At 39.1% G+C, this 72,089-nt stretch overlaps 1 long non-coding RNA gene across 1 annotated transcript; it reads right to left on the bottom strand.

Annotated features, from left to right (window-relative positions):
- Window positions 1–17,929: 17,929 nt before the first annotated feature.
- On the bottom strand, window positions 17,930–55,339 carry LOC142083012 (uncharacterized). Its single transcript, XR_012673930.1, has 3 exons — window positions 55,242–55,339; window positions 51,109–51,180; window positions 17,930–18,052 (listed from the first exon to the last, which is right to left on the bottom strand). It is a non-coding gene; the product is annotated as an uncharacterized LOC142083012 (long non-coding RNA).
- Window positions 55,340–72,089: the final 16,750 nt, after the last annotated feature.

The following is a 72,089-nucleotide window of genomic DNA, read 5'->3' as shown; positions in this document are numbered from 1 at the left end:
ATAAGTAAGCAGACAGTAGAGTACTACAGTATTCTGCAGTTAGGATCAGTTCACATACAGTGGAAACTCTTGAAAAGACTCCTCTGCACTCTTAGAAGCTCTGAGAAATTGTTTAAGTCTTTTTCAAACGCTCCCATGCTGTCAGGTAAAAGAATTATGACTGCAAAACTGAGGGACACTACAAAAATGCAGAGTTCCTACGAGTGGCTTTAAAAGCCTTGATTTGGGTAAAAACACAAAAAGATACAAAGATTCTTTTTTTTTCTTCTGGTTATACGCCTAATTGCATTATGACTTGGTGATCCTTTTAAGCAACCTCATTTATCACACACTGTCAACAAGTAGGAATGTCTTTTTTTGAGAGCAGATTGTCATGACAACCGTCTAGGAACTAACAGGTTAAGAAGCCTCAAACAAACTTCAGACTCATGAGCACTTGGCTTTAAAAAAGTGGATTAATTTGTTTTCAACCCATACTCACTCTACTCTTCTGCATAAAAAAGCCTTATTGGTAGAACTTAAATTAATGTAATTCATCCTCTAACTTGTTAAACCTTTAAGATATAAATGTGGAGATAGGATGAATATGACAGGTCTTCTACTGTTAAAAAAAAAATGTTTTAAAATTATTTTTTAGTATAACAAGGATGACTTTTAAGTCAAATAATTACTTGAAATAACCACTTTGGACACAACCAAACCAAGCAGTACAGCGGGCTGTGCCACAGAAGAAGTGCAATAGATAGGTATTAAATTCTTTAAGCAAATGGAAAAAAAATGCTCATCGCTAAGGAGCTCTCGTTATCAACAGGCTACGTTTTTGGCCAGAGAACACACTACTGTGGTATGCAGCATGCTATGCATTGCTTCTCTGATGAAGTCATTAGCCAAAATAAAAATAGACGACTTAGCAGTATGGATTTCTCTTCAAGGTAGGGGTCCCTTCTGCATCTTTTTACTTTATAAATAGGAAGAAAGTAAGGCACAGTCAACCATTAATGCAAAACTGAGAAAAATCTAGCATGAAATGATTCACAAGTTCATCTTCCATCTAAGAAACAAACATGCAGGTATATTCAATGTAATTACATACATTTATTTTCAGTAGTCTTCGCATTACCTCAAAGTCACAGTGCTATTTCCTTTTTCTCCAAAATCAAGGGCCAAAGTTGATTTCTATATCCATAAAATATTTTATAGATTTAGTTATAATCCTCAGTAGAAAAAGCAAAACAGTCAAGCCCTAGAAATGCAACTGGCATATACAAGTGTGCACGCAGCATTAATAAATCAAGAACGCTATGGGGTTTCTTGTGAAGTAGAGACAGAAACTTTAGTCAGTGGCTCTGACGACCCGCACAGCAACTGATTTTCTCTCCATGCTCCTTCCTAAGGATGCACCCTGGAATGTATCAAAGCTTTTCACAATAGACAAGAGAACGACTGATTCACTTGTCAAGTAAAAAAACAAAATAGAAACATGACAACCATGTATTTGAAAGATGGAGCAATGAGTTGCAAATGTAACCTCCTGTAATACTTCCAAATTACAAGATTAATTTTTTTATTCTACTAAATAAGACACTGGAATGCACTAGAAATGAAAACAGAAAAGGAAATCCTAGTTTGTCCAGTAACCTCTTACTAAGCCATCTAAAGAAACCTCAAGAATCAGTATGTCTTGCACTGTGAAATTGGGTATTTTGATACATTGCAATAGATAAACAAACACTGTCAATATTAATATCTCTGCCTGATTACTCACATTATTTGAGAAACCTGACATGGTCCAAAACCAACCTGTAACCTGTTTCAGAAAAAAAATCCCAATGAAATGTATATTTTCAACCTTAATGTGTCATTAGAACTAAATAAAAATGAACTAAAAATCCTATTACAGCAATAGGGGCATTAATACATATCATGCAACCTTCATTTTTAGGTTCAATTTTTTGTACTCCTGTACTATGTTTTCATCACCATGTATCCACTATTTCAGTGGCAGGAGACAAGAAAGTTCTTAAAAGGCAGTGGTATTTCAAATATCTATGGCTATGTGGATGAAGAACTTAAAGTAAGAGTGAAAAAACCCACTGAAACTGGAGAACAGCAGCATGAAACTAAAATATTTCTCTGCCTTTTGCAGAAGTATATTACTTGCCCCGGTTTAGTAATCGAGAGAGAATTTGCTACAGAGATTCAGGAGATTGAAGCACAAGTCCTGCGCACCATTAAAATCCTACTCAGAACATTCACGTGTGAAATCTCAGTAATGCGCAGAACTTGTGCTGGCCATCCAATTAATATCCAAGTTTACAACACAGTAACAGCTTTATCAACCACATTTTTATCTGATACCCATAGCTCTGACAACCAGACAGAAGAAGGAAAAAAAAAAGTATAACATTACCCACACTTCCAGATTTTTCCAAACTAAATTCTGTTTCTACGACTCCTTACAAACTAAAAACTTACAGAATTTCATAACTTGCAAGGTCCTGGAGCTGGGTCCGCAGGCCAATTATTTAACAAATGTTTATGGTGCTTTAACAGCTGCTTTGCATTTACAGAAGTTGAGGCAGTTATGATCTGGAGGAGAGCATTAATCCTAATTAGCTCTGATCCCATCACCAAAAAGAGCTGGATCATCACTCCGCAGAAGATTTCTAAACTTAGGGCTTGATTAAGAGTTCCCCTGCTGGGAACTGTGTTTATTTTGAGTTGTTGTCTTGTGCTGCCATAAGCTTCCTGAATATCCGCATGTGTGTAACAAGCTTCTCAGAGAGGTAGGAATAAAGGAATCAATAAAGTTACAGAAGTCTCCTGTCAAATATAATTGGTCATGATTGCTGTACTCACAAAAGGAGGAGTGGTTTGGGTCAACCGCAGGACTAGGAGTAGGTATACGCAAAGCAAGGAGCTTGCATTCTGCTTTGTACGATCTTTTCCTCTCCTATCTTGCCTTTCTTAAACTCAGTGCTTTTTATGCCTTTTTTTTTTTTTAATTGGACTCCAACAATGATAAATCAAAGATAACTGAGGAGTTTGCATGCAACCACAGCTTTGTTTTGTTTTAACAAAGCTTTAGGCTCCAACTTTCAAGGTAATTGAAGGAACAAACTCCTCAAACACCACTGGCTTCAGAAGAGCAAAGTGGACTGAAGAAGATGGACAAACCAAGCGTTGGTAAGAACAGAACGCGAAGGATGGAAAAAAACTTAACCCACCACCTCCCTCCCTGCAAACCCGACTCACGTTACCAATGGTCGCTGAGACCAAGAGGCCCCTTTTATTTGAACAGTCCTAGCGCCCTCCTCTCCCCACCAGTTCGTGCATCTGTATATCCTTTCCATACCATGAAACACTACAGCTATAACCAAGCCTGCAGATGCACGTTGCTTGGCAAAGCGAGGGGCAGCAGCATCTGTGGCCACCCAGGATAGCATGGTCTAGATTTTACCTCGCTGTTTCTCAGTGAACATTTAGACTTGCCTCCTCTACTTAACCACAGTCTTCACAACAATTTACTGTCACCTCTGTCACTGACAGAAGTCAGCAGCCAGTTAACACCCAAAATGTTGGTGGATTTTTTTTTTTTCCCTTTTGGAGTGAGGGAGGAGGGGTAAAAGAAAGGGATTGATGGATGGGCAAGGCTGGTCACAAAAGCCTCATTTCCTTAGCAAACCCAGGCTAAACGCAGTGCCTTACAAAAGACCCCCTCAAAAAAAGAACCGAAAGACTAGATAAAAGGATTTACATCGTACAAGTTCTTGTGCACTGACAAAGAACAGAAACTTTGAAAGGAATACTTGTCAAAAGACCGAATCTAACAATGCCGAAAGGAAGGCTAGGAAATCGTTGCATGACAGGGCTGCTTTTCACATGTCTTTAAAATGTGAAGCCACTAGTTGCTAATTGATAAGAGCAAAGGAAATCCCACCCAACACCTGCTACAGCAATTCGGCTTAATAGCAGTCCTTCACCAGCTTTGACAATTACTCCCACACTCCCCCGTGAGAGACTAATGGTTGGCTAAAAATAAAACAGAGATTAGCGTCTACAGCAAGGTGCCTCAGCAATACGCTCTTTGACAGAAGTTGGTATTAATCCACCTGATGTCCAGACTTCACTTCAAGGGATTTCATCTTATATCTAGAGAGATGGGTGTCTGGTTAAAATGGCAGGGTGCAATATCACTTTTCGTTCATTTTATTTTTTTCTACAGCCTGCATCTTAGCATGCAGTAATAATGTTCATACTTATATAGTGGGGAATAATTCATTACCAACATCAAGTCTTTGTGTACAGCAGCTGCTAAAAGCTGAAGTTGTCAAGAAACACGAGATGACAAAGAACACAAAACCCCCCAAATGTACCAACAATTCAAGACATTTTTCCTAGTATGTGAATCTTGCCTTTAGCAAGCAGACCAAGACTTAAAGTCAGGATGGGAGGGAAGGATGGGGAAAAGAGCAGAAAATACCTTTTTAAATTTTTCTGAATATGATATATAATATGGTTGTCAAAAACATCACTCAGTTGCTTGTATGTAGGATGCAAGTAACAAAGACAGTATCAGTCCTCCAAGAGAATTGTTCTTATCCATTTTAAATTAAAGCTGAATAGTCTTTAAGTAACTACCAGACCATAAAAGCAGCCAAATATAAGAGAAAGTATTTTAAAAACCAATGTACTTAATTAGTTCTGTAAGAAAAAGCCTAACTTTAAGATGAAAAAAATTACACAGATTTTAAGGTTTGCTTTATGTTAAATACTAAGAAAAGGATCTAAATCTACAGTGGGAAAACTCTCATCTTTTCTCAAATACAGGGGAAAAAAAGGCTCCATGTGATGAGTCAGATACAGTATACAAAAAACCAATCCACCCCAAACCCACAAACAACCTGGAGCTTGTTTTATGGAGGCAAGCCAAACGAACTCCATACTTCAAATCTACAAGATAGCTGACCTATGTCAGACAGAAGAAACACTCTACATTAATTACAGTTGCTCTTAAAAGAGAGTGGCCATCGTACAAAATGATTACTGCCCTACCTGGTCAAGCAGGTTAGGATTAAGAAAAGACAAGAACTACAGGTCTGGATTTCCCCCTCAAAGATGGTAACAAAGAAATTTCTGTCTGCCTAGGAATATAAAAACAGCCAAAACTCCATTTGTTCCTCAGCTGTATAAAAAACTTACATTTTAAAAAGAAAAGAGACACCACGGATGAGACCACTGGCAACAAATACATCTTTCTGTACAACTAGAATACCAGCAGGTCGTAGGTAGTGTTGTCAGAAGGTGAGATCAGACAGAAGACCTGAAGAAAATATGGGCGACTCCGTAAGAAGAGAAAGGAGGTTTGACGGTGGTTAAGAGGCAAGAGAACTGCAGCCCAAAAGCTGCCTCTTAACTCAGGCTGACTTCTGCCACACATTCACCTCCAACAGGTGATGTATAGGTTAAATGAGCGGTACTACAGCATTTCACAGTTCTTCCCCCACCAGCCTTGAGATGTGATGCCCAACATCTTGATTTAATAATGATGGCTTGCGAAAAATATCCATCACTTTCAAGTCACATTTTCTCTAGTGCCTTTTCTTTAGTCTAATAGCTAGCAAATATTTTTAACTGTATCTCTAATATAAATATTTATTAAATAGAAAACTGTTCAAAAATTATGAGAAAGATGATAATTAATATTTAACATTAATGCATCATGGAATCTTTCATTATGGGGAAGCTTCAATTGAAAGACGAAGGTATCGTGCGGTAAGGATATTTAACCTATGTAGGTTTCAATCCCACAGAAACTATTAGGTTATTTATTTATACCTCAGCATTTACACTTAGGCAAGAACCACCAAATAAACTGCATTAGTATGATGCTAACACCTGCTGGCAGTGAGCCATTTATTGATCTCTCCAGCCTCCATTAAAACATCATTGAGTTGAAAATGTGAACCACAGATTACACATGATTCCTGTGTAAACTCTGCGGTAAACTGAAGAGGTAAAATAATAAAGTTTTAAAGCTAAATTTTACGTTTCATGATTTTCCTCTCCAAATCCTTTCCATTAAAAGGACAAAGATAAAAAAATAAGGACCCCACCAGAACAAGAAAAAAACATGATTTAAATGGCCTGCAAGGCTAACATTCACCTCTCTATAAAAAGATTCTCTATAGAGTAACTGTGTAATCCCTACTGGGACAAACTACATTTTAGCAGAGTGGAGGAAGTAATTTAAGACCAAATTGGCAAATGTCACTGTTACTGCAGAAATTTCTTTTCAGAATTGTGTGGAGAAAAATATTACCAGCTTGTTCGCAATGAATGTCTCCCACATGATTATTTAGTACACATGATAAATAATTTGTTGATTCTAAAGCTTGTATTGATTCCAGATAATCTGCCTCTGCTTCTGCCTCATAAATTACTGATGATATGTGCAAAGAAATTCCCTTTATTGTATTTTACCGCCATCCAAGAAATGTGCCCAATTCCTATTTTACACAGAAAAGCAAATGGCTACAGAATATACCAATTTATATTCACTTTTGTATACAATATCACATTTTCTTTTAATCAACTGGGATTCATTTTAGTATCTAACACAGTGGAAGAATGTTATTTCAAACTTGATTGCAAAATTACAGAGCAACAGAGATAAGCTTTTGATGCAGGTACTGGATGGGCCAGCCAGGGTTGATGCACAGCTGGATCTGCTGTTCACAAACCAGAAAGACCTGGCTGGGGATGTGATGCTCATGGCAGCCTTGGCTGCAGTGACCACAAACAGAGGTGGTTAAGAGCCTGAGGGGAGTGAGGAAGAAGGGCAGCAGAGCACAGGATCCTGGACTTTGGAAGAGGTGACTTCAGCTCACTCAGGGAAGTAGTAGGTAGGACCACATAGGAAACGCAGAGACCGTCCCTGGAGATATTTAAAAGACGTGTAGATGTGGCACTGGGGCATTTAGGGACATGGTTTAGCGGCACTTGGCAGTGTTAGGTTTATGGTTGGACTCAGTGATCTTAAAGGTTTTCTCCAACCTAAATGATTCTATGATTCTAGACAGGAAAGCCCTGACTGAGCTCCATGGCAAAACAAAACAGTATACAGGAGATGAAAGCAGGCAGAGGCTAGCAAGCAAGAATTTGGGAACATTGCCCAGGCACATAGGCAGTGTCAGGAAAATCATACATGGTACCACCACCACATGGAACCATCAGTAATTTAAGACACCTAAATAACTTGAGATGAAAACAGAATCACTGTAGTCAGTGAAATAAGAAATAAACCAAAATGCCAACAGAGCTAAAAGAATTTAAAAGCAAACTTGCATCTCGATCCTTATTGCTAGCATTTCCTCCAGATTGGTTTTTTCCCGTATTTGTTTTGTAATTAAAAACCATGATGAAAACACAACAAGCAACTTCCTACACTGGAGATTCCAAATCTCGAACCACTGAATTATCTTCCCTCACTTCCCTCAGCCACCCAGATTTCAAGGGTATTCCATATATCCAACATCATGCCCTAACTGTTCCTCTAACAGGTCCTGATGTACAAAGATACTAAATAATCCACTTCAGAAACAGCTGACCAATAGTTATTGTATCTCAAAGAATAAGGCTCAGAGAAACAGGTTTTCCTCTTCCCAAATTGATTATCCAGTCATTTAAAGACATGGATGTACCTTATTTCAGACAAAAATCAAAAACTCTAAAACTTGACTCCACCTTATATTCCTGACCTGTAGCAAAATATGAATGTTGAATAAAATATATTTGCTTAAAATACTTAAAAAAAAAAATCCCAGAATGAAAAGAAAATAATCCACATTACTGCTTAACCTCAAAGTGACTGTAACTCACCCACAGAGAGAATTTCATTTGGACTTTGATGAGCTGGAATTAGCTATTAGTCAAGCTTGCTAAGAGGAAAAGCCCAAGGTTCATAAGGAACTGGTATAGTAACTAAGAGAAAGAGTGACCTTGTGGCTGTTTAGATGCAATTTGTTGGCAAGTTGGTAGAAAAACTATGTATACTTCTCTCTTTTGTAAAAAGAAAAACAAAACCCAAACAAAACCAGGAAAGCCAGCCAAAACTGTTGCAATCACACTGGCAAATATGGCATAACTAAGTTTTCAGAGTGGGCTGGCAGCAATGAAAAACTTTATGTACAGCAGATTAATTTTAATTTTTGAAGCTGAAGATTACATGACTCAGCCTGTACTCATCATCTCTGTGAAGACATCACTCTGCTGCTGAAATGTCAGCTCCTCAGCTTCAGCACCCAGCAGAAATGGAAACGCAACGTTTGCTTTCTTTCAAAACTTAGCATTTTGCCTTAAATTCTCAATAGCCATGTCCTTTCTGGAAGTTTGAAGTTAAGCCAATGCAGCACTCTACCCACTACCAAGTCACACAAAGAAGAAAGCTGTATTTCCTACCGTCACATTCTGCTCCATTCACCTACATGGTGGATTGCTCTAACTACTGTTCGTCTGGTGAAGGTGAGGGGAGCACAACTGGTTACAAGCCAGTGCCAAAGACAGAGTTCAGCATATAAATACAAGCGTTTCCTCATCAGCAACAATATGCTTATTGTTGTTAAAGACAATTATTTGCAGTTTCTACCCTAACACACTAACAGGCACAGACAGATGGCATGCATCGGAAACCAGAATAAATGCAGAAGTCTGCTTCATCACTTTTTCTTGAGTAGGTATTTCAGACCGGCAGTTTTCACTACCAGCTGAAAAGCAGTCGGGGAGGTAAGTATTCAAGTTGCAATATATCACAATGCAACGCTTGCGTAAGCCCTAGTAACATCTCAGACGGTTTAAGACTTTACTTTTTTGAAAGACTGACAACAGACATATTTTGTATGTCCTTTTTTAGCCTCAACCCAGATTTACACGTTAATAAGCACTACACCACAAGTTATCTTCAAAGTATAAAAACGAAGGTGCCATTCCTAAATAATTCACCATGTTTAGCAATTCAATATTTTAGTTTGAGAATAAAAGCCATTAACAGAATTATCATATTGCTCCTGAGTGACTAAGGAGGTTTTATTCTACATATAATACACTTTCAAACATAAGCAGCAAAAGAAACTAAAAAAAAAAAAGCCATCAGCATGCATTTAACAACTACCTTGTGTTGTTATGGTAACTAAGTATCTCTGAAGAAGCAAGAGCAAAAGGGGAAAAAATCCCACTGCAAATCCTCCTATAAGTTCCGTAGATATATATTTTTTCTCCTTTGTAGATTCAAACAAATGTGGTGCAGTACTGCTCTAAGCATCACATCCCCCCCGAGATGTAGGTAAACATCTGATGGAGATACTGAAGCATGAAACTGAAGCAAAATTTGACTCCTCTACAAGGAGGATGGCTGCTCAAATCAGCTGTTCCATGAGATCATTAAATTCCCAAATCCAGGTGTCCTCTAAGAGGCTCCCAAGGAATCTCTTTGTACAATTTCTCCGGAGTCCACAGCTGGAAAATGCCAGAAAACCTTAGCACAGCTAAAGGACAAAACTATTCTCTTACAGGATACTACACAGAAGAAAGAGGGACAAGCCAAGACCTCTCTTCCCACCCTCTGCGTCTCCGCTTCCAAAAGTTTTGGTGAAGTTATCTTGGTAACTGATTTCCATGAAAACAGAAAACCTAATGAACAAAATACAAAGCAAAGCAAGAGTCTGTTTTGCAAGAACTGAGATGAAGTGTCAAGGAGATTTATTTGAATATATCTATTTACCAACAGTTTATGGATGGGGACAGGAATTTATGGTTTTAAGCAATAACCATAGAGTCAAATATTCGCTTTAGCCAACCCAGAATAATTTTGAGAGTTTAAGAGGGTTGAGGGGGATGTCCTTTTTCGGAATTAGAAGTCTTCCGTTTTAAGTTTAGTGTCTCTAAAGGAAGCTTCAAAAAGTTTTTCATTACAGAATTATTAACATATTCGAGTGTCTACACATGAGGAAAGTTGCTCAATTTTCCTGCAGAGAGGAAATCAGGTTAATAGTACAGTCAATAGTAGGAATCAAAGAGAAAATCTGTGGAGACTGTATCTGTGGATATACTGTTTCAACTCTCAAGAGCCCCTCTGGGTAAATACAAACAATTTTAAGTTCCTACTTCCAATTATGAACTACTGTAGTCTAGGTTCAAAGAACAGCACATACATTTTTTTAAACTTACACAAAAAAACCCCAACCCCCCTGAGGTTCATTCTTGGAACTTGCTGGATCGTATCCGAAGTCAGTCGAAACACTTAAGGGACTTCAATCAAGCACTCACAGTGGGGACTCTCAAATAAACTTCATTGTAAAAAGCAATGATACTAACCTTGTCAAAAATGCAATGGTAAATCATTTGTACTGTCTACCAAGTGCTGTTTTAACTACTTAACCTAGTACCTAGCATGTGCTTTGCAAACCAGCAATATAATTCATCAATGAGGTGGGGGGAAGCTATTGTCTGTAACATTCACAGCATGTACCGTCATCCAACCCACCCAGGATTTTAGTAAGGTTACAAGATATTTGCAATTTATGCATTTCATGCTGTCGCTCAATGACTTGACTATAGAGTGATCACTTTAGGTACTGCTTCAGTCAACTTTTTCCAAAACACTTGGTATAATGTCGTGCACTGTAGATAAAGTATGCCATAGAAAGCGTATTTAAACAATGAAAAAGGTAAGACAGCATCCCTAATCGTGACCCTTAAGATACTTTAGCAACTAGAGCTCAGACAGAAAAATGCTAATGACAAATATAACCTTGAAACATGAGGATAAGAGACAACTATTAATAGAAGGCTAATCTAAAGTCTCACTTTACATAATACAGAAAATTGCAGTAAAGTCAAAGTTCATTAACATCAACAATGTACTTCAGAGCTCCATCTAGGCTGATGATGACAAGCATGAAAAATTCTCAGAATTTCTAAAGCATTTTGCTTCTAGAAGAGTTTATTCTTCAGGCCCTTGAAAGCAGCATTTAATGACAATTTGACATTATCAAAGGGAAGCTTCTCCTGACCATTCATGAAACTACTATAGTTTGCCTTTTTCCTCCTCTCTTCCTGGAGACCACAGTGAAAACAAACCTTGTGTCTTTGACCTGAATCCCAGTCAAAACATACAAATTCTGGGATACAGCCATTTTGCTAAACTCAATGAAATTACAAATACATTCACACTTCACATTCACCATGACGCAAATTATTTTTCAAGGGGATGCTTGAGGAAAAGGATAGTGACTCAGGTGTGAGTAATAGCAGAGGTACCAAGAGCAAGGTTTATGAATAAGTTTATAAACATTTTTCAACTGTGAGGTCAATCTTTTGGCCAAGATGTTGTGTTACTGGACCCAGAACTGAAGGACAGAAAGCATCAGACATTCTCCATCTCTGGGGCTCACAAGATTACAAACACTGCCTCAACTGTAAAGCCAAACATATTCTTTGACCACTGACATATATATACCTATTTATTTTCAGCACTTCTCTCAAATTTTGTTAAAAATTACAAATTAGGCAAAGTTCTGGAAACCCTTTTAGATCTGCTAGATAGGGCCTTTTATACCTTTTAAGAGCTACCTTTGGGTTTTTTTTTGGTAGCACAGCCAACTTTCAAAAGGCATATTAAGTGAAGGATGGAAGGAAGCTAGTGTTTAACTTGACACTGGTTTGGTGGTCCAGGCAATTAGACGCATATGAAATCAAACAGGGTAAATTAAGCAAAGTTCACCAACTATTAAAGATTTAACTCAATCTATTAAACTGTTACTTGGTAACCTTAACATTCTTTCAAATTACTACTACTGACCCAAGCTCCCCAAAGGCACAATCTTACAAAGCAATTATTTTCAAAGAACTAAGGTGGTTCTCAAAGCTCTGAGAAATCCCTATACTGAAAAAATGACACCAAGCAATGAAATGGTTTCTGCCCATCCCTGAATCATGGAAGAGACCATCCTGCCTGTCTGCTTACAGTCAGTGCAGCTCCACGTTACACAAGTATTTGACTACCTCCCCTATCACTTGGAAAGGTGTAGGGAGTTTTCATTTAATCACATTTCAAACGTGAGCTCTTTGATCATTTACGTTTTTTTTTTTTTCAGCAAAACATTTATGATAAAGACCGTTTTCAAAAAGAAAAGTGATATAATAGGTTTCATCAGTATTACCTACTTCTCAATACAACCACCATTGGCAAAAAAGGGTTAAGCCATTTAAACTCTGAACCGCACCATATAGCTCTTCCCAAACCACTGGAGTTGGATTGAAAGTTGAAACAGTCTAACCTCAGTGAATCTTACTTTATTCCATTAAATGATCAAGAAACCAAGACAACTCTAAAGAGATCATTAAATGAATAAAAGAGCATACAACTCAAGGGTATAAACAGATTTTTGTCCAGGAAAGAAGTATTTAGTAAAACCCCAAAGGATTCCTGTATCAGATTAGGAGAGTCACTTCAGCCACAACTCCCAGGTGACTCCTGAATTTTCTTAATTTGCTGGAATACTTTCATACAAATTTGAAGAGTGCTGTCCATTGCCTAATGCAACAAAAGCTGGAAAGGCATGAAGTTCAGCCACGCTTGTTAGTCAAATATTAGCATTGAATTTGCTATAAAAAAATCAGCAACAATTTTTGCTCTTCTGTCAAACAAAGTAAAAGCTGGAACAACTCATCAATTTTTATTGACTCTAGTAATTTCCCCAGTGATTAGAAAAAAAAGTATTTTATTTTAATTCACACATATTAAACAGCCTGGCTGATATACTTTGCTAGCAGAATAGATAAAGAGGGTCTTCTCCAAGAAAAGTCAAACCTTAGAAATGGAGACTGAAGTCACTGCTGAATGACAAAACAAACTGATTTCCTGTGGCAGACAAATCTCATCTAGGCATGTCATTTAACTTCTCTTCATGAGATATTGGAAGGGTTATTACCTATGATGATCAAATAAAGATATGTTTCCAAGAACATTAATGTCTCACATGCCTTAGGGAGATCAAACAACAGATTTTCTAGTGCTGTATTAATAAAGCAATAGTTGCATAACTGACTTGGCTATACCAGGGCAGAAATGTAGGATTCAAGTAGGCCTAGAGCATATCAAAAAGATGAGAGAGAAATTCTTGGGAGATAGAAAGAAGGTGAAATTTCCTCTGATTCACTTGAGGGAAAGGAAATTTCTTCAAACTACAAAAGAAGAGTCAATGAACCTCTGTAAACTCAAAGTCATCCTTCTGAATTAAAACCAAACTCATTAATCCAGAAGTCCTGAAGCAAAAATTTCAGACCAGCTAGAAAGGAAAGATGTTAGATGGATGTTTCAGCCAGCGTTGTGCAAATACACTTCATGCTGTGAGGTATCAGAGAAGTTATGACAGCTCCTACCCTGCAAAAATAAAGTCCTGAGGAGAGGAGGAGATGAGGCAAACGCCTCCCATCAGCCCGGAGGGAATGTGGAGCAGAGACTGATGGCTCCACAGGGTTGCCAGGAAATTTCTGAGACATTCATCTACTGGAATACCAGTTCAAAACCAGAAACTTCAACAAACCACCAACTCTGAGGACCCTGAAACTTGAGAGACACAAAAATGGGCTGATTTGAGGCACGTAAAAATATTCATAATAGGTCTCTTCCCAAGACATTAAGAGCAGTAACAGCCTTGTTTAGAAAACTCAGTCCTGACTCTGCTCTACACCCTCCCTTTTGGACATCTCAAAGACTCGACAACCCAAATCACACAGAATTCTTGCATCAAATTGGTAGATCGTACCACTGTAGACTGAATACGTACAGGTGTATGTTTGTGCAGGCCATAGTTCTGTTAATCACAGCAGCAGCGTGCAGTGATGATGCTGATGGTAACTGCGTACTCTAGCTGAGGAAGAGCCGCAGGTGGCTCCTTCCCCTTCTCTTTCCTGACAGTACATGCTTGAGTGCCTTAGGTAGCTAAGCGCCAAGTGCAGGTCCATTTACCCATGTTAGGCCACTGCTTTCTAAAAGGATGCAGAACTCCAGGTTCCAGATGGGACCCCAAAAGGTCATTTTCAGACACCAAGTACATATCACAGTTTGAAGATCAAATTACTGCACTGAGCAAGGATTCCAAAATCAATGGCATCCTCTTTTTCAACAAGCAATTATATACAGACAACTACAGGATTTTTAATGTTCAAAAAAGACAATCCATATTTTTAGAACAATGCTCAAGTTTAGCACAGCAAGGCAGAAATAGAAATTGCTTTTAATTCCAGCAGCACAAATGCTTGTTTTAACTGATGCCAAAATTACCAACAGTTTACATCAACAGAAGAATTAACTTCACTTAAAAAAAAAAGAGCACAAAACAAAAACTATACAACCTACACTTGAAATATAACAAAACATACCATTCACTAGTTTACTGATTTTCAAAATGTGCACAGACACAAGCATCGCACAGAACAATCCCTTTCAGAAAAGTCATTACAGATCCGCTCAGACAGCTGATGTTCCAAGTGGGCAGCTGAATCCATTCAAACAGTGAGTACATATCGCGTGAGTAACTCTACACCCTGCAGAAGTACTGAGCAGCACCAAGAGATGAAGCACAAAAAGCAGAGAAAAAAGCAGAGTGTTTCAAAGAGAAATGCAGAAAGCCATGGTAAAGGAAAGACGAGATTGACACGATAACACAAAGAACAGGGCAGAACTGCATCCAACGCAGCAAACTTAACCGGGGATACTCACTCTGTTCTAGCCGGCATAACAATCACACAGCAGAAAATGATAAATGAGCTGGGTGGGTATTTATTTAGCAGATATGGCACTGCTTTCACACCAACATAAAATACTTCACCCTGTCTATAGTTGCCTTCCAAGGCTTTTCCATGCAATATGAGCTACTCTGAAAAAATCCATATGCATCAGAACAAGAGTGGCAATAGGCAAGTGAGACACGTTCAGTTTCATTGTGAAGCTCCACAAGTGATTAGTACATCCGAAGAGAAAATTAGGTGGATGTGTTAAAGTATAGTTATTTTCAGCCTCTGAATCTCAAAACCATAAAATCCATTTAATCAAGAAAGTTAACTCTCTGAAGTAACCAAAACTTCTAATATGTTCTACTTTTAGAACTGGAAGGATCTTAGTTTTAAACTCCAAGAGTGTGAAACGTTGGCATGCCCATCCAGCATTGTGAACTGCCAAACATATCAATATTTTAAACAAGGATAAATCATTTTAAGGATAACTCATCATGAAAGGTATTCTGAAAAATACATCTGCAGCATTAAAAGCTGAGATATCAACACCATCTATCATGAAGACTGTCAAAACCTTCTATTAGAGAACCTCATTTTCGTTGACTACAACTTCCAATCTGAACAGATGTACTTGTAAATTCTGGTTCGTTAAAGGAACGTGGCACAATAATAGCAGTTAAAAAAAATTCTTCTCTATACATTATTCTTGCCATTTCCCATATTCCTGCACACCAAACACTGACATTTATTGCAACTCCTGGGAAAAGATTGGGCAGGTGAGAAACAAACCTAATAACTGAAGATGTCAATTGGAGAAGCTTCAGAAAAATTTTTAAGATATTTATAGTGTACCTATGAAATATATAAAATGTACAAGTGTATTTCCACACAGATATATCAATGTAGATAGATCCATGTGCATATATATATTTAAGATGGATCAACTATCTACATGCAGGTAGAAATCCTACACAGCTCACTGGACATCTAAAAGAATATTTTGGCCAGGAAGGAGGACTTAGACAAACATCACTGTGCAGCAACAGTTCTACAACAATTTCAGTACAGTATAGTATTGGCAAAAACGCCATGAAAAGTAATGAATAATATATTACCAAAGGGGAAAAAGGTGGCAGATTTTACCAAATATAGAATCATATGCACAAAGCCAATTTAAGAACGTAATAAATAAATATACATAAACAACCATAGCTTTGTAAATATATTAAATATATATTTATTTAGATATTTAAATAAAAGGAGAATCCCAAAAATCTGGTAAGCATCTTTAAATTCAGCCTTCTACGAAGTGTTGTTTCAGGGAGAAGGGTATGAGAAATAAATCCATGCATTTAACCAAAAATCTTAGTAATTTCATTCATATTCACCTTCATTTTGGTAGTATTTCAGGATAATTATTAACACTTATGTATAAAAAGATCAATTAAAAGTTCTGGCACAGATCAGAATTTTTTTATTATGCCATTTACACTGGAACAAGCAACTGTCACTTTTCGTTTTTCCACTGTGCTGTGAATTTTACTGTGCATAATGACTGCTGGAAAAGGTCAAGTTATAACACTGGTACTACTGAACTGAATTTCCTTGCAAAAAGACTGCCTATGCAGTATTATCATTAAAGCCATCACTGAATTTATTACTAAACCACTTATCGTCAGGGATTCAAATCCTCACGACCGTCAGTGAGAATGATAGTAACAGAGAATCAGGACACTGATTTTTTTTTTAAAGACACCTTTGTATTAAACTCATTGGATATTAAAAAAACTGGAGTCAAACACATCACTTCACAAGAGAACTTCAATGTCAGTAAGAGGCTTTAGTACAGAACAGTGTTTAAGATAAACGCAAAAAAAAAAAAGGAGGTATTTTATTTTGCAGAAAACTTTTTTGAACACTCTAAACTCCACAAGGAAACTGCACATACGCAACCCTGAAGGCGGCAACCGTTTTTGTGGTTTGTTTTTAGGATACAGAGGAACCATGTTAGAAAAAGGATTATCCCATAGGAAGATGTGTCAGAAGAAATTCTGTAGTAGATCAAAAAGAAATGGATGGACTTTTTGATTGTTACTATTGTTTTTCTTTTAATGTTACCATCTAATTTAAAAATGGACTCAGACCAAACAATTCTAAAGCAATACAGCCCAGCAACAAATATCAAATTCTTTTTTTAGCCCAAGATGCCTAAAATACACTAAAGTCCACCTTCCCTATTACCACAAATACTTTCCAAGCAATTTGGGTGTGAAGCATAAGGGAAGCAGCAGCTGGAGGCTAGGAGACAGCTGAGCATCTGGTGGAATCGATTTCCTTAACACCGTGACATAACACGTGCCATCCATTATAGAGATTATTCACTTCACAGAAGTAGTGCGTTTTGTTTGCTAGAATCTACAGTTTCAAACACCGAAAACTCTCGTGGATGAAGCATATGGTGTCTTTGGAAAAAAAAACAAAAACAAAAAACCAAACCTGAAACATGCTCTCAAGCAGCTTCTTTAAGATGCACTAAAAGCAGAAAACGAAAATGCCATTTCTGTATGGAGAGACAACAGTCTCATTCATTTTTTTAAAACTTCACTAAATACAGAGACAGATCTTAACACTTCTCTACAGGTAAAGAAAGGAATAGATGTAGAACAAGGGAGATGTTTTCTCCATTGTCTATTCATACTAGCAGCTGAAAGTCACCATACCGAATGGAGGACTGATGACAAACAAGACAAGGGTGAATCCTAAATAGTCAAGGGAAAAGTTTTAGGGGGAAAAAAAAAAACTTGCTTTTTGTTCAGTTAACATTTTGTTAAAAGATTTGTTTTGAGGAATTAGGTAAGACTCAGTCAAATACTTCCCTAATTTTGTTGTAAAGATGAGAAAAAAGAACGAGAGTAATATGTGGTATGCCTCCTGTACATCATAAAAGCAGCTAAAATTAGCCCTTTGCAGGTTAAACAACCGTAAAAAGTTGTAAGCATCTGATAAACTAAACAGGAAATGGACTGCTGGAACCGGTGCAGAAATACTACAAGGCTCTCAGAGCCCCATCAATACACCTCAGTCCTGATCTGCATATAGTCACCTTCTGGATTTGGCATCACTGATTAACTTACTTTCGCCTCCCCAAACTGCCAAAGGTCTGTACTGCTGGAATACTCTTGTTTTCTTCTTAACATCACTCCATTAGAAGGTTGTTAAACAGCTTTCAGCTGCAGCAATTTTTTTTTCTTTAAATCTGTGGGTGACAGCATTAGTAAGAAAATACGTTCTATTAATGAGACCTCTTAGAAAAACACATTAAAGATTAGTTTTAAAGCTGTATAAAACGTTTACAAAGATTCTTGTTAAAAGTTTAAAAAGCACATTTCATTTAGCCATTAAAAAAAGCAAATAGTATTTATTATACATTAAGCACTACTATGCCCTGAGGTTTCTGCTTAGAGCTCTCACATGTAAATGCGACTGATAAAATGGATATGACTTGTTAGCCAAAGCAGAAGCAGCAGTTAGGGAAATGTTTCATCCTCTCTGGGATGCAGCACAGTATCGTGCTTCTGCTGTCTCTGCGTACGGAGAACTGGTTCCTGGGAGGATGACGTTTAATTAGCTCTGACAACATCCACGAGGTACTCGTTTTATAAACTGAATAACAATGCAAACAGCACAGGTAACACTATACATAGAGCACCATAAAGGTGACTTCTTCACTGCACGGTAATGGAAAGTCTCAAGGAGAACGGCAAGGAAAAAAGGCAGATGTAGATGCTGTGCCACCACAGGTAGGTCCAAATTCAAGATCTCAAGGGCACAATGCCCTTTTACTTAAAGCAGCGTTGCTTTACCAGTATTTTTTACATGCATTAATTCACACCACTGCATTTTCCATCCATTCTTGTATCATACTACTTCACATGACATGTTTTTGTCATGGCAGGTATGTTTCCTTCCTCCTTCCTCATAATCCATTGGCCTTTTCTTTTTAAGCCAGTAGCTAGTAAAGTCCAGCCTTAAAGATCTTACTGGAAATGGGAAAGTTTATGAGGTGCCCCACCTAAATATTTCTCTTCCCCAGTGACAAGCTCATGCACAATAACACGTATCAAACAGCCAAATTCACAGTCCTTTCAAAATGGAGTTCTCCAAGAGGGAAAACAACTTCCTGAGTGCCACGTCTATCAGGGCCAGAGATGCACCCGACTCAGAGCCATCAGACAGACTGGGGTTACATCTTTGCTTGTAAACACACAAAAAATCACATCAGGCATCAGGAAAGCAAAAAAGGATTGATATTTTGTTCATAGCCTGCCTTTGGCCCTTTCTCATAGTTTTTGCTCCTTCAAATAAAGAAAGTAGATATAAATAAGTTACAAGTAATTTTTGTAAACAATTACATTTTTGTCTGGGCTAAGCACACTACATCAAGATTCACACAGAAAGGACAGCAGCAAAGGAAAAGAAGTGGGAGAAAGGAGAAGGAAACTAACTATGCATCACTCTATATAGCATTTTTCATAAAAAGAACATTATTCTATCACGTTTCTACAGCTGATGGGAGTTTAGAGCAAAACACCAGTCCCAAGTAAAGAGCAGGACATTGCTGCAGTAAGTTTACAACAGCTAGAAAGGAAAAAGGAGGGTTTCACTGACAGAAAGAATAAGAGAATGATCACCACTTGCACAACCATAATCCCCAAATTCCAGTAAATGGAGGTGAAGCAAAAAGTATGTTTTTTCTTCAAATCCTCCATTTATTTTTTTTTTAAGTTATATCTATAAAGGCTCTTAAAGTTGACCAAACATTGACAAACTCAGAGCTGCTTTAAGTTTTCCAGTCTCTTGGCTGGACTTCAGTGCTGGCGATCCTGCTTGGCCCAGCAAAACTCCTTTCGCCAGTACCAAAGTACCAAGGAGTAATGCTACACCTGCGTAACAGCTGCCACTTAGCAGCTCCACAGGACACGGCGATCTGCGGACACCCCTCTTCTACCTTCCTGGGATACGACAGCACTGCATTTCACCAGTCACTACCAGGGAGGCAACAGGGCACCTGGGCACTGCCGTCCCACGAGCCCTTCAAACCAGCACAGGCCAGCGTTACCACCAAAACCAGCAGCCAAATAATACGCTCCCTCTCCCCTACTGTCAGCCACACAGGCAGCCGGATTGAAGAACTGATCCAGATTTAAAGCATGCCCCTAACTAATGGCTTTATGAAGACAAATTTGAGCTCGTTTCTTATCCAACTCAACTAACCACTGGCAGCATTTTAGGGGAGAAGACAGAGCCGGAGGTGAGAAGTGACCGTACAGGAGCGACAGCCGCAGCGCGGCTCTGAAATGCTCCTGGAAGTACGATGTGAAACAAAAGTCCCTGTGTAAAGTATAAAATGTAATTAGCTGGAAAGCATGCTGCCTTCCCTCTTTTCTCAACTGAAAACAAAGATGAAAGCTTGCAAAGGTACGCAGTACCTTCTGCAAAAGACAGATGGGAAAAGCATTAAGCTGTTACAGCTACTGTACATGTTAAAAATACCACTTACAGACCGCCCGCCCTTCTGCTCTGTTTTATAGGGGGAGTGCATAACCACCTTCCTAAGTTCAGGGGTTAAACATTTACTTGGGAATTCTGCTGCGCTCCCTGAACTGCCTGGGCCGCGGCTCTGTCCCCAGAGGGCAGGTGAGCGTGCCTGCGTCCCTGCAGGCGCGAGACCGCACCTAATACGGGAACCGGCAGATCGGGGGGCAGCCGATATATTGCTACACAAGTAGCATTCATTATTCAGAGCACCAATTTTCATTCACCTATTGCATGTTGGCATGAGCAGAGATTTCTCTGCCATCGGAGGAAAAGCACGTCAGATTTGCTTGACATACGCCCTTTGTGAGGAACACTGGAATTTGCTGTAGCCTAGCAATTAGTACTGCAATCCACCTTCATTTTTCTCTAAAACAATCAAGTAAAAACTTCTAAAACATCACAAAAGACTAACCCGGAAAAAGCTGTTGCATTGTTAGACAACTTTTTTGTTCATATATATAGATAGTTACTATACAAGTGCTCAATTAATTCTTCAGATAGCCACTTTTTGCTGCAAAATCTGTGCTTTGTTCACCACATCGACTTCGATAGCAAATAAAAGCATTTGGGAGAATTATATTTACTATTCTAATTACTAAATCTAACGTAGACAATAGTTCTTCTGACTTTATATCAAGACCTTTCCTTGGACAAGATGTGTGCAATTTGAGATACACCCTGCACTGGTCCTCAAGGATAAAATTATTAAAGAACTACATTTAGGAAGGGCTATCCTCATGTACTTTAACAAGCTAAACGGTCACAGCAGCAAACCATACTTTTAATGAAACTTGATGTCAGTTTATATGGGAGATAACTAAAGAGACAAGATCTACCCAAAATAACTGTGTTTATAACTTCTTTAGCATAAAACTGATTTTCAGAAAAAGCATATGTTTTATTTCAGAAAAGTTTTACATACAAAGGGGCATTAACCAACTACAATCATACCTAAATCATTTTGATTTAGGCATGTTCCGTTATGCATGCAAGGAAAAAAAAAAAATAACACACTCTCATTCATTTAGCTGGCCACAAGCATTTTGCACAGTTTTTTGTTCTGAACAGCAGCCAGTGAATCTCTCCTGACAGATGATCATTTTATTTTCATTTTGAAATTCCTCTCAGCTTTGAGGTTTCACTGGAACCTCATTCACTTAAAAAAATCTTCACTTTGCTGTCTACAGTGAAGTTGGGAAAGCGTGTCTGCACCACCTGACGTGCTGACTGAAGCTCGCTCTGCACTAGGTAAAACTCAGGACCCAAAAGCAATAGAATAAAAGACACTCTTCTCACCAGTTGGTCCCTATATAATTCCCCCCCCCTCCACCCCAACTTTCACTATTTCTACACCTATAAAGCCAAACTCATGAGAAACAACTGAGTAATTGCCCCTGTACACTAGATAATGTAACCTTCAGTAATATTTGTTAGTATTTCCAAAACCTTTTGCATTTTCACTTCTTTTTTGAAGTTATTCAAGCTTTTTTCCTATAATCTCACAAAACTCATATCACCATTTTTGTAGTTCAGGGGCCTGTTACTTTAAAAAAAATCAGTATGTGTAAATGAAAACTGCTATCCTAGAAAGCTGGTAAAGATGTCTTTTCTGCATCAATAAAATATCCTTTAACGTTTTCATAATCTTCAAAACTTATTACAAAGTAAATGTAGGTGAATTTTTCTTCCTAGAATATTTAAACAAAACTTAAATAAAAGAAAAATCAGGATGAAACCACCATAAAGAGATATGCCAACTAAAGGCATTTCACAGAACAGAGATTTTAAACATACAAAAATGTAGAACAGGACTCTCTCCTTCTAGCAAAAACTTTAAGACAGTGGTTTGCATTTTGGTTTTTCTTACATAGTCATGTTCTAAAAATACTTTTTTTTTTTAAAAAAAAAATCAGTTATCCCATATATCTTTAAAAGTCACATTAATGCCTGCTTGAAAAGAAAACCTTCATTAACCTATGGAATAAACAAGAAGCAGAACTATGACAGCTGAGGATCCAACAATGCCATGGTTGCTGGCTCCTCTAAACAAGTAGTACTGAGGAAGACTAATTTTCAATAGACATATAGTTTGTTGTTGATTGATTTACTATGTTAATTATATTTAAATTGGAGCCAAAGTTTTTCCCATGTACACTAACACTCCTCTTTTTTTCCCCACCAATACTACCTAGAGTCCTTACTGCAGTCCCCCCAGGCTTCCAGCTCAAATTCTAATCCACATGGCAGTATTTTTAGTTTCTACTTACCCTTCTCCTACTGAATTTTCACAGAGATTCATAGTGAATCTCCTGATGACTTGCTACATGCCCTACCTGTCTGCTCAACCTGCCAGGCATACAAGAGGTGCATGAACAGTATTGTAACCGGAGTGATAAAGACGCTGATCAGCCCATTTAATGACAGTGCTTAGGTGCAGAAGTGAAACCACAAGGGAATTAAAATAAAAAGATGAAACAGAAATAAAGCCAGGAGAACCACAACAAATCTACAGCAATGTACGACTAGGGGGGAAAAAAAAAAATCTTAAGACCAAACAGGCCATACAGCAGCAAATATGTGATTTGCACTATGTAAGCACAGATGCTACTTGGTCTCTCCTTTTGTTGATAAGACTGCTGTAGACTCATTTATCTAATCTTAACGGCGCTGCACTAAAATATTCTGTAACAGAAGAACTGTCATGCCACCACCAATACAGAAGTCCATCTCTTGATTATTAATTCATGAGGTCTTTCACAAAACATGGCATGTGTTCACAATTAGCAAAATTGGCCCACTCTTCTGGCACCTTCACAGGACTCGCTGAAATTACCCAAACTCCTAAGCATAAGCCTGCATCTGAGTACTTTTTGCATGCAAAATACAATAGCATGCAACACGCATGCTGTTGTCAACTGAAAATTTCCACTTTCCTCAAGAAGTTGACTTAAGCACTTCATATAGTCTTATGTAGCTCTTAACGTCCTAGACACAGAACATTCCTGGGTTGCTCAATCTGTAAGATCTATTCATTAAACACTCTCAACCCAAACAGCTAGCTCAAGAATTAGATCTCCAGCATTTAACAAACATTAAACAAACTTAATTTCTTAGATTTTGATCCCGAGTAAAGAATTCTTGCAGACTTTGGAATAAACAGCATCTATTACTGGGCACTTAGTCTCCCATCCAAGCAGTTAAAAATGAAAGGAATGTTGTTTATCATCCTAAAATAGCTCTCAGTTAAACACTAATCATTACCATTTGTGAAAAAGACAATTTCAGTCGTATGGCATTTAAGCTCTACCCATAAAATACTGCGTATTACAGGTCCTCCCTGCCACTTGATTTTGTGGTTTGACATGCATTTTAAAATTCCTCTTCCCATGGTTTCTCAATTTCTCAGTTTCACAAAAATATCTCACATCTCCTTGGAAACCTGAACACAACACAACACAGACTGCTGGCTCTAATGCTTAGAAGCAGGTTAGAAAAAGAACTGCATTCCCTTGCTAGTTAGAATAGGGTTCAACACTTCATTTCTCTTTACTAATGCATCTAGCAAGAATCTGTTTCTTTCCCCCATTAATTTTCTTACTTGCCTTCACAGCCGTTCACTCAAACGCTATCGACTCCTTCACTACTAACTTGCACTCACCTTGAGATTTAATGAGTTTTCTAGGCATCTATGTAGAAAAATGTAAGCAATTTAAGGAGGCTGGCAATACCCAAACAATAATCCACTAAGAAGTAAGCTTCCCCCTGCAAAACTGGCAAGAACGAAGACAATTAAGACCCCTTTTGCAGAGATATTTAAAACTATAATCTTAATCTGCATCAATTGGTTTCTATACCAATTGCTCTTGATCAGCATAGGATACCAAAAAACAGCAAACTAATTTCTTTCGGGTTCTGTGCCCATCTGTAGCTGCCATAACCCCTAGTTTGGGAATTGCTGTTTAGATATTAACATTGCTGCTACTACCAGCGAACGTTTGACCCCCAGTTCATCAACCCTTTAAATACCACTCTAGTCGCTGTTAGAAAAGAAAGTGCTGCTTCTCATTTGGATGTAGGACTGCCAAGGGAAGCACAGGCACCCCCCTATCCCCAGAAAGGGGTTCTCCCCCAGCCGTGTAGTCCTGTCTCACGTTCTGCTCAGAGCAGCACTTTGCTGCAGCACTGGGGCAGGTTTAGCCTATGTTCTCCTTGCAAAGCCACCTTCACTACTACAACAAAGCATATATTACTCAATTAAAAGCTAAAATTCTGAAGGTATTTCCTATGAATTATACATCTTCAATGGCATAAGATGAGAAAAAATGTCTCTCTCAGGAATCAACGGTGTTTTCTCAACTGAAGCATGGTGGGAAATTTGAATCATCCAGTTAATGCAGTTTAGTTGAAAGCCTTGCAGAGACAGGAACCAAGAATAACAAGCAGCATGGAAATATCAATATGAAGGGGAAAATCAGAAAGCATAAAATATCCCCCCACCCCGCAAAAAGGATAAAAAATGGCACACGAAAGGCAGAGCAAGAACTTCTTTCCCAGAATACTCCAAGAGCAAGAGACGGCGTTCAACTAAATTGAAAGCTGACAAGTTCACCATCAGAAAGGGATGATACTTCTTCACACCTCTACCTACGGAACGCACTGCTGAGGGATACAGGATTGCAAACCAAAAACTTAGCAGCATTAGAGGGGAGAACAAAAGAAAAAAATTACATTGTAATAGAAAATATGTAAAAACAAAGAGCTGGAAAAGATACAAAGTTTTATGACACAAGTCGAACTAACAGGATCCCAGAGAGATATACCCTGGAGTACATTATCGTCATAACTGCCTATTGTAGATTTTTTTTGCATCATCATCCCAAGCATCTGTTACTATTCCTAATTAAAGAACAGATGGTCTGACCCAATACGGCAATTCCTGTGACCCTGTATTTATCAGCAGGTGGGGAAATTAAGTTTCGATGTCTCAAGCAAGCAACGCAAGATTAACAAAAACTGATAGCTAAAGCCATCTGGTATATGACACTTACTGAAAATAATGTTCTTGAAGATTACGTACGATGTATTTTCCACTGTCTCTGTACCAAGAAAACAGCCTTCCACAAACTCCACCAGATGCAAATATGACTTAACTCCAGAAACAGAGATTATCAAGCTAATAAATGAATCCTTTTTCATGTTAAACCAGTGAAGCACAGCTATTCCAGCTGTACAGTGAAATTTGTGTAAGTGGAAGAAGTCAGCATGTTCAGATACAAGCTAGAGGCCATTTTCAGTACAAACTTCTGACAAGGTCACCACACACCAGTAAAAGAAACAAAGAAAACAACACAGGCAAAGGAAATAAAAAGCATAATAAGGTATACTTTTGTCTATGTGTTTTAACTGCAGGTTGAAAACGTGCAGGTGCATTGTGGAAAGCTGCATTCCCAAATCTGATAATATATGGAGATGACAGCGTGAAATAATTAATCTGCACAAGAAGAGAATCTCAGTGAGACTGGTATTAACCAATAAGGCAGTAGTAGCATATGAAAGAAAGTACACTTCTTTTCTTTAAGTAAGTAACGTCCCTCCTTCTTCAAGAAATCTTTCAAGCTTTACTGGTAAAAAGGGCACTTCTGGTAGTATGTACCTGTATGGATATTTTTTAAATACTCTGTTGGGAAAAAAAAAATAAAAATTAAAATGGATGAAAAATTGCATGTTCATGAGTCACAGGAGCTTCTGATGAGTGTATGTTCTAAAAACGTGCAGACCAACCTCATGAAGTTGCCAGGAAATATTACTATTGTAACAAAATAAATAAAAAATGCCGTTTCCACTTAGAAACAGTCACAGGGAATGAGTTCATACACGTTCTTAAATTAAGAATCGGTTGAAGGAGACCGAAGCAACAAGGAGGCTGGTTACTAGGGCATTCTGTGCGAAGACACCAGAAAGATGCTCTTCAGCCTAACTCGGAAGCAGCATTCATCTGGTACCAGCAACAGCAGACAACTAGTCAAAACGAGAGCCTCCTTGCAGTCCATGCCAGCAAAGCACCTCTTCTATGCCTAACATAATTTTATGATGCCATTACCAAGGAGAGTAAAGTACTTCGAGCATTCTATATGAATCTTATTAATTTTCTCTAAATAAACCCGACAGATAAGCTGATTTCTTGCACATGAAGAATTTAATGAAAAATCTCCAGATAATTCCTCAAAGGGAAAGCTTAAGTCTCCAAGACATTCCTATGTTGCAGATCTCCAAGACACAGAGAGGAAGGCTATTCTCATGCCCATCACCCCTTCCCCTACTAGAAACATGGACATCATTAACCTGCACCACAGAAAAACTGCTCACAACTTTCTGCAATTGTTAGTTCATAAAAATTTCAGCACTTGGGAGGGGAAGGTGGGGTCAAGCCATTCATAGTGTTTAATTAAATTTATCTGCCTTTTTTTTTTTTTTAAAGTAATTTTCACCACAATCTTGGAACTGATTTATAAATATATAGTTTTAAGGCTATATATTAATAAAGCCTTAAAATACACTACTGAAAGGTTTTTTCACTGCCATTTTTCTTTTCAGACTATCATACCAGTCATTTACTTCGTGAAGACTTATTCTCCTAATATTTAAAACCTACTTCTAACATAACTGTTAGTTAGTATGCTGTGAAGTGCTCAACTTTTGTATGGCTGTCACTTATTTGGTTACCTGACATACTTACTAGAGCTACGAATTCTGTGTCAGGGATGGTAACTCACCAGAGTGCCAGTTAAAAAGCACATTTCACACAATCATTTACCACTGAAGAATAACTTTTCTACTGTATATAAATGTTAAAAACCCCCAAACCTATCAAAAATTTACTCCACTGTACGAAGCTAAGCATCCCCTTTGTGCGTGTGTGTGATGGGGGCCACACTCAGGGGGAGGAACAGAACAGAAATAATTATGTTTGGCTTGAATCCATTATTTAATTTCATTAACTGAAAAATATTCAAAGATATTCTTAAACATGGAAAAACTGACATAGAAAAAACAGATCAAATGGTTGTCTGACAGTACCTTGGGGGAAGTGAGTTCAATACGTACAAATGACAGCAATTGAATATATGAAGTCATGCTGTACAGACTTAGTTAAACCAGTGTCATCCCTGTGCATGAATGCTCTTATATAAGGTTAAGCCCATTTTTCACCAATTTACCTTGTTATTTACCAGGAATATTTCTACTCCAGGACTGATCTCACCCTTTTTAGACTGTAGGAAAAAAGACATTAGACATTCCTATGTATTTTCTTCAGTGGATTTATGATTTGACTTTCCACAGAACGGACACCAAATTAAATGCCCCTATACAAGCTGAAGAAAATACTATGCAGAAATCAACCAGTTGCCTACAAATTTCTGTATCAATCTAAATATACCTGCATTAAGTATTGAATTACTGGATTATATTAGAAAAACAAGTCTGATCTAATAATGCCACTTTTTTGAATTTTTCCCCTTGTTTCCAGTGAGTTTAAAAATAGAAAGTAAGCAAGCTTAATGCATCGATAACAGAAAACGTTACTGAAACTGCTAAAAAGGGTATTACTGTGAAAAAACAAACGCTGTGATTGCATGTGTCACGCAGTCTGGTGCAGAGAGTTGTAAGAAAAGAAAGAGACCTGCAATCATCACAGACTCCCCTTGAACCCAAGCACCTTTCGGAGCGCAGACTACACTCTCACCCGGTAACAAGGGTTTTCAAACTGACAGCGTGTACACCGGTAACGCAGTACTCTACCGTGGTTAAGTTCTGAGGACATTACGTCACCCGCAACATCTTCACCCCCTGCTCTCTCCTTTGAGGGTGTCGATAAAAAGAGAAACGGGGCAATAGACAACTCATCAAAAGAGCTAGAAAACACAGTTAGGAAAAGATGAGGTTTAACAGTTCTTAAGTTATTTAGGACACAAGCAAGCCCTTTAGAATCAAGGAAAATAAACATCTGCAGAAGAGAGAAAAGCAAAAAGTCTGCAGCGCGCTCTAAGGCAATGCTTGAGTGTTTAACAATAAAATTAAATGTGAATTCATACTGCAATAACAAACTAATGATAAAATGCAACACCAGCCTCATTTATAAATCTTCCATTTAATAGTCACTGGGGCCTGTCTCTTCTGTTCTCTTTTAAAGCTTTCTGCGGTCCTCCTCTTGCATCCACCGAATACATACGATGTCATTTAAAATGCACTGTTATGCTGATGCAGAAATTGTGCTATAAAACTTGCATTTGAAAGTTCGTATCGTTTCTCAGATTTGTGTTTGCCACAGAAGGCAAATTCTATACACATTTTATAGCACAATAAAATATATATATTGTGACTGGATGCCCAGGTGAATTAAGTCCACACTTCTGTTTTAGCCTACATCTTATTGCATTTGCTTTTTTTAGGGTGGGAGCAATTTATGGGTACATTTTTACCCATAAAAATTTAAAAGGAAGTTCTCCTATTAAAATATTTTCCCTACGGATACAGTAACTTTTAATGTGCACACATGAAAAGAGCTATGGTGATACCTCAACAGGCATCTGAAAGACACCAACAGCCAGCAGACCTTTATAAAGAAAAAAATATTTTACAATGATAAAAAAATAAAAATATCCATACGAGTATTTGGTTACACCCAGTTACACTTGGAATCATAAACTTGAGTGTCATAATACAATGCTGAAGCTGTTTTCATTTTCCATAACAATTTAAAATGCTGCTGCTAAGCTTGAAAGAGGCACTTGTGGTGCAAATGTTCTTATTGAACAATGCTTTGAAAGTCTGATATAAAGCTATCATACCCAGCTTCTGTAAGTATTAAGGCTGTAGGCACTGAAACTTTACTGACAGGTAAAGCAGATACACTCCATAGTTTTTGAAAAGTTTCAAAACTTAATAGGAGGCTGATTGGAAAAAAAAAATCTTATCAAACTAAACTTTACAGTAGTGATTTTCACTGATTTTTGACTGTTGTTTCAGATGGATGTTTGTGTATTATTTGTTACAGAAAAACCTTCAAATTCCTAAACCTATGAAAACATCCCTATTGGAATACGTTTGTTTCTATATTCTTAAACACACTACAATTTTAAGTACCCTCAACATATATTTGATGCCTCAGCTAACACTAGCTGGAAAGCAGAATTACCAAAAACCCACAATTCATACTAATATTTAAAAAGCCTCTCCTGTATCTTCATACACAAGGCAGTTTCCATTAGCGTGTACATGAGCTTAGCAAAAGGAAAAGTCTTCTCAGGACTCTTAAGAGCTCCTGAAGTGCTCTTCACTCAGCCACTCAATTTCTGAAAAACTATTTTACTGTCAGAATCTTCAGAAGGTGAGGTCTCTTTTCCCTGGGAAAATTCTGGGAGGATACAGGTAGTTAGCACCAGCTCATGAAAAACTACCTTCTTTCAACACAATTTTTCCATGAAGCCCCGATGCAAAACCCTTGGCCTCATTAACCACACACGTCTAAGGGCAGAGCTCCGAAAAGCATCACGGAGACACATGCGGTTGAGGTGGGAGGGGAACATTCACAACCCTCCGCACCTTCTGCAACCAGAGCACCATAGGCACACACAACACGAGCTCTACACAATATGATGCAGAAATATAAACAAGGAAGGAGGTTGATGACTAAAGTTAAATGGGGGCAGCCCTGCTGATGAGAAGTCAGAGAGATCAACTATCATCCTGCCTAGTCTGGGGACCACCAAGAAGACTATCAGATGCTTCCAAGTTGACCATCAAGTTTTCTATTTTCTTTCCTTCCAATTATTTTGTTCAGCATTTTGTAAGACATATTGAATTATTCCTATCCTATTGCTCAATTGCATGGTTATCAAAAATACTTTGGTCTACAGATGATGGACAGGCTCTAAATTCCGCTGCTGGTTCACACACCACAACCTGAGAACAAACACTGGTAAACCATATGAAAGCAATAGATTTTCTTTAATGATTTCTTTTTAAGTAAACTTTGGGGTGTAATCCATCAAACTGAAGCTGTTGGCTGCCCTTGCTTCTCTTCAAGTAGCTCCAGCTAAGCTCATTGCTAACCCATCAAATAATTTGCTTATTTCCTTATGTCTCCAGTTATTTTAAACTGAAATGCAGCGGCACAGGCTCTTAGCCATTCTCCTGTTATTCCATGCTTTGCACTGTTTGTGGCCGTTTCCCCAATCACTGGTGTACTCCTTTGATGTCTTCAAGTTCATAAGTCTGAATTTTTAAAAATAAATTTAGTGCATTTTTTAAAAACTAAAAGTAACACTGGATGATTAGATGAAATTGCAGGTAAGACAATTATACTCATGAAACCAAAATAGTTTTGGTACAAGTACAGAGCGTTTACATAAAGCAGATGGAAGAAAAAGGAAGCTCTGCAGTTTTTGTTGGATACACTGAAATCAAACCTTTTATCAAATCCTCTCCCAGTTCAAGTTCCTTCACATAAATTATTCCCTATACTTTTACATCTGAAAACCAGAGCACTTGAAATGCTATGAAATCCTTTTATACAAAATATAAGCAATTAAGTCAATAACTAAGGGTTCAACTTTTTTTGTCACTAATGGCATAGGGTGGGGTTTTTTTAGATGGGACAAAAGGTCAAATATTTCTGTGTTGGAGGCTTCAATAATCTTGCTATTACTTGCTGGTTTTACCATTGAGAGGTTTATGCAGTAAGCCATCTATATTTGTCATTCATTCCATATACCAAAAAGCCTGATGGGAATTTTAAAATTTGAATTCTGTAGAAAGCAATAGACGTCACCACTGGATTTTTATAGTACCACTACTATGACTACTAAATTCATACACCTGCTTTCATAACCACGGGCCAGCTCTCTCTAAGGACAGCTAATACAGATAGTCCATTTTTTTTCTCCTGTTTTGAGTAGTCTGCAAACTGATTCTGATTTTGAGAGAGGCGAGTCCTATTCCTTAACTATTCTCCAAGTCCACTTGGATGAAGTTTTCAGCTATGGGTGCTGCACAAACTGTTCACTGTTCAGTTTAATTATCTTTGTAATTTACATTATAGAAGATTAAAATCCTTCCTATTAACAGATGAATACAAGGGCCTATTTTTAGTACAAGACAAACAAACATTCTTCCGTTCTTTTTCTACATGAAACTTAGTATAAAGAACAGCCACTATTCATTCAGTTAAAGAAAAACTCATTCACACAACTGTTTCCAAACATTAGCACATGTAGAAGAACACAATTGGGTAGAAGTTGTTAGTGAAAGGTAGGAACAAAAACAGAATGCACAACCACAGATGTGTCAATCCAAGAAAGAAGCAGCACAACATCAATCCATTACCACCGCAGTTCCCAAGACCTTCACGTTCAGACCTATCTTCCCTCTCACACCATAGTGGATGGAGAAGCTGGGCTGTTTCTGGCTTGCCCCAAACCTTTGCAATCCCCAGCCACGCAATCCTCCCCAATTTAACAAGCCAAATAGCCTTCTGCGCCCCTTTTCTCTCTCCCACCCCAATCCCTGTAACTCCAGCTGAAGCAGTTCTGGTTCTGTCTAACCCAACTCGCCCCTTACAAACTTTGGCCCTACTTGTCTCCTGCTCCCCTCGGCTCAGCATCGTTTTTCTAGCTTCCAGAAAAGAGAAAACTAAGGGCTGAAGAGAAGGCAAAACCCTTCTCCAGTGCATGTTACATGTCCTCAGTAGGCCCATCCTATCATAAACGAATTGCTGCTTTATCAGATAAACACTGTATTATTTTCAAGAGACCACGATGGGGTCCTAACAGGAAGACTCTTCCATGAGCATACAGCAGCTGGGGAAACATGAGATACCTACATCACAACACACGCACAAGGAAATAATTATGGTACTACAGGCAGTCTTAACCTCTAATAGCCACAATTCCAGAGAACTCAACGTTTCATCTGAGGAGTCTCCTAAAATGTGCTACAGCACAGGATTTCTGAGAATTATTTTACAGTGGGAAAATACGCAGCTGCATTCTCCTAGACTTCCGTATTTTTCTGTACTGCAAAACAATGTCGATTGTATGTGCCTATAGCCTTGAGCTGTCTAAATGCCACCCCACTGATCTATCCAACCTGTGTTAGGGACAAACCAGATACTGACACCGACGAGGCCCGCAGGGGTGAGCTGGGGGCTCCAGTTTAACATTACGGCTACAGCCCAGTTGACGGCCTGCCGCTGCCAGGAGCGGGAAGACTGAATCCTCCTGTCTCCTCCATTCCTCCCTTCTCTATTTCTGGCCTACAGTCATCTCCTCGCATTACAGACACAATCAGCTTCCAAACCAGTAGAAAACTAACCCAGTAACAAAAACTAAATCAGTCTCTTTTTGCTGAGATGATGCAGAAGATCAACTTACGGTAAGTGTGAGAACTAGGGAGAGGAACGGAAGAGAGAGGAGGAGCAGAAACAAGACTTCAATCTTTCAGGGTACTGCTTACCTCTAATGCAAAACCACCAGCCATAATTTAAGTCTACAGACATTTTCAATAAACTTTACTATGTCCTAAAGATTTTAAGAACTTGTGTATGCCTTCCAAGTTAGAGGAGAAAAAGCAAAATACAGCACATGTATATAGAAAACTCATGGCTCAACTAAATTGCAATTAGCCTGCATTACAACACTCAACGGAATGTCTCCCTGTGAGGGCAAGATACATCTAAGGGTCAACTTACCCCACAAATTCCTACTGCATAGCTGCTTGGAAGCTGTTTATTTCCCTGAAAATATATGTTTCTAAATTGGGGAGAAGAGAAAACTCTCACAATTCCTCTTACACAAACTGAACCAAGCTTTGTTTAGTCCTTTATCCATACTGTACCACGTACTGCAAACACCATCTCAGTAGCCGCTGACTACTGCCGACCTTACACTATGAGTTTCAGAACTGTTTAAGGAACTGATTAACATATACAATGCATGCAGAGTGTAAAAATCAGTATTTCTGGAAGAGAGAAGCTTTGAAGATTGGCCTTTACAGTATTCATATCTAAAGAAGCAAATACACAGTTCTTCAGCAATCCCAGTAAACCCCTACTTCCACAATTCAATGTTAATAATGGATTGAAGTGCAAATGAAGATCTCACTGGGTGCCTATCTTCATCTTCATACACCTAGATATTTGCACAGGTCTGGTTAACTGTACTCCTGTGATGATCTAACTTGTTCTGAGACTGCTGGCAAACCAAGTTAAGTAGGCACCGTAAGTCCCTCCCTTTTCCTCTGGCTCAAAATTTCTAAACCAGAAAAATAAATCAATCCCTTAACTCTTCTCCAATATGGTTCTTACAATCCAGAGTGCAGCTTTTGGCTTTCATTCCAGTACTTATTCCCAAAACACAGCTGTAAAGTATAAAAATCAATTAATAATGTTTTGATATAAGACAGCTCATCCAGACACTACACAGGACAGATTTACTATTCTCATCATTAAGTAAAACATTCAGAAATCTCCAGAGACTTATTTTTCACAAATGTTGACAGAGACGAGTACTGCTTTTACTATCACTAAGCTTATAATAGAAGTATACTATTCAGTTCAGATGACCAAAGCCAAAAAAAAAAGGAGCTTCCCCTGAGCATCGATCATTATTCTCAATTGTGAATCATGAAAACCATATTATGTACTAAAACCATCCAGTTTTTAAACTGTTCTGTCTTCTCTGCACACCCACATTCCTATTAATGCATTCAACTAATTCATATTATGAATTTTATGCTCATAGAAAAGACCTCCACTTACAGAAAAACGGTTCCTCTTGGAAATATCACAGGCATTTGAAGAAGGGCACAGGAAATCTCTCTTCAAAGATGCAGCAGCTGGTAAAATAGAGACAAAACTAAACAAAATATACAGAGAAAATATTCTTGTTCAGAGTTAACTAATTCAAGATCTAGACAGCTAATGAGTTGGAGAACGATATTCCTGAAAAAAAGAACCTTCCACTGAGAGCATATGCCCTAAAATCTCAGCAGTATCAAACAGCAGTATTTCATAGAAGAATGGTCCAAGCCACCAGGACTTTTTAAAACCAAACAAGTAATCTGCATTTTCCCTATCCTCAGAACCTCCTTTCGTTACTGAATTCCTGCTCGCTGCTTATAAATCAACTCCTCCCACCTTTCCTTGTCCTGTTCCCTCTCTCTTCTTCTTTCCCCTTTTTATCTTTTAAACAGTCTCCTGCTCTTACAGTCTTTCCTTCCTTCCTTCCCTCTGAGTGCCCGGCCCTGTCTCCCAGCCTAGCATCTTCTCCTTTCTTTCTGTTCTTCAGCCCTCTGGTATTTGAATCACAATCGTTTCCTCCCTCTGCGCTGCACTGGATGCCAGCACAGACAGCACTGCCGGTACTGAACAGATTGTCCCTGCACTCTCATTTCGGTGACCCACAGCTCATGGAGGCTGGTATTTCAGAGGAAAGCGATGCGAGGAGAAGACATGCTCAAGCACTGCAGCCTTTCTCCAGGTAAGCTCAGGTGCCCCGCCAGACCCTGCAAAGTCCTTATAAAGGCCAGCGTTACAAACCGTGAGTGCAGCTAAATGAGGGTCCTTCAGCAAACTTAGCTGCCAGAACAGTAAACGTAAACTGAAGCGTGTGAAATCTGTCCAAGCTAAAAGTCTTTGACAAAAAGGGCTTAAATTGGGACAGCTTTGTTTACCGTACCACCACTTCCCTCTAAGTTCCAAATGATGGGACTGCTAGAGCTACTCATCTAAATAACTGCCGATTAAGCTAAACAAAATAATGGGTTTTTCCTGCACTACAAGTCCCAGAGCTCTGACCAATGAGCCAAGATAGCACTAACATATCCAGAATGGCATTTAAGGCAAATGATCACCAATGCAGACTTGCCCTGCAACACCAGGCTGTGAAACTCAGCAGATTAAGGACTGACTGATGAGCAATTCTGCCTTCTGTTCAGCAGGGCAGGAGAGGGCACACAGCTGTAGGCAGCCAATTCAAGATATGCTACCCTCATTCATCAGGCAGAGTCACTCAGAAAAGGATCATTAAGTAGTAAAAAATCTTGAACAAACCCTGACATAACAGTTTAAAGAACTAAACTCGTACTGTGCAGGACAGTTTTATCCAAATACATCAGAATCTGTACTGCAACACAACCCACCATGAAATATTTGATTAGCTGAACTAAGCAAGACATTCAAGAGATGCCCCCCGTGCTTAACAAGGCAATACAGGCACTGTGCACTGGAGTTCAGACTTCACACACCCATCCTCTCTCACTATTCCTGGGTGAAGGACCCTCAAACAACCATCACGTCAGAAGATGGGGAAGCCAGGACCACCTCTTCCAAAGGGGGCACCAGCTTAAAAGCATTCAGTGAATTAAAGTGTAGGTCAAACTCAAGAATGTTCTATTTAACTTAGTAATTTTTCCCATTTGCAACTTCTATTGTGTAAGCTGCCTACTTTATCCTCTGATGGCTTTACCAGCTGAGATTTTTGGTTTTGCTTTTGAAATCTGCTTGGGACTTTCAAGAAAACAGAAAAACTACAACTACAATTTGAGTAGCAGGACTTATTATTTCAACAGCTGTTCACAAGTGAGATTAATTCCACTAACGATGTAAAAAAAACCCTTAAACAGAAAAGAAAATAAAAATCAACCTTCACTCAAAAGTAACATTTTCCTAAGGTCAGTAATGTAATTCTGTTAGTTTAGGTCTTGCAATTTTTATTTTTAGCAAATATCCTTAAATTTTCTTTCCGGATAAAAAAGGCAAACTAATGTAAACTCTGCTGCGCAACTACATTTTCAGTCCTCCAGCCATTTAGAATTTTTTCTACTTGTTTTGCACTTAAAATGCCTTCCCAGACTTGACAGATTAAACAGAAGCCCATGAGTCAAGTAGAAGTTATCAGAAAACCTACATGGAAAAAAATATTAAACCAGATTGAATTTGCATCTGTTTGTCTTCTGTTGCACTTTAATGTCTTGATTTTTACCAGTATAGTCTATTTCACAGAATTAAATAAAAGAAGAGATACAGTATCTTCTTGGAGTAGGGGTTTTATTGTGCTTTTTGAGCAGTGTAATTGGCAGGACCAGCAAAGGATGTTCAATACTGGTTCAGTAATTCACAGAAGTAATTTGTCAAACAGCAACCATTTAGGAAAAAAGCCATTACAGATTTCTGGATAGTCTCCATGGCTTCACCTTTCAGCACATGTAGCTGTGCTAGAGCTATTTGAACAGACTTTTTGAACTGTGGTCCTTTACTAAATGTTTCCAGTCATCACAGGGGGAGACCTATCAGCCAGGCAGTCCCAAGATCTATAAGATACATTTATAAGATACCTAGCAATACTGTATGTTGCTGAAGTTACAGCAAGTCTGCTCAAATGACAGATATAGTACAACAAAAATAGTGACACAGGCCACTCACTTGTCTGGCTTTTTATATCTCTGCAAGCCAAGAACCTCCTTGTCTGCACTCTTTTATTTTGTTCTGACTCAGGCAAGAAGACCTTTAAGTCCATCCTAGTCTTGCCCAAATAGGAACTGCAGAAAAACATCATACATGCAAGTAGGTGATTAGCAATACCAACACAGAATTAGTTATTCCCTCCAAGTCTTCCTGAGTGAAATACTAGTCCAGAAAGACTCTTTAAGATAGTTTTGGGGTGGTGGGCTACAAATCACACTCACATACAACAAAAAAAAACGAGGAGCGTTATCTTTTTAATTCTGAAAAATACCAACACAGCTCTCAAATTCCTTAAGGTGAGTTAATGATGGCTTTTCAATAGCATGCTGGCTTGGACAGCCCACATTGATTCTGGGTCTCACCCAGGCATCAAAGCCTACAGAGAAGGCTAAACCTCTGGTGCAACATAGCATCGGCAGCCAATTTTAGAAGCTGATCTAGATAATGAGGGACCCCGATACTCTAAGGCTCCACAAGGAAGCAGCCAAGAACGCTAGCAAAAGTAATACTCAAAATACATTCTCCTTTAAAAAAAAAAAAAAAAAAAAAAACCAAAAACAAACACACACAAAAACCACCCCAACTAATCTTTGAATTAGAAAAATTAACACATAGTTTAATCCACCTACTTACAATAATGTGTACTAGAGTATATAAATAACTCAATCTAAATAGTCTCAGTAATTCCTAAACTATTACTGATTTGCTTTGAGAACTAGTAAAGCACAGGAGAGATCCCAGAGCAATATGAAACAGGGTACATGTCCTTTAATAATAGTGAAGAAATAGGAAAAGACTTAAAAAGTGGTAACAGAAGTAACATAATTTTGATGCTTAGAAAGATTTGGATATATTGCTGGGGAAAAAGAAGAGGGGTAAAAATCAATTTAAGTTAGAGGAGAAAGCTAATTTAGAGTCAGGAAGCCACATGAAACCAATATAATATTCTCCCTTGGTTAAATGTCTTAGTGAAGCAGTAGGTGTAGTTTATGTAAATTAAACTTCTGACACTGTTCAACATGACCTGGAGACATAGATCCAAAATAATCAGTGTAGATAAGCGTGGGATCGCACGCCAATGTCGGGGGAGAAATCGGCAGCCCAGCTCAAGTGCATCTATACCAATGCACGCAGCATGGGCGGCAAACAGGAGGAGCTGGAAGCCATTGTGCAGCGGGGTAGCTGTGACTTAGTCGCCATCACGGAAACATGGTGGGATGAGTCTCACGACTGGAGTGCTGCAAGGGATGGCTATAAGCTCTTCAGAAGGGACAGGCGAGGAAGGAGAGGCGGTGGGGTAGCCCTGTATGTTAGGGAATGCTTCGACTATCTAGAGCTCGAAGGTAGTGATGACGAGGTCGAGTGCTTGTGGGTAAGGATGAGGGGAAGGCCAACAAGGCAGATATCCTGCTGGGAGTCTGTTATAGACCACCTAGCCAGGACGAGGAGGCAGACGAAATATTCTACAAGAGGCTGGCAGAAGTCTCACAGTCGCTAGCCCTTGTTCTCGTGGGGGACTTCAACTTTCCGGACGTCTGCTGGAAATACCACACGGCAGAGAGAAAGAGTCGAGGAGGTTCCTGGAGTGTGTGGAGGATAACTTCCTGACACAGCTGGTAAGCGAGCCCACCAGGGGAGGTGCCTCGCTTGACCTGCTGTTCACGAACAGAGAAGGGCTGGTGGGAGATGTGGTGGTCGGAGGCCGGCTTGGGCTTAGCGACCATGAAATGGTAGAATTCTCGATATTTGGTGAAGTAAAGAGGGGGGCCAGCAAAACCGCTACCATGGACTTCCGGAGGGCGGACTTTGGCCTGCTCAGGACACTGGTCGAGAGGGTCCCTTGGGAGACAGTCCTGAAGGGCAAAGGGGTCCAGGAAGGCTGGACGTTCTTCAAGAAGGAAGTCTTAAAGGCGCAGGAGCGGGCTGTCCCCATGTGCCGCAAGAAGAACGGGCGGGGAAGACGACCGGCCTGGCTGAACGGGGAGCTCTGGCTGGGACCCAGGAAAAAAAGGAGAGTTTATCACCTTTGGAAGAAGGGGCAGGCAACTCAGGAAGAGTACAGGGATCTCGTTAGGTCGTGCAGAGAGGAAATTAGAACGGCAAAAGCCCGGCTAGAACTCAACCTGGCCACTGTCGTGAGAGACAACAAAAAATGTTTTTACAAGTGTATTAATGACAAAAGGAGAGCCAAGGAGAATCTCCATCCTCTATTGGATGCATGGGGGAACGTTGCCACCAAGGATGAGGATAAGGCTGAGGTACTCAACACCTTCTTTGCCTCAGTCTTTAGTAGTCAGAGCGGTTATCCTCAGGGTACTCAGCCCCCTGAGCTGGAAGACAAGGACGACGAGCAGGATAAACCCCCCATAATTCAAGAGGAAGAAGTTAACGACCTGCTACGCCACCTGGATGCTCACAAGTCTATGGGGCCGGATGGGATCCACCCGAGGGTACTGAGGGAGCTGGCAGAGGAGCTTGCCGAGCCGCTCTCCATCATTTACCAGCAGTCCTGGTTAACTGGGGAAGTCCCGGACGACTGGAGGCTTGCCAATGTGACGCCCATCTACAAGAAGGGCCGGAAGGAGGATCCGAGGAATTACAGGCCGGTCAGCCTGACCTCGGTGCCGGGGAAGATCATGGAGCGGTTCGTTTTGAGGGCGCTCACGAGCCATGTCCGGGACAACCAGGGGATCAGGCCCAGCCAGCACGGGTTCATGGAAGGCAGGTCCTCCTTGACCAACCTGATCTCCTTCTATGACCAGGTGACCCGCCTAGTGGATGAGGGAAAGGCTGTGGATGTGGTCTACCTGGACTTCAGTAAAGCCTTTGACACTGTCTCCCACAGCATTCTCCTAGAGAGGCTGGCGGCTCACGGCTTAGACAGGTCCACTCTTCGCTGGGTAAAAAACTGGCTGGACGGTCGAGCCCAGAGAGTTGTGGTCAACGGAGTTAAATCCCGTTGGCGGCCGGTCACGAGCGGTGTTCCCCAGGGCTCAGTACTGGGGCCGGTCCTGTTCAATATCTTCATCAACGATCTGGATGAGGGGATCGAGTGCTCCCTCAGTAAGTTTGCAGACGACACCAAGTTGGGCGGGAGTGTTGATCTGCTCGAGGGTAGGAAGGCTCTGCAGAGGGACCTGGACAGGCTGGATCCATGGGCTGAGGCCAATGTATGAGGTTCAACAAGGCCAAGTGCCGGGTCCTGCACTTCGGCCACAACAACCCCAGGCAACGCTACAGGCTTGGGGAAGAGTGGCTGGAAAGCTGCCCAGAGGAAAAGGACCTGGGGGTGCTGATTGACAGCCGGCTGAACATGAGCCGGCAGTGTGCTCAGGTGGCCAAGAAGGCCAACGGCATCCTGGCCTGTATCAAAAATAGTGTGGCCAGCAGGAGCAGGGAGGTGATTGTGCCCCTGTACTCGGCACTGGTGAGGCCGCACCTCGAATCCTGTGTTCAGTTTTGGGCCCCGCACTACAAGAAGGACATGGAGGTGCTGGAGCGTGTCCAGAGGAGGGCAACGAAGCTGGTGAAGGGCCTGGAGCACAAGTCTTGTGAGGAGCGGCTGAGGGAACTGGGGTTGTTTAGCCTGGAGAAGAGGAGGCTGAGGGGAGACCTCATCGCGCTCTACAACTACCTGAAAGGAGGTTGTAGCGAGGTGGTGTTGGTCTCTTCTCCCAAGAAACAAGCGATAGGACGAGAGGAAATGGCCTCAAGTTGCGCCAAGGGGAGTTTAGATTGGACATTAGGAGAAATTTCTTTACTGAAAGAGTGGTCAGGCCTTGGAACAGGCTGCCCAGGGAAGTGGTGGAGTCACCAACCCTGGAAGTATTTAAAAGGTGTGTAGATGAGGCCCTTAGGGACGTGGTGTAGTGGGCATGGTGGTGTTGGGTTGACGGTTGGACACGATGATCTTAGAGGTCTTTTCCAACCTTAATGGTTCTATGATTCTATAACTACTGGAAAATTTGCTTTTAGAGAACTAAAGCAGTGGCTCAGTATAAAAAATGGCAAGCATTTCAGGTCAGTCCTGCTAGAACTTGACCTGCAGCAAGTTTTGCTTAGTATTTTCATTATTAATTTGGGTGACCAAACAGAAGCGCCCTTGAAGAATCCGCAAATGCCACCAAACTGGGGGGTGGGAGTTCCAAGGAGTAAGGAGGAGATGATCCCGATTCCAAGTGAGCTCGGGAAATCAGGGATTCTAAAGCCAACCAGATAAAAGTACATGCAGGTGAAAGCAAAACAAATGTTGTAAGTCTGAAAGAGAGAATTAAAGTAATAATAAAAACAAAAACACAGAATTAGCCATCTAAAAAGTAATAAAGCAGAAAAGAACTTGGGGAGCTGTATTGGATCACAGACTAAATAAGGGTCATAAACCTGATGTTGTTCCAGAAAGGCAAATATCATTCTGGAAGGTGTTAAAACTACTTGAGCACAAGAAGTTAAAGTATTTCAAGTATACTCCACACCATTGTCCTAGCTTTGAAATACCACATACATCATTATTCTGTATTCTAAAGAACAGATCCTAAAATCTCATTCTAAGGTTACTAAAAACAGATGGACAGCAACTGAAAACAAAACCTCATCTTCTTACTACAATTACATATATTTGGTCTTCCAAGAGGTGTTTACAGTAAATGAAAAAATATAAACAGTGGTCTTCATGTATAAATTCATTTTTGTGACTTAAGTGACAATGCACATGAGCAGATTTTTCTTCCCCTTCACCTCCCCTCCTCAAATAGAAAAATTCCTTCCAACTTCAGTCTCCTCTTTTCTTGGTCTTCTTGTAAAACTAACATGAAATACTTTAAATAGAATTAATCAGTGCAGTTACCGAAACAGTTACACAACTCTCCACTACTGCTGATATCCATACTAATTCTACTCCTTTTTCACATTTGGCAATTCATCTCTAAGCAGTCACGATTTTAAACCAAGTTTCAACGTGAGGGTTTTTCCTCTTAGAAAGTAGTTACATTCTGAGTCTAGCTGATGTCATACGCTGTGTTTACACCTTTAATATAAAACAATTTATACTTTACTTATAGTTGTGTATGCACACATTTATTTTAGCTCTGATTACACATGTATTTTAGCTCTGATTTTAGTTTTTAGCTTTGCTGTGAAACAGCAACAATATTCTAACTCATACTTCACCAAAACCCGACATGTATTTACATCGGTACAGACAGACTCAGAGCATCTATCAGAGCTGAAGTGTCAACAGCACATACCAAAGTATGACTCCACCTTCCAGCCTTTTAAAGAATTCAGACTTTCAACAACTCTTGTTTAGATTTTACACCACCCCCACCCCAATTCCTTCATCAACATTCCTTTCTGCCAGAAATTTAATAATAGTAAGATATTCACATACACAAATTAGTTTCTATGAACTGGTAGATCAAAACAAAGTGGCAAACACACACTTATAATGGCCATAAAACTAGAAACGGACAGCATTCCCCTTCTCCTTTAAAAATATGTATGCATATTTACTAGTTCAGAGATCTAAAAGCCACAATAACATAAAACAGCAGTTTGAAAACCCAAGACTTCTTATATATCATGTGAAAATATTTGCTGAAGGACAGAACAAGACTTTGATTACCTCTCCAGGACTATTCTAAATCATCTGTGAAACTAAACCATGAAGTCCGGGTCCAACAGACGTGCACGAGAAAGAATGCAAAACTCCTCCACTTGCAGGAAGAGTACCTGCAGTACTGCAAGAGGAAAGAAGGTAACCGCTGGCATATGTACAAAAAAGTGCTATTCCTCTGATACTATGGAGAGAATGCAGTGTTTTCAGATACACTAACACCCATTTTCAGAAACAGAACTCAAAACACCCCCATTATGTATTTGGTATGTACAACAGATTTTTGTAAACTTTTAAAAACAAACCTTCGTAACATCCCTCTTTTGCCTTACACCTGCATTGACAGAGAAAACATCAGGAATCTGGCAAACAAGTTGGAGAAAAACGTAAAACAATATGGTAAAAGAAAACAAGTTACCGCCACAAGTTACCACATCCACCTGAATAGGGCGGCACCATTACACCTGAAGGGAGATAAATGCTATGGAAAACAGGGAATAGTGATGATGTTATCATTGCCCTACAGAAGGCCGATCTCTCTCCTAACATAACATTTTCCATCAGAAAAAAATTCTCAAACTATGTGTCTCCTGCACTTTGTTATTGTTTGGGAACTTGTGAGTCTGAACAAACCGTGGTGAGCTCTTAAATATCGCAACACCAATCTTATTCACCAACAAGTCTTCACAGCCACCAACTCCCAAGTATGAGAAAGAAATTCGTGAAGTCTCAATGCCTCTAAAAGGTAAAAAAACCACTTTATATGGAGAGACAGATGATTAAAAGAGACAGTAGTATTATTAATCTGTGGCAAATCAGCAGTATAATTCAAAGCTCCTGGTCCAACATTTCCATTTTTAGACAACAGTTTTTCCACATATCAGGTAAATCTTTGAGAATCCACCCTCTTAACCACAAAACAGAAAGGAAAAGAAGAAAAAGAAAAAAATCACATTAGAGAATAAACAGCTGTCTAAATATCTACTGAAGTCCAGAAAAGAAATCCTACATCGCTGTGAGGGATTTCAGTCTTTAAAAGTTTAGCCAGAGGCCTCATAGTATCATCAATAAAACTCCCAAGGATTGTGGTTTGCTTTTTGTTTTGGGGATGGGAGTAAGGATGGTTAAGTTTCTTTTTCAAAGTATTTTGTCAGAATAAAGATGACTTTACATTAGACCCCATTCTGACAAATAAAAGTTAGTTTATTACTGGATTTAGAAGTCTGTACCTGTCCAAATACAAGAAAGCACCATCTGGTTTATATAAAAGTCACAAAATATTGGCCTGTGTTACATTTTATATTGATCGTACTGTTACGATAAAGGTAAACGATGCTGAGGTTTCTCCTGTTCTTGCCTCCGACAGATCTATCATTACCCTGTATACTCATCAGTATAATTAATGCACTAAAACACACACTGCAAAAACTCTCAGACTAGTAAAAGGGACTTAATACTTACTAAATCTAGTTGATAATACAAAATACTTTGCCTGACTAACAAAGGAATTTACAGCGCTATCTTACATTCAGGGTCATCTTTGATTCATGTAAACTCACAACATAGAGTGTTACTGTTAAAGATGAAAAGAAAAACTGTTGCTTTTGTTTAAAAAGCACCAGATCTGCCTAACGTGGAGAAGGCATATAAATATCTTTCTAAAAATTCTCTAAATTTCTCTGCTACCTGACAAATCTCTAGCCTCTGCATCTTCCACACGATTTGCAATTTCTTTGTATGTATTTTTCCTCAAATGGACATCCAATCTGACTCGTCCCCAAAATTTGAGGGAACTTTATTCATCTGTGGTAAAGAGTATCCTATATAACCAAAGCATCTCCAAGATCATCCAGATGCACATTTGCCACTAATGAAAATACCAATTACACAGCTATCCTACAGCAATGCTAGATTACAAGCAGAGCCAAATTATTTGGTGAACATGGGTAAAAGTAAAAACAAGGCAATAAAAATGAGTCTATCATGACTAACAAAGACTAGCAAAACTCAGTTTCTTATCGATATTTGTGCCCTATGCTACAAAGCATCTTCCATCTCCACAACTTAATACTTCTAGCCCCACTCCCTGAGAACTGCCCACACGGCACACCCCATCAGGGCAATACATTGGATTTCTCCCCTATCAAGCTACCACTCTGCACAAACCATTTGGAACTTAATATCATTGAGACTTGTATCTATCCATCAAACTGACAGAAATCAGCAGGTTCAAAAGCTGTTAGGAAAGCCTAGTCAACATTAAAGCAGGTTTAAAAAACAGCACATACATACAAAGTAAGAGTATTTCTGTCCAGCACAGAAATTAGGAGGTTTTTTTGTTTCTTTTAAAAGTTCCCCATCAAAAATACCTCAACCAAATAAAAGAACAAATCAAAGCATGTTTTATTTGTTCACCTTTGTGACAATGTACTCCCGAACCCTGAAGCTACAAAAGGAAGCATCTTCCAATTATTTTTTCTTCTGATTTGAATTGTCTATATTTACAAAGTCAAATAACACATACTGGACATTCACCGTGGATATACACTAGAACGCAGACACATTTTTATGTGTACAATCAACTGCTTTGCAGGAAAAAATATTTTACAGAATTACTTTCTCATAAATTCTTAAGTGGCTGTAAGAGTTGAATTAGAGATGCACAGAAGTCAGCAGCATGGCAAGTGGGATGCTTTCATGATAAAGAGCCACATGGAAAAATGCAGGAATGCGAGGTTATTGTTTGCCTGACCATACAAATGAAGAGCTACTGTAAAACTATGAGACAGTGTGCAACATTTATCGTTCTGCAAAGCAAAGGCTGAAACGGCAAGCAGTGCCTGGCAGTAACCAAACTGCATCAGCAAAGAAGTACTAACAGCAGTACAGATTTTCATGAACACCGGCACCTCTGCACTATGGCACTGCAACCAACGCTGAAAAGACACCACCACAAAACATGACACCTGCCACGTTGCTTTCTAAGCAGCACCTTGTAAAACAAATCTCTGTAATGGTTTTTTCCCAGTTAAAATAGATGCCCTTTTTTCCCCGCCCCGCCTTTCAGAAACACTGCCTTGTCAAAAGGAATTCTTTGTTATTTTAAATAAAAAATAAAAGAGTTAATTCAGGAAAAAAAAAAGAAAAAGAACCGCAGGAATAAAAGCTCCAGGCTCAAAATCTACAATAAGTACTTTAAATAAACAAGCATAAACTTACATAACAGTACATTACCTCCAGTGTTTTCATCATTATTTTAGAACGCTAGGAGATTCCCCTACTTCTGAGCAGCAAAGTAAAACAGAAGGGAAAAAAAGGGGGCGGGGGGGGAGGATTAGAGATATAAATGAGCTGATCAGCTGCTCAAACCAGGAGCAAGGCTTCTCCAAACACCACCTTCTTGTGTAATACAAAGTATAATATTTTAGGAACACAAGATACAAGGTAACATCTCTGTGTCCTCTATGCTTTAATATACTTTCCACTTTGGTACTATAAAACTGAAAAGAAATCAAATGTACTCATGCATGCTCCTCTACCACAAAGCGCAAAAACATTTTGACATAGTGTTTCTGATTTTTGATAATACTTACTACTAAAAACATTTCAATATTCAAGTTCTGCAATTCCTTGTCAGGAGTACTTACTGTACAAACACTGTTTTTCAAACGCGAAATCTGAAATTGCAGGTCTGGTGTACTTGTGCTAAAAATAAACTAATACTGAAAGCCACAAAGCTAAACTGTAAAAAAGCAAGCAAATACAGATTAAATAAGAAAAAGATGAAAACTATGTTTTATGCCTAGACAGATCAGCCAAAATAAAAAGCATGAAAGAAAGATATTTTTAAATTCATATTGGCCATGATTAGGATGATCCTGAGCTGCACTGACAATCCAAAGGCCAAGCAAGAGGTACTATTTCAACGCCTCACTGATCAATTTAGAACTGGAGCATAATCACCGCATAGGTATTAACACAGAATAAAATTATCTTCTAGGTAAATTGTATGTGCAGTTGAGATGACAGAACAGGCAGCAGTCTCTATAAGGCTTATAGCTGGAGCACCAAACCCAAACCCCAGCCTCAAGGGTTGGTTCTATTTAAAAAGGGAAAAGTGTCAGTTCTTCATGGCTTACCAAAGGACAAGGAAGAAAATTTCTCATATTTTTGCCATAATGCAATTATGGCAAAAAACGTGTCTGACAGGAAACAGCAAAACCAGTAACTGTACTTCTTTGGCTATAAAAGACTAAGCAGCTTTTGTAGGACCTTGAAATTTTGTCTAATGGTGATGTTTGTTGACACCTTCTGTACCAGAATTTCCAAGTATGTATTAATACACTCTTGCAATTTCCCACACACACGGTAAAGCTCTGAGGGTCTGAAAAGGCTTCTTACATTGATTTGCTTCAGAATTCACTCATCTAAGGGAAAGGATAAATCTCCATTTTAATTTAATAGGCAAAATTAGAAAACGGCTTAAATCCTGATTAAACGTAATGTTAGAAGGTCAGCTACAATCCTCTTTGCTCTGCAAATGAACAGTTCCAGAAGTGACCTCAGAGCACAGAAACCATTTTGTTCATTGTCTGAGGGCTCCTATGGACTGAAGGTATGTAACCACACAGCTATCCTAGAAAAATGCCAAGCCATATTATTTGCTGAACATGGAGTAACAGTAAAAATAGGTAATAAAAATGCAGTAGGCATGCCTTTGGGCATATCAGTAGAGGTATTATTCATCTGTGGTAAGCATAGGAAAGTTTAAGCCCTAACCATGAATACAGAGGCCCAAACTCTGGAAAACTGTACATGCTGCAATGATTCACAGATCTGAAGCAACCACTGTTAGGTGACTTCACCAAGAAGATAATAAAATATGATAAGCAGACCCATTACCAAGATTACCAGCATTTCTCAATTCCTGGCAGAATTCATTGCACTGAAGACTATGAAGCTATCTATATCCATTAATTGATACTCCAACAATCACCACGGGACAAAAAAACCCCAATAACCACTCCACAGACAGCATTAGGAATTTTTCTGAAAAGAACACTGGTCCTTTATCATACCAATGTAAAAAATTTCTACATTCAGTATGAAATGCAATTCTGCTCTTCCCAAGTGAAAAAAAAGCTATAGCAGAATTAGAAAGGGCAAGAGGAAGGCAACAGAGAGCAAAAGGTACTGGACTTCCTGATTCAGAAAGTCCGGAGCCAGAAGTCACCAGACATTAAGCCTAAAGCTACAAACTTGTCTTATATTCCTCCATTTGCATCTGTTGCTATGCTCTGTCAGAGGCAGCACCACTAAGGCTAGAGGGAACTTTGATTTGACCAAATGCTGTAAGCTAACTGTAACACTGGATTTCTGGATGAAAGACAACAGTTAGTATTTTAATGCATGAGAAAATGCATCCAACTTGTCCAAGTATTTAAAGTGCTCTTTTGAATATCTTTTAAGTATCTATAAAGATGGTTGTAAGCCTCAACATGCCTTTCTACATCCAAGCCATTTTAATAAAAGCAAAGCTAAAAAACCCAGATTAGCCTTAACTTAATGAAGAAATGACAACTGCTTTGCAGAATAATCCAAGAGGGAGCGCTTGGCCCGCATCTTAATTCCACAGCAAAAATACTAAATAGCCACTGCCTTTACCTGCTCTTTTCTCTCAAATTTCCAGTCTTACGAAATTGACCCCTGCTTCCCTTTTATAGTCAAGGACAGATGCAAGGAGCAAAGATTTGCAAGGAACACACGTCTGTCCCCCTCTCCCTCCCTCACAGCCGAGCATGTAAATGTTTAAAGAATGCTATAAACTTCTGATTCTAAATTAATCCCAGCTGGGAAGGTGCTCAGGCCCCAGTCTCATTTTTCAGCTCATCCTCTTTCCAAACCATCTCCTCCCAACAGCCACTTGTTTTCAGAGAGGCTAAAGCAGCAATTACCCCTTCTCAAGGAAGGAAGGTGCACTGGTTCTCAACTTCAACCTTTCTGCTCAGCCAGCCACTGCAAAGAGCTCTAGCATGGATGCTAGAAGGGAAGAAAAGGGGAATAAAAAGGGGAAGCTATGCTGACAAAAATAAATGCCTAAAAGCAGTAGAGAAAATAAAGGAAAAAGAACAGAGTAAGAAAATAAAAGAAGAAAGGGCACAAAGAAAAAATAATATTAAACTTAACTTGGAGTTTAAACAATGATTATTCAGTGCTTCCTCATATCCTGAAAGATCGTACCTATACTGCTACACATACATACACACACTTACTGTACCTCTGGGCTATGGGCTTTACAAACACATTACCAAGAGCACAGCAGCATGAGGAAGCGAGAACAGCAGTGGCTGTTCCCCTAAGGTATCACTGTCACACAAAGAGATCAAGGTCTTTAGGAGCCACGCTACACCAATACTGTCAAGGCTGGCTAAAAAAACAAACAAAAAAAAAAAAGCAAAGAAGAAAAAAAGAAGAAGCTTATGTCTTCTCCAGCATTTCTTGTGTCACAGCTACACAACTAGAAGCTTCCAAACAATTCCAAGTGCAAGGGATCAAGTAAACAGGTTGACCCAACTAACAGATGAGGAAGCAGCTTTCCTGCCTTTATTTTGTGCGCAAACAGAGCAGAGGAACTAAAGGCACTAAAGGCTGGCCCGGCCAGCACCGCGCTAGGTGCAGCCTGGAGAAGGTGACACGTCCAGACACTCAGCCTCACAAATGACAGGACACTGATGTGGATGACGGAGAGGACCATCCTCAGGCAGCCTGGGAGGGCCTGCACACAGACAAAACACTCAACAGCAACAAAACCAAAAAAATCCACCATAGCACATCCCAATTTAATTCTATCCAACCAATTTCTCAACTTTAAAAGACTTTGCCACCCTGGGTTTCACAGTTTGAAGAAAATTCTCCTCTTGTATATTTTCTAATATACATAGGTGCAAAAATGTAATGAGATTTAATGAGAACTCTTGCTCCTCCCCCTTTCTATTCCTAACAGAGATGTACAGGCATGGGAGAGGTTGCAGCTCAAGCACATGTTACGACATTCAGCTTACTCCTGTAAAAACACCACATATAAAGCCAAAGCTGAGCTTTCAGCTACCCTGATGAGTTAGAAAATTGTTTGCAACTTCTGCAAATTATAAGCTTCCTTTGTTTAAAAAAATATGGTTATTTATATATGTTGAAAAAGACTCAGTAAAATGAAATATTAATGGTATTAAAAGTCAATGTAATCAACAGCACAGCTTCGAGGCACTTAAGAACCATACCAAGCCTTCAAATATGGAAATGATAGGATGAACTAGTGACCGATCACATAAATTCATCTAGCAACATATACAAGGCATAAAACTAAAAAGATCAACATGCTAAAAAACCTATACAAATTAAGACTAACAGGAAGTACTATTTATTAATTGCATTACTACTAATGCAAAAGCTATACAGCATCATTCACATTACGATGTGTATATACATGTATGCTATGTTATATACATAAAAAGACATGACTAATGCCTCATGCTGATGGGATCTGTAAAGCTAGCATCACACTGTCTAGTAGACACTGATCTTTATCTTTCATCAAATGGAGCACAGTTAAGTTCTGGTCTTGCATTATGCATAAGCAGTGAATACAATTAGACTGAAAAGCAAGCTGATCTCTGATCTCAAGTGGAAAGTGTGAACTCTGATCTTCACAGGTGACAACTTTGTGCATTACTCCAATTTACTAGTTAGCTTCCTTGAATCTGTGTACGCAATAAAAAACTCAGTAAAAAACACACAGTTGTGGCTAATCTTATGCAATCCACTAACATTTAAACACGCAAGAATAACAAATAAGAGAGCAAAGCAGTTACATTACTTTGGCACAGAGAAACTGCAATTAGTTCTTGATTTTGCAGTTCAAGAAGGATGCTGAAAAACTGGAGGAAAGAAATTAAAATGCTTATAGGAAGAACACAGAGAACAAGAGAAGGAAGAGAGCAAGAGAAGGAAGGAATTTGATCTCTCATCAAGGAGAAATATAAAAGAAGCACCAGTGACTGGAAACTACACCTAAACAAATTCAGGCTAGAAATGAGGGTTTTTTTTGTTTTCAGATAGGTGGAATCATTTAAGAATTGCTCATTTCCAAATTCTGAGAAAAGTTTTCATTGGAACTGTATGCTTTCCAAATAAATGCTGTATTTCACCTTGGTATTCTGAAGCATGAATTTAGGAAATGTAATAGTCAATGCAGCTGTAGCAGTTGCATACGTTCTTAAAATGCTTTACAAAAGAACCAAGCGTTTTCCTTCTACAGGAAAAAAACCGAAGCAGAGAAATAACACTACTAATTAGGAGCAGCACAGGAATGAAGTTCACAGTTCCTGATTCTAATTACACTACTCTATGATCCCTTCTGTTGGGTTTTTGGGTTGGTTTTTGTTTTGGGGGGTTGTATTGTTGTTACTTGGTTTTGTCTGAGGGGGTGGGGAGAGGGTCATGTTTTTGTTGTTTGGTGTGTTGGGGTTTTTTTTTGTTGGCTTTTTTTTGTTGTTGTTTTTTTAAATTCAGTCCATGAACTTACTTTTTTTCCTTGCTTCACAGATTCCACTTCTATTCAGTGTCTCAGATTTAATTGCCAATTCTTATTACTAACCTGCAAAAATAAAAAATATTTTAACTGTGGAAATCTGTTGCTATGAAGTTTAAGCAGCACAGCACATTGTACTTTAGTAATATGCAACCGAGCCATGCAGAAACTCAAAATACCAGGATTGCTTATGCTTCATCAGCCAGTCCCACAAAATGTTAATATAGCAGGACCAACTACAGAAAACATCTTGTTTGTTCATCAGTGTACATTTGTAACCATACATGGTACCAAGTACATAGTTACAAGTTATATTACATTCCACATTTTAAAGGTAAAACTAGGAAAAATTCATACACAGAAGAATATATGTATTTAATCCACCAACAGCTCTCCACATTTATGCAAGCTATAGAACTCAATAACATGAGTTTTACAAAACCCACTCAATTTCCAGGGCATAGGATTGCAGTGATTAAGCACCCAGACTCCTTGACAGCCCCAAACAGGCTATGCTAAAATCCATGCTGTTAAATCCTTGCAATCTTTTTTAATCCAGGCCAGCTAGATTAAAGCTAACTTGGGTGTGCCTAACCATTTTGAAATCGGGAAGTTTGCAGACATAGCATATGCACCCTCATTCTTGGCATGCCTAGTCAACAGGTGCCCATAACAGAAAAGTGCGTGGATCATTACAATCCATACCACTAAATCTTCAGTCATTCCGGACTAAGAAAACAGCGATCAAAGCATAAAACTCTCGCCAGCTTACGGGTAGCCAAAAATTAATGGGATCCAGGCTTTTCTCTTTTCATCCACTCATACACACTTAGTTTCTGAATATGCAATTCTTTCAGTCTCACACAATGAAATGAAGGTGAAACTTCTCATGAACTCCTATTTCCTATTATAATGGACATACTTAGCTATTAAGAACGTTCTCCAGTTCTAGACTACGTTAAATAATCTCCCAACTATCACATGCCAACCTCTGGTAATTCACCGCACTGTTTTTAAATATAGAAGAAGGTAAAAATATACTAAGCACTTTATTTCTTTTCCATTCAGAGATAGTAACTGTAGTTAGCATTGCAATACCACAGTACAAAAACATTACAGAAGGCAATCCCTAACTTGGGAACATATATACATCAGTGAGAGCATCTAATACCCCTGTTCCCTTTCTCTCTCAGGTGCATGCGTGCACTGGTACATGCATATATACAAAATACATACATGCACTCCCTTCCTTTCCTTATAAGGAGGCCAAGACTGTAAGCACTAATTGCAGGGGTTTTTCCTAACTTTCTTCAGACTCCTTATGGAAACAGCTTGAAGTACAGACCTACACAATCCTAAAGACAGAAACCCTTTGCACAATCACCAACTAAACCTTGGGGAAGTTTCTGAAAAAAATCCTACTGGGAAACCTGCAAAATGTAAGAATGGAACACAACTCTGTACATCTCCTCCCGGCTATTCAGAGAAATGGCACCCGTACAGCTGCCGTCTCCCATTACAGGTAAGACAGCACTATGTACTCTTAAAAACGGCCCTGTGAAAGAGCAAGGATCATTGAGGCAAAACTTTTCCCAGCCCAGCCCCAACCCCACCCCACACAACCAGGCCTTATTACCAGTGATAAATGAAGCCACAGGGCTTCAACCTGTCAACATGAAAAGAATAGTACAGGTAAAACCAGCAGCTTTAAACGCTATCCTACAAAATATAACTTAAGGTCAACATCAGCCACTTAGGCACAGTGACCATCCCTTCCTCTTCCCCCCCTCTTTATTTTAAGTGCAGGTCAAGACGAAATAAGCAGTCTCAGGATAAGTTATATGCAGAATTTTACAAGTTTTATTCTGTCAACATTAACAGAAGAATGCGGGGAATCTAACAAAACTAAGTTTATGCTACTGAATGTCTTGCACCTAAATATCTTTACAAATCCAATCAGAGTCCGTATTTGAAATACAAGCAAAAATCAGCTTTATTGGAGCATGTTACTATTTCTAAAAAGGCTACCTGTTAACAGGGATATGCTTTACTAAAACGTTTAACTCCCAACTGTAAAACTTGTTCATGAATTTCAGTGAACAAGACTGGGTCTATAGGACCATGAGCTTATGAGCTCATAAACAACCAGAAAAAATTAAGTTTTAAATGCAACTTTGTATAAATAGATTTATTACGAGCTAGAATTTAACGATTTGAAGAATCCTACTGGGAAACAATTTCCATTAGTGAACAAAAATTGCATGTGTATAATAAAAAGGAACTTACCACCTTCAGTAACTACTTCAGTGGTATAACATGGTGATACCATCACTGGCAAAATTAGTTTAATCACTTGGGCATTCTTTATGGAAAGTATATGATAAAAAACCAACCTGTGGAATCCAAACATAGCGGGGGGAAAAACTTTTCACTTACTTTCCACTAGTAAGTTAAATTAATAGCTAAGAGACAGCTTTTACTTCATCACTCAAGACAGCCCTTTTTCACTGTCCATGCCCCACTACACAGTATTTAGGATCAAAATGTGTCCCTTGGGACCACAAACTTCAAAAACAAAACAAAACAAACTTTTGTATGGTGTGGTGGGAAAGAGATGGACACAACATTTTCTCTGCTGTCTGTAACTTTGAGAGCTACGTATCAAAGAAAACCACAATAATGATTGCATGTAAAAATCAACGCTAAAGATGGTGCCAAGTGAAAAGGTAAGATGATTCAAGGGGAAAGCTAAAATAATTAGAACAGCCTTTTCCAAGGGCTCCTCTAGATCTGCGAACAAACACATTTGTGTCCAGTACACACATCCTCTGAAGGAAAGACTTTGTTGGTACAATAAATTAAACCTCAGAGGCTAAGCAGTCCTCTGCCGACATAACACAGCTTTCCTGACAGCATTTTGGAAGAACAAATTTAAATTGACACTTTCAATACAACAGCATTGTCCAAAACACCTGCAACAAGAACTACCGGGCAGGTTCTCTTAAATAAGAAACCTATTTGTTTCTTTAGATATCCCACAGACTGATGAACTGATGTTACAAGGGAAGGTTTTTTCTTCAGTAGCAATGTTTATTACACTGCTTGTCGCTTCCAGACTGGACTTCCCTTGCATATCCTACACCTATAGCTTTCAACATTCATTAATAAACAGATCATTAACATCTGTTCGGGGGGGGAGGGGAGGGGGGGAGGAGGAGGGGCGCGTGTTTTTACTGTCTGGTTGCAAATCAGCTTAAACTGATCTATGTTCAAATCTCTGTGCTGTTCTCCCTGCGGTCCCTAGCAAGTATTCTGGTCACCTCCCTTCAGGCAGGCTTGTGCAACATGTTGAGTTAACTCAGGAAGCCGATCCCTCTGAAAACTAATCAATGCCTGCCCATCTTTGGGGCAACACCACTGCTCCCCATCCCTCCCCCCCCCCCCCCAACCACACACTGCAATTTTCCAGCCTTCTTGAACCAGGTCATTACACACCCACAAAGGACTTGCGTTTGCTACAAGGCAGAGGGCAAGGCTGCATGGGCAGAACTGCAGCATCTCACGCTTGCAGCATCCTTTTTATCTTTTCACAAACTCCCTAGAACTCTATTATATTTCTCTGTGAAAGGATAGATCATGTACTAAAAGCCAGTCCTTTTCAAGATTCACATTCAGAATAATCATCCCTTTCTTCCTTACAACACAAGTTTAGTTTCACAAGCAGATTAAAAGAAATCACCTACAAGAACTACTATGTTTTAGAAGATACAACAAAACCAGGCATTCTGTCACAGCCTGAACAGAGTCCAGCCTGCTTTTAGGAACACTTCTACAAATACCTAGTAGAAAGGGGGGAGGGAGTAGCCATTTAGTCCCCTTGCATCTCCCCCCTGAAAAAAGCTGTCACGTATAGAGGATACATTCAGCGACAGACTGGGATACAGCCTGGCACTCGGCAGCAGCCAGCCTATCCGGGTAAATCATCCTGCTGGAGACCACCCCTTCTGTATTGTACGAAACACTACACGCTATCAGCAGTCACAAAGCCAACACTGATTTTGTGGCAACTAGCACTACTCCAGAGGGTCACTGTCAGGTGGTACAGAAAGTGGAGCATGCACTCTTACCTATCCAAATTCCTGAGAAGGTAGGCACATGCAGCTTTAGCAAAAACTCCCGGTAGCTGTCATGACCAGCTTCAGATGAATCACAGCATGGTGAAACCTAGAAGCAGAAAGACCTTGGGTATGAACAAACTTTGAATGGGAGACGAACAGGTGAAATCTTTTTCAAAAGGTAAATGGTATTGTGGAAATTATGCTTTTAAGAAGCCAGAAGCAACAATGCAGACTTATAAAACCATGAACCTATTAAGTTTTTGTAGCTAAACTTACTCATCTGAGAGAGTCTGCATGAGAAGTTTCTTACTATATCGATCCCAATCTTTCTTTTATCACCCTTTCTCTGAACCAAGTTTTTTTCTTCCAGAACACATTCTGCCAGGCATTTGGAAATTAAACAAACATTTGGTTACACCTGAAAGAAAGGGGACATTTAGCAGTGCTGTGGTCCACTTTTTTCCTCACTATTCAACATAAAGCCTATCACACGTGTCAAACAAGGGAGAGCAGGAGTGAGCTTATCTGAGTCACCGAATGCAGCCCTCTAAGAAGACTCCAAGAGGAGCAAGGGAAAAAAGTTTCAAAGCTGGTCCTTCTTATTTACCAGGTCCTGTAATAAAATCTGTATTGGTTCAGCATTAGCCTTAACATCTGACCTCTGTCTATTGCTACGAAAGGCTTGCATCTGTAGATGATAGGAGCCCTCTAAAATTAGACAGGGGCAAACAGATGTAACCACGGCAATGCCAAGAACTCTGCAGAGGCACAAGCTGGAGGTAGAGCACATACCGCCAATGAACTTTTGTCCTCCTCTACTCCCACCAAGCTCATGCATTATAGGAGATGTGCGGTGAATCAGATCAAGGAGACAGATCAAAATCCAACTCTAAATAAGGAGACTGGAGGAGAAGACCTAGATCATTTCTCCAACCTTGTTTTCCCCAATTTAGTTCACTGCACGGCTACATAAGCACTTGTGCTGACACGAGGCAGAAGAGGCACGGGACAGGATAAGCAGACAAGGACGGCTGTTTTCAGCTGCAAAGCCAACATAAGCTGCACATAAAGCCATGGCACAAGCGCAATTTATTTCATCACAATGATCTCTGAAACTCTGACAAGCTGAGAAGCAAATAATTTTAAGTCACCCATTGCTACCCTCCCAACAGTTATTTCTAGACAGAGTTGAATAAAGTTTGAATACTTGGTGGCAAGAATATTAGCATCAACCAAAATTCTTTAAAAAGTGCCAGACAGCATTATCAACAAAGCGCAAGAAAGTAATTATTGCTATCTTCCTTTAAGCAATTAATAATATAGCTTTCACAGCTGGTTTTTTTTATTGCAAGTTCAGCTTAGGCTTATTTACAAAATAGTGTGTGAAATAAAGACCTTGGAAAAAACAAGAAGCATCATCCGAAGAGCTGCAGTACAAAAAAAAAACCCGATCAAGTGCAACAAAAGCAGTTTCCAAAAGGTAGAGAGAACTAAACTCATGTTTAAAATAACATAACATTCCAGAAAGAACTGCATTTTAACCTTCATGTTATCAACAAATTGAGCCTGTCTCTTTCAAGTAGAATCACATTCTAATTTTGGGGTAGAAAAGCTCAATTATAACTCAGCCTAATGAAGCAAGTAAAAGGTTTAAAACCTATCTGCCTGTGATTGCTACTGACATTTTGGCAAGTCATTTGGGCAGCAGGTAAATTAATAATTTCCACAGGTGGTGGCCTTCTGGTCAAGAAAAATTTTCCTTGTTTTCTTTAGGGCAAAATTCTTCACCTCTTCTAGCATTACTAAGACCCACCATAATTCTAACCCATAACTCTCCATTTTCTTTGGTGTTAAAATTATAGACCTACTGTGTAAAGACTTTTTTTTTTTTAAAGATTGCCTGTGAAGCTCAATTGTGATTGGGAAGGCTGCCTACACAGCAGAGAGAGTGAGAAAAAAAACACACTTGCAGAGCTGAAAAAACATTGGTGTAGGCGTAGGTAAGGGGGGAGGGAAGAAAGAACTGGGTTCTACTGAAAAAGGCTATTTTCTTACAGTACCCTTGGAAGAACTAAAATGTGTTACTTGAAGAGAATTCAAAGAATTGTTTGCTACGTTCCAGATGTCAATATGCAGCACTACAAGCAAGATGAGGAATCATTGCAGATTCATCCCCGATTTCAGAATCCACCACCTACCCAAGGAACACTTCACTTCCCCCACTTCTCTGCCGCATCCTGCAAAAGCTATTCTCACAGAGCAGCAAGTCACCTGCAGAACAGCAGTTCAAAGCTTTAGAAGCCTTATATAATTAATAACATTAGGAAGTATTGAAACTGTAGCCAAAGCCTTTTCAAAAAAAGAAGGGGAAAGAGAATGCTCTCTGGAAACACTGAGAATAACTAGCATTTATTCTCAGCAGAATCTAACAGTATTTGAAACTGCTGACAAAATAGCTACAAGAAGTTCAGATGTTTCTTTCTCATAGACACTTAAAAAAACACATTTTCCTCCCTAGCCTACGCAGCCTTCAGTCCATTCATCTCCCAAGAAAAGTGAGCAGGCCTTTCAGGATGTCCTATTAAGTAATCCAGATTTTCAGAAGAAAGAAGGAATTATATCCTTCTCAGTTTTCTTTAGGAGGGCACCACCTATATGCATTATAATTTCTAAATAAAGAAGTCTACATAATGTGTTCTCGTGCCATCATAAAGCTATGAAAATATTTTTAATAGGTCTGTCTTTCCCCTTCATAATAAAAACAAAAGGCTTTTGACGTACATGCATTAGCTGGTTATTACTGTAATTACTACCAGCGGAATGAAGACAGCCAGGACAAGTTTTACCAGTGAACTTCAACAAACATGAGATGATGCATTGCAGGGAAAAGAAGATGCTGCTGCTCTCATGGCGTTGGACACCAGCCTGCAAGCTACTTTGCGAACCCCAGCCACAAGGAGGTAGGGCTTCAGCACCTAACTCCCTTGAGTGTTCGGGCTGGTAAGCCCTGTGCCCAGCAGATGACTGAATTCCTGCACCCTCGGTACGCTGCCACAATGCAGAACAGCCTACACAGCCATACTGCTGGAAGGCCGCCTCCGACCAAAGCTTTCACAGGGCTCCAAGTTTCATCTCCAACCAAACATATGCTGTTACTGAAGATGCTGAATGCCAGAAACTGATAAATAACATTACTACAAAGTAAACTCCATTTTTATACATCTTTTCAACTATATGATTGCTGAGCACTAATGGCTATTACTCATACACATCAGAAATGCAGGTAAGACAGGGTTTTAAAAAGCATCAAGCCAGCTGACTAGCACAAACCTATAGGGCAAGTAAAAGCAGCACGCCTAGAAGTCACAGCTAAGCTCCCAAAATTACTCTTAAAACACAAGACTCCTGAAGCTCACTGAGGCACAAATTCTTCTGGGTCAGAAAGGCAGGAAAGGATGAAATATCAAAGGGAGGTATAAAACTCAGCAGCAGTAAAACTTCCAGAAAAAAAGGAGGATTTGAAACAATGAATATGAAATGGTGAAAAACACAAAAGCAAGAAAGACGTAAGGCGATGTAGAAACAAGTACAAAAAAATAAAGGTGTATTAAAAGTAGTAAGAATTGAAATCCCTTATTCTAGGAAAATTTGAGTCATTTATCATAAAAGAAGGTATATAATCTCCTACCAAACTTTGAAATTATAGCCATCTTGACTTTCACCCTGGTGAATAGTGAAATGCTATTTCTGACACATTAATAAAGCCTCTCTACATACTAATACACGTATCATTCTAATAAACCAAAAACGCATGAAAATATTACACAACAAATGAATCACATACATAGATTTTGCATCCTAATAAAGCGTATCCTTTCACGCTCGGCTTGTCAGGCTGAAGAACATTTGCTTCAAGAGTCACTGCCAGAATAATCTTATCTCTTGTATTCTTCCATAAATTTTACTTTTAGGTAAAATGAAGTTTTATTTCATCTTAGTGAGAACAGAACAGCTCAATGTAGTTTGGAAGGCTGCCTTTTACTGTCAGGCTCTAAGATCTCCAGTCAAACTAAGGCTATTAGGAAAGAAAACATCCTAGAAGAGTACAGAGTGCTGTCAGGGGATTCTCTGCTGCTGCCGACATCAAAATTCAGAGAGAATATTTACTTTTTGCTTTTCAGACACTAAGACCTTCAGGAATTTCTCAGAGATATGCTACTAACAAGGAAGAAAGCTGAACTAGTGAAACCTTTTTACCTTCTCATACCTTTTTGTAAAATAGCAGTAGAGAAAGAGAGATTTGAAATTGAATTATACTTCAATTTTTGAATGAAGGGAGATTCAGCTCAGCTTGGGGGAATGTCTGGGTTTTCTCATTTTGTGTGTTGGTTTTTTCCTCTCATCAAGGGCAAACTAGAAGTCTGATGCAGATTTACAGCCTGATACGAATTCAAGTACCTTTGACATCATAATTATACAGTATCAATCAAAATTAGTAACATTGCATTTAATTCATTAACTCCTTTGCTGACCTGTCAACAGGAGTCAATTACTGTAATTCTTAACATTTTTCTCAAAAGGGGTAATGGAACAAAATTTTAATTAATTTCATTTCACCTGAAAAGGCTTCTTCTGATGCTCACAACACAATTTTAGTGCAGTAAGTCATAACCTTCCCTGCTTATTCACAACCACCATGGCTTACACACTTTCACAGTGAAGCCAGTTTTTCTAGCCACACAGCGTATGACTGTAATAGCGTATAAATGGCTTTATGTTTGTCTTTAATATAACTGCACATCCTACAAGTAAAATACCTGTATCAAGAAGACACTGCTGACTGGAAAGAGCTTCTCATCTATGAGCTAATGCTTTTGTCCAGTCCTGAACTAACCAAAGTGAAACATCAAGGAATTTATAGAGCACAACCATGAAAATGTGAACTTTGGGAGTTATTCCTGACAACAGTAAGCACTTTAAAGTAAGGAATGCAAATACTTAAGTTTGAAATAGAGAAAACCAAAAACAAATGCAGAGTCCACTTCCCCCCCCCTTACATGAAGAAGTGACCCATCCTTTTTGCTGTCCAATATTCCTTCTTCAAAAGTTTTTCTCTTTAGAAAAGTTGTCCTATTGCTTATTTTTCAGCCTAGCTTTCTGTCACAGCTAAGCTACAAGAGAAGGACAGGATTTTCCACCATAGAAGGAGTTACTGCTGCCAAGCAAAAAACTAATAATCTGTCTATGGCAGAAAATAGTGGAGGAGCAAGGATTAAGGGCAAATTCAGCAAAGAATTTGCAAATTCACAATTTGAAAGCTCACTCCTTTTCCGTTTTGCTCTCCCCCGGCCCCCCGCTTCTTTCATATGTAATTTCAATCCATATGACTGCTGTTAAAAGAAATGAAAAACTGAGCTGGCATCTCGACTGACTTCTGTATTTGGAATTTTAAAGCTGTTTGTCCATGAAAACAGAGGAAACACCATAAAGAATATGCTGCTGTTAGGAAGCTTTCCACTGATAAGGGTTCAAAGTGCTTTGCAGATAAGTAAATATCATTAAACCAAATACAAAGAAAGGGAAATCAAAGCAAGAGAAAGAAAAGGAGTTGCTCAAGGTCATCCAGCAGCCAATTGGCAGTCAGAAATATTAGTCTTCCAACTTCTAGCACCCATGGCAAAGGACTATAACGACTTCTCTTTATATGAAGGCTTTCATCAGCACTTTGATGAACTGATAATACGCATAATGTAAGCAACAATACATTAGCTAGACAAATTAGACGCCCAAAACAAGAAGGCAGAGAACCGCCTAACAGAGAACAAACCAAAAGCCATGAAGCGCTGTAACTGAACGGCATCCGTGCACACCCATCAGCCAGCGGGTTTCCACTGGCATGTACTAACATCTGTCAACAAACAAAACATGAAATCACATTTCCCCAATCTTTCACAATACACCAGCATATTGCATAAACTCCACTACTTTACCCTTTACCACAAAAAGTGTTTAAGCCAGGGATATCCAAATGCAGGTTTCGGTTAACTGCGTGTGTTCTACAAGCTTCCAAACCCCTTCACAGCACAACAGAAATGTACACCATACATCTGCTACAGAAGGAAGCTTCACAAGAAGAGTTGTAGATGTATACTGCCCGTAAAATCATTAAAAGAGGCATTAACTATATCACTATAGTTTCAAAATATCCAAGAGAATATGAAAAAATTCCACTCTGTTGAGCAGAACTTATTCGGTCTTCAAAAGCTTTGAAACTGTGTCGAACTGAAAATCCTAGTAATCCCTAAGAAGTTTCACACTCCATAAATCATACCTTCTTCTATGCCTAATTCAAAATTCCACTATAATAAAAAGACAATTCTTTAGCTAGAAAGTTTTTTGCATATGTAACCAAACTGCTGCTTTCCTATGTTACAAGCCTTCCTTCAAGGAAAATAAAACATTCATCCATGCCACCTTTCAGATAAAGCAGAACTCATTATTTCCATCCTACTGGAAGAGACAAAACTAAAGATATTCTCTCCTTCCACACCCAGGGTTTCCATTTTCAGTGGAGAAGCCTCTTTTACACTTGCATGTCATGGGAACCGATAATCTGTTATTCCATAAAACACAAGCACCTTATGTCTCCATCCCCATTTGACTCGCTTGGCAGACCTCATAATTTCAATTTGAGTGGGGGTTTCTCTGCCCATTTCAAGGACCTTCATAACTCTTTGCCAGGTTAAGATTAAATTTAAAAGGGTTCTTTGCCTGTTTTCCCAAGAAAATTACAAATGATTTTGTACCCTTCTCAGTAGATAGCTCATTTATCCACATTTCAAGATATACTGTTCTGTAAACAATAGTTCACAGTTATCCTCTTGGTCACACAACTCTTCAGGAAACAAAAAAAGCATTTTTCTGTCTGCTTAAACAGCATCAATATTATTACAGCTTACATAAGAAAAAGTTTTGCAAAGAATTTATTGAAAACAGGCACCGTCTAGCAATGTGACCACATGTCTAAGAGCTCTGCATAATTCAAACAAGCAATTTTACTTGTCTGTTCTGCAATTTTCCCATTAATGAAAATAATATTTACTTCACAGGGGTCAGAATGATTAATTTCCATGAAGAGCCCAAGTCTAAAACAGAGGGTAATTTGATAGATCTCTGAGGAGAGAGGGTGAAGGAAAAACAAATTAGATTTTATGTTCATTTTCAAATGAGAAAATATTTGAGTTGCAGCAGAACCAACTCCTTTTGCATTTCCAAGAATATTAGCAAAATTACACACAATAAAGAAAATTCAATGCTAATATCATTTCTCTTGAACTACATGCCCAGCCATGAACAGCAGCAGAGTCTTCAACACCAGATTTTTATCTGAACAGACAAGTTTTGGAATCTGCCTTGATTCTTGTCCATTCCAAAGTTGCTGCAGTTACACTAATAAAATGAGATGTAGCATTCTGAGAACATGGTGCTCATCTATCCGTGGGAAGAAAGGGAAGAGAGTTACAGAACACTCTGAACATAATACTTTTAATAAACCCAAACCAAAAGAGAAATGTAAGAAAGTACCTCAGGAATCCAAAGACTATTAATATAGCTAACTATTAAGGATTCATGAAAGTCTATTCCCAGCTTCAACTGTTCAACTCAAGGCCAGAAAAACTACCCAGTCCACATCAATGTACTACGTAATTATTCAAACACTATTCTTAACGTGGTCTCACTATTACAGAACCATTTGCACCCAGGCTGACCAGGTATAGCTGAGAATCTGGTCCACACCTTTTCTTCTTTTGTTAAAAATACAGTGATTTTGAATATCTGGCTCTCAACACAGGATTCTCTTATTTGGCAGTAAATATACAGAAGCACAAATTCACAAATACATACTTTTCCTGCTTTTTTAGTACAAGAAGCACTGAGAAATTAGGCTACTTCAGGTAGATTACTTTGGGTATTTTGAATTAATTTCTGGAATACGTTTGATAGAGAGTAAAGAGTCTTAAGAAAATGGTCTTTGTCAAAGCAAGTATCTGATGCATTGATGGACGGCGTACTGTACAATACATACCACGTTGACACAGACTGACACTAGATACATCATCTTGAAAAGTACCATGGTCTGAAGGTAAACGAGTAATTACAAGATATAAGATTGAACCCAAGTTAGGAGAAGGAGATAAAAGGAAGTCAGGGGGGTTTTTTGCTATTATTTTTGGCAGGGGAAAGCGGGCTAAAATAGCATACTATCTACAAATGCTGCAATTAAAACACTTTGTAGCTAACACCCTTGGATACAGAGAAAAATACACTGTTCAACAACTCATGATTTTAATAGCAATACCAAAAAACTAGACACCCTTGTTTCTAAAGAAACTGGCATTCTAGGAAAGAAACTAAAATAAGAAAATTGTTAACATGGGAAATTAGATTATACAGAAACAAAGCAGCAAGGTTATCCATTCTTAATGAAGTACATGAAATATATCCACATTGCCACAAATTGAGATTCTACACTTCAGTAAGTATTCATTCGTGCTGGGGAAAAAACACAACCTAGAAGTACAAGAGCAGAAAAAAGTGACTTAATATAATGCCGTAGCATAAAAGGTGCTAACACAGATTTTATTGGGGTTTTTTTGTTTGTCTAGATGCAGAAAACCGAGTTTACTATTACTTTACAAAAAGATACTCTTCTAAGAGAAGGCTCACGAATGTTAGTAACTGCAAACCTGCAGCACCAGGCCAATGTAATCGAACAGCGATTACAGAAGTTGCAGAAGCTACAGGTGTTAAAGAACATAAAACTTGCATGAGGGGCATAACACCGGCAATTTGAGAGGCCAGTAAATAATGTTTGGGTTTTTTTCCAAGCCACAGAAACCCCGTGGAGGAGGCGCGACGCCTCCGCCAGCAGCAGCACTCCTCCGGAAGGCAGCCGCGGTGTTCTCAGCAGCTCATCTCAGCCACAGCAGAAGCACCCAACTCATCCACCACCCAGAAGCACCCACTATCCATGTCCGTTTCTTAATCAAATAAACTCTGTATACCAGAGATTTCCATTGAAGAGAAGAAAAATCTCTGATCTTATGCCAGGCTAAAAAAATTCAGATATAAAAGGAGAATTAGTAACAGAAGCCCAAAACCTGTACCCATTACTAATGAACATTTCTTTTTAAGGAATTTCACAACCCAAATAGCATCTTGTGCTCTAGTCCATTTGAGTCATTGTCCATCAGTCAAGAATACACAGGAACAAATCAATTCACCTGCTTCCCTATATCCTTTAGGGCAGAACATGACTACTCTTCTAAATAAAAGCCTGGAGAAAAGCCTGTTCCAGTGATTCATTCAAATTAACATGCCACCAGTTGAATGTAAAAATAAAAAGTGACTATAAATCTTGAGGGAAAAAAATAACACATTTTAGTTTTTCATAAAAATATTTGTCCATTCGTATCAGACAACCAAAATGTTGCACAGCTCAGTGAGCTATACTAACAGCTAGAAATCAGCACTATTAGGTAGAATTAGGAGGTAGGACTCCACATGACATGTCATTCCTTTGAATAGGTAGACATAGGAACATGTCTTTAATAAAAAAACCAATATGGTTATTCTCTTACACTAAGTAAGAAGAAACCCAGTGACAAGTAATCATTCTGAGATGCTGTCCACATTATTCCTATCTAAAAAAGCTTGCCTGCATGCCTGCAGTGAAACCCAGCAAACTTTATTTAAAATTTTTCAATTTCAAGATTAGCTTTAAAATGCACTGTCTTGAGAACACACAAACAAAGCTTTAAACTGTTTCACAAATCGGAAAATACTTCACAGAAAAGACCGTCTCAGCTGTATTGTGGCCATCTGAACTAACAGCAGATTTTTTTCCCCATACATTTGGAGACCCATTTTGAAAATCTATAGGGTTATTATATGATGCTTAACCACCACTGACGGTGTCTACAAAGAGCCCATGGCAGGTCTTAAATTGTTTTTATCCAATCCTAACAACATGACAGCATCATTACTACAAATGCATGATGGTTAGCTTCCAATGGGATTAGGAAAAGCATGGGAAAGAAAACATTAGTAATGCATCACATGGAATTCACACAATCTAGAGCAGGGACATGGGGATAAGCACAACTTTAACAAATCCTGCTTATAAAAAAACCAGATATACCGTAAATAACAGCGGATTTCAGAAACATCCTATTAAGGCAGTATAGGGCCAGTCGAACCCATTTTAAAGCATGTATGCGCTGCTGCACGGGGAGAGCTCTATTCCCCCCTTCTTTAGAAGCGCTGGCTTTCAGCAGGATTGATGCCTTGCTTCAGCCCACCCTGCAGCTGCACACATCTCTAAGTGGAGGAGGTAGGAAGGAGCAGCCAAAAGCAAGATGTGCCCCCTCCTTCCAGGGGCTGCATGGGCTCATGCCAGGCTGGCGTGGCTGCACCTCCACACCCTGAGCTTCCAAGGAGGAAAATTCTCAGTTTTGCTAGGAAAATACAGATCCCATCCAATACTGCTACAACAGCGACTGCCAAGAGAGCTCTGAGACACCCGAAGGAAAGATCTCATCCCATTGGCTTTATTAGTTACCCCAGACAACTATTCACTGATTTTGAGGGGAAAAAAACCACACCTGAACTTTATCTAAAATACTAATTTTACCAGGTACAAGCAAACTTAAAATCTGTCAATACAGTCCGAAGTTAGGTTTGGATATAGTTTGACTCTTATTCCAAGAGATTCAGCAGAAGCATTTGAAACTAGCAGATCTAGTTACCACACATGGCAGAGTTTCCTTTTTTAGCATGACTGATGTAAGGGGAATTGAAGACGAGCTTCCGCAGTCCTGATGTCCCATAGATGGGAGACAAATCAAATCAGCCCAGACTGGTGCACTCTGTTAATGGATCTTCTCCTGACCTGTGGCAAGTGATCCCATAATTCATATGCAAAACTGCTCTGCTGAACTAGTTTTTAGAAGGGTCACAAATGGTTATCTAGCAATTACGTACAAGAACAATTTGCTGCCCAGTTTCAAATATTTGGAAAATACAGTATTACTGGCATGTTACATGAAAAGGTATTTGAAACTCAGAATAAAGAGATCCACCATCCCACATATCACTTCAGTATTTGGGTACGGAATAATTAGCAGTTGTAGTTTTGATTTGGTAAACAGAAAGGTGTTTTCTTGACAAGGGAACGTTTCCAAATCTAAAGATACATATTTTTATGATATTTCAGAGGGTACCACATACTTTGTAAGATGATGACCTAAAAGGACTTCCCCATCACCAGCATCTCAACCGCCACAGCCACATAAAGCCGAAGTGTTAAGAAAACAGCACTCCGCTGCACAGGGACGAGACCATACAGCAAACCCATACTCGGCACAGGATTGCAATCATGTTCACACAGCACCCTAGACATGCACAGATTTTTAACACATTTCTAAGAATTTTATAAACATTATCTCTAGATAGATTGGTTGCACATTGCTTACCCAAAATAGCTGGTAAGATATCCTAGAAAAGCTGTCAATAATAACACAAAGTTTACTCCAGAGGAGAAGGGACTCCTGTCATGCTGCTCACTCAGTTCTTTCCTTACATTGCAACAGGGTCTCAACTTACGGTTTCAGGTTGTTTTCAAACACAAAAATACCTTGATCATAAGTATTCCTCACACCTCCCTGGCTTTCTGAAATACTTTGGTACCAGTGAAGCATAGATAAGGGCTCCTTTCCTCGTACCTAGACTCAACACATGAAAATCTCTCCTATCATGAATCTCACCCCAAAACCAACTGCTACCCAAGTGCACTTCTTCAGAGGGAAGTTTGCTTTTACCCAAAAGAACGCTCCTTGTGATCCCTGCACTGGGCAGCAGGCTGCAAACAAACACTGTTTCGCTGAGGAGAGGACAGAGGTATCACCACAACGCAAAGCTCCGAAGGAAAGCTACCTTCACCAAACCATGCCACCAGGATAGCGTGCGCTCACAGATTCGGTGCTTTGCTGCTCTTCTCACTCAAGCATGTCACTTAGTTTTGTGTTATACAAGTTACAGAAAATAAATATTAATATGTTGCCAATCAAATCTTAACTAACTGTGCACGGTAATTAGAGGAAAACTATTAGAGCCCATACGAAAGGACCGTTTCAGGAAAAGGAAACGGCCATAATTGCAAGCATCAGAGGTAAGTAAAGAATGTCAACGATACTTAAACAACATAACCCTTCAAAATAAAGGTAACTTAAAAAAAAAAGCAACAACAAAAAACCCTTCAGATAAGCGATGTGACCACTCGACACAAGTCCTGAAGCCCTTCCTCCCTGCGGCGGGCAGGGAGAGGAAGCACCAGAGACCTGTGAGGCCCCAGGGTGACCTTACCCTCTAAGCAAAATCAAGGTAAACCCTATTCCAAGTCAGTTCGCCCCAACAAGAAAAGTGTGCTTAGTGTAATGGAAGACCAATTTGGTTGCATGATAATGAATACAAAATAAATCTAGCTATTGAAAGAATATTATAGGAACTCTCCTCTTAGAAATTGACTACCAGTATGTGTGTGCCGTGTTTACACTTAATTTTCCACCAATTCAAATTCTGATTCACATTCACTAATTTGCCAACAATTGTGCCTAGATCTGGAAGGAAAGGGGAAGAAATGGGAGAACAGCAAGATGCCAAACCCCTTACTTGATGAAATTACTGGCTAAAGCCTACTCTTTTTTCACAATTTTTCGTGGACTTCAGAAAGTTTATAAATATGTCCTTATATTTGAGAAATACAACCTAAGGCTTTCAAACAATTTACCTTTAGCTACAGTTGTTAATATTTTCTTAAACATGCTTATATTCACAGCACAAATACCATACTGCAGGACTCACAAAGGGTTTTTTTTTTTTGCTGCTGTATTTTTGTTAAGTTGATTTCATAAACCATCTGTTTCTCAGTAGTATACATACATAATGGGATATCTGCCTCAAAACAAGCTCTCAAGTGAAAGGTCCTACCTTCCTCCTCCTTCCTTTCAGGCCTGAGTTGGCAGATGGTCAAGAGAATGTTTATAGTAATAGAGGATGTTTATCAACCAACCTTCATACCTTAAAGAGGCTGGTGCCTTAATAAAAACATTTGACAATGCCTTTTAGCAATCAAAGTACTGAATGTGTAATGCATTCAAATAGTTCTATTTAAAAAATACTTGGAGAATACTGCTTCTGCGCTTACATCTGCAAAGCTGCCTTCTTACACCTATCTAGGTCTAAATCCTCAAAATACAACCTTCACTCAACCTCAGTCATATTTAAGCATTACTTTAATTCAGAGTTATACTTACGAATTCCTGGTTGTCTTCATATTGCAATTTTGATTAAATATCCTTTTTCTTTTGAAGACAGAAAGTGAAAGTTTAGTAAACTTATTAACTGGGTCACAGTCAGACTTCCATAAACTTTACTACGCTAATCACAGAAAAACAAAAGCTATACTAGTATACTGGATTTGCATGGGTTACAGAAGACATTGTTACAGGCCAGGACTAACCCATATCCTATGTATAACTTCCTTTATGGAGTCTTCAAGCATTCCTCCTTATTGCACTTTTGTGAAACAAGAATTATGCCATTTCAGAGAGACATACCCAAGGCAGGCAAGCTGAGTGTCAGAGGGTCTCTCGTTGGGCACACTCAGGCCCCTCAGGGACCCCCAAGGCAGCCAACCCACAGCCCAGTACCATACGCTTCCATACATGCGAATTAATTGCCACCACTATGGAATCATACTTCACTGTGTGCTATTTGCATTTTAACAAGATTTCAGCTAGTCTTCCAATTACTCACTACTGGAAAGGGACCATCTGAAAAAAAAAAAGCCCCACCACACACTAAGGCCTGACTCCCCAAAAGGATATTTTTGCCTAAAAAAGCACTTTGCACTTTGACACGTACATCCAAGTGGCACACAAAATCCTAGTTTTGCCCTTCAGGGTTAAACTGTTAGAGGGTGATGCCATGCCTATGTTAGCCCGGAGCAAGCGGGAGTTGGAGAGGACAGGGGTCTTGGCTTTTCCCATTCTCTCAGCCCTTTTACGCTCTGTCACCAACAGCCGGCTGGTGACGTCGTGAACCAGATCAAGAGAGCCAACCCAACGGAACCTGAAATGTCGTCTTTGGCAGGTTAACTTTAAGAAAAAGCAGTTTTCAGTCAAGTTTGCTGAATGGCTGCCAGAATGCCCATGCTAGCAAGAGGCTACATGGGAAAGTGCAGGAGAGTACAAGACCACAGTTTTTGGCAGTAACTGAGTCAATTCAGGCTGGATTAAAATTGCCCTGGGAGCCACAATATTAATCATCTACATTTCCACAAGTCATTTTTCCAAGCTGTTCCTGCTGAGAATTTTTATTATCTTATGTCCAACAACACCTAAATCAGGAAATCAGATCTGGGTTTTCTAACAAGATATCTTCCATCACACCACCAGCTACAGCAGGGCCTAATGCAGCACACCCACCACAAGCCATTAAACCAGAGCCTAACAGAAGCACATCTCGCCCAGATCAAGAGGACTATGATCCGCACGAAACAATTAATACAGACACTGCTAGTCAAAACTTCAGGAGGGGGATGGTAGTACCAGCTATAAAGGGTAAGCAAGCATTTCTCAGATTTGAGACAGTGCAATTCATTTTTTCCCCCGTGTACTTTTTTCCCTTTAAATCAGTAGATCCAGGTACTGTAATATATGAACCAAGACTTACTATGCATTGAGCTGACCATCCACAAAGCGACTGCTCACAAAACTGTCTACTAAAGACTTTCACCTTTAGAAGATGTTAAACTGTATTTTAGCTCCTAAAAACACCCCACTGTTAATGTACAAAAATATTTTTGTACATATTTGTATGAATTATATTAATATACTTCTAAAAAGAAACTTCTAAATAACTTCTAAACTTAACATACTTCTAAAAGAAAAATACCATATACAGAAAGCCATGGAATAATGATAGGTGACATGTTCAGCAACTTTCAAATTGGATTATAAGCATAATTGTCACATGTATATGGCATACTAACTGTAAATATCTAATATATTTTGCTGTAGGGAACAAATTCATGTTTTTAAAACACGGGAAATCAAAATAGTATTAAGGATTTTTAATTGTCTGTGACCTAGCAAGGATAACTACTATACTTCTCACTGGGTATCATTCTTACTGATTGAAATACCAGTAATTTCCCTGTAGACCAAAGCAGATCTTATCAAATGACTGCTATGCCCTGAAGAGGCCATAAATTAATAATGGTATGCAGTGACTGGATACTGTATGAGGGGAGGGGGAAGGTGGAAAAGGAATACACATGATGTCAGTGAATTGCAATTTTAATATGCCATCACCAATTTCACCAGCAATAGACAGAAGAAACAGGTAAATGACTTGCGGGCTCCTGTGTGAAGCTACACAGCTCAAAGTTTCCACGCAAGTCACATCATGTCGACGCCCTAGTATCCAGAAGTCATCTGAAGTTAGTGACAGCAAGTTACATCTTTAAAAGAGTGGCTTTTAAAAGAGTGACTTGGCTTTACAAAGGGAAGCAAACTAATCTTGTAACTTTTAAGCCTTCTAATATACAGAATTGAGAGGATAGCTGCTGCAGTAACAAAGACACAGAAAGCCACCTAGGCAACAGATACACTTTATCAGGGAACAAGAAATCAGAAATACATACATATGCAGACACCTGTACAGCTCTATACTCATCCATGCTCTAAGAGAATGATAGATGGAGAAAGATAAAATCAGGTATGCAGAAAACAAGACCAAAAAATTAGCAAAAAAGCAATGTTTTCATATTTCAAAGTTATAGCAATATAGGATGCAGTTTAACAAGCATTTGAAAACAGTCTCTAAGTACACTCAATAGAGGGCTCACATCAGCGAGAACCATTACTTATACTTGAGAAGTGACATGTATTTGAAGGAACTTGACTGTCGTGTGTACCAAAAAAGAATATGATAGGTTTAGTTAACTGAATTATTGGTGCTTTGGAAGAACAAAAGATACCAGGACACCACAAACATTATGCAAGTGAAGAAAATGCTGTATTTCTCAATCAGATGCAATCAGAGGGAAAGACCTGGAAGCGTAGCTTACGTGTAAAAGAACATCCCAAAGAGTAAGTTATCATGTAAGCTAACAGCTCTCAGGAAAAAAAACCTTCAGACTCCTGCATTACCTTCCTCCAATGTTAGGTGCTCACAGCATCTTATTCCAGCAGATCTGGCCAGAACAGAGGACTGGATTCCAGGAAAACAGGCAGGGATTGCACATCATTCAGATAGAAGGGGCTCTTTGGGGCATATTAATATGAGAGCTACTTTAAAGAAGTGATCTATGTAGAAACAGGGCATTAAAGATACTAAAAAAATCTCACCATTGCGATAGAACTCACTAATCCAGAGAGTGGTCAAGAAAAAAAAAGGTTTCTTCTAGGTGCAAAGACTCTAGCATATATAAAACAAATTGACCCTAAAATCTTTAACTTCTTCCTATTTTATTGTTTATACTTTTAACAGCTTTTTCCAAATGTTTCATATCCAGTGTTTGATGATGAAACAGCGCTTGCTTTGTTCTGTTTTAAGGGCAGCAAATGCAGGGAGTTAGCATTAAGGACCTGTACAAAGCACAAGAAGATACTTGATGAACTTTGTAAACTCAAATGCAAACTTTGCCAAAGCGATCCATGTACGAGCTCCTGGTTACATGCTTTTGGCAAGAAGAATGCTTGGCCTTCATGGCTAGACAGAAGCTGCAGCTCA

Source organism: Calonectris borealis, chromosome 5, assembly GCF_964195595.1.
Source record: "Calonectris borealis chromosome 5, bCalBor7.hap1.2, whole genome shotgun sequence".
Taxonomy (NCBI): domain Eukaryota; kingdom Metazoa; phylum Chordata; class Aves; order Procellariiformes; family Procellariidae; genus Calonectris; species Calonectris borealis.
This window is presented reverse-complemented; position numbering and strand designations above follow the sequence as displayed.